We start from the raw sequence: 72,089 nt of genomic DNA, 5'->3' as shown, positions 1-72,089 counted from the left end.
ACACGTTCGTGTGGGCCCCATGCTTCCAAAGTCACAGATCTGTGACTGTTTACATTCGTCGCACAGTTCGATCGATCGAACTTGTATCTCAGATCGATCTTGAGAGATCGATCGAACTCATGTCTCAGATCGATCGAAGTTGTGAGATTGATCTCACTTATTTTCGATCGATCCAACTTTTATGATCGATCTCACTTCTTTTTCTGATCGATCGAACTTCACAGATCTCATACACACACTTCATTCTTCATATCTTATGTTCATGCTATCTCATATATGCCCAATGCCTGTGATATTCCATATTGGATGCATTTCATACTTACATTGTTTAGCATGCTTCACATCCTGCCACTTGCATACATTCATGTCATATCTGTTTTGTCTATTTTATTTGACATACATGTTTCTATATTGTGCTTAAAATTTCTTATTCTGGCACTAACTCCCATTGCAAGTTTTTCTTTTTTCTTTTTGCAAGCCATGGTTAAGAGGAAGACCGTTGCCAACAGGCAACACGGGCCCCACCGACATATCAGACCTCGGATAGAGGAGCCAACAAAGCCCTCTCATGCACAGGAGGAGCCAGCACAGGCTACCCCAACTCAGTCACCATCTCACGAGGCTGAGGCTGAGGCTAATCATATTCCATCCACCTTTGCGGCTCATCCTGCATTTACTCCATCACCTTCTCCACTACATGCTAGAGCTGAGCATTCACCCGTACCATCTCCACCAGCTCAGCCAGCTCAGGAGCGTGATAGGCCCGTGCCTAGATATACGCATATGGCGGTCGACCATGAGTCAGTGTTCGACATGGCCTTTTTCTCCAGATCGGTGCTGACCCGATCAGCTTACCATGACATCATTCAGAGGGGCCTGGCCGCTATTCTTGCCCCAATCACAGAGCCAGTCTACCCGCGGCTGGTAAGGTTGTTCTACCTGAACCTCCGACCATCCCCGCGTACCACAGCAGAGCTGGTGATAAGCGCCGAATAATGTATATTCAAGCGCCCTAAATTACATTAACAAAGTCCAGTTATTGATTATTTTATGTAGATTAACTCCAATTCTATGTTTTTATGCATTTTCAGGTTCATTGGCCAAAATGGAACAAGAATAAGGCCTTGTGGAATCTTGAGCAACAAAAGGTGCCAATGCTGAATTCTGGCAGCAGTAGAGCCTGGACTTTGCTTGCCATTTTGACCTTCCAAACTCGAGAACTGGACTTCCCTCATAACATGAAAGATTTAGAGCTCTGAATCAGCTTTCCAAATCTTCAAGTGGTTCATCATTCGGAGTTCGGAGCAGAGAGTTATGATCTTCACAACAGAGGTGCGCAGAACTGCCTAGCAGCACTGATGTACTTCCTTTCTCCCCATTTTCGACCAACCAGACTTGAGATTTGGGTCTTCATCAAAACATGAAGTTTTTAAAGCACTAAATCAGCTCTCCAAAGCTTCAAACAGATCATCATTCGGAGTTCGGGGCAAAAAGTTATAGCAGTTTTCCCAAAATAGGTTAGCACTGAGCAAGAGGAGCATGTTGCACATTGCACTAAGTTAGAGTGCTCGAAGTCACCAAGCGTGTGCTCGAAAATCAGGCAGAATGCCCTTCGGAAATGGCTCATTTCAGCCCACTTGCACATTGGTTTCCTCAATGCCATCTTCCTTCTTTATGAAGTGGTTGGAGGTGTTCCTTGGAGGAGAGAGGGTATTGTTGGAGCATAAAAGGCTACCCAAAGGCCACATATATGATTAAGCTTTATCTTGAGCAAGAGAAAGGAGAGAGAAGAGAGCAAGGAGAAGGGTGTTCTTGAGTGCTACAGTAGGAGCTCGAAAATGGAGATGAGGATGATGCTTCTTCCTTCTTCTAGTTCACCAATGGGTAACTAAACCTCATCTAGGGAGGTGATGAAACCCCTCCCTTGTAAGCATGTGTTAGTATAGTTTATTTTTGGGGATTACAATGTATTTTTGATAGTCTTTCCATGGTCAAGAGCCTCATTTTTGTTGTAATGAATGTTGAATGTTTTAAATGATTATTGTGAGTTATTCATCTTGTCTTGGATGGTTGCTTTTCTTAATCATATTGCTTGCACTTCCATGGTGACAATGGAAGTTAGATCATGGAATGGTTTTAATGGCATGGAGTTGGAGAACCTAGATAGTTCATGGCTTAGGGTTTCCCTTTGATGGGCTATACTTGATTCTTAGCTTTATGTGCATTCACCATTTAAATTAGGGCTTGATAATCCTTGGCTTAGTAAGCATGTTCTAAGCTACATTTTAGTTTAGGTAGTTGATCATGTGAACCTTTGATGGTTTATTCTTGCCTTTCTAATTAAATGAACTTCTTAAGGATATTATAGCAACCTAGTATTGTTATGTATCATGACTATCATATATGTTGTTTTCCCCTTAAATTAATCTTAACCTAGCATGTGTATAGGGATGGAGGTGGATTCATTTCCCTAGCCTTCTTTACTTGTACTTCACTCCCTTGAATTCTTGCAATTTATTGTTTTATGCACTTTTAATTTCCTAGCTTAAGTGACATCCAACAAAACCTCTATACACCCTTCATCATTCTAAGAATGATTCTAGACATTTAGGTTGTATTAGACTAGCGTAGTCCCTGTGGTTCGACTTACCCGACCAATAGCCCTATTTTACAATGATTCGTGCTATTGCGAAGGTTGATGTTAATTGACCAACCGATCAATTTTTGGCGCCGTTGCCGGGGACTGCAAACGGTTTAGCAACCGAAGTTTCTAGGGTTAAATTTAGTTTGATTGTGACTATTGTGTCTTGTGAATATTCCTTGTGTGTTTTGACCACCTTTGTGTTTTAAGTGTTGTAAGATTCTAGGGACTCGAAGCTCGCCGTGGGAATGCTAGCAAATTGTAAGTCTAGAGGACCCCAGGTAAGTCTCGTGACTTCTAGTTTCGAGTTGTGAATATTGTGCATGTGTTAAATTTAGTTTTAGTTTAGTTGTGAAGCCCTTGTTGAGGCTCTTATCCTGTTTAAATTTTGTGTTAAAGCATCGGTCCTTGTCGTGGCCATTTACATTTTCCGTCTTGATAATTGAGGAGAAAGGGAACATCGTATGTGGAGTTGTGGTTGATGAATTACTTTGTTGAGTATATGCTTTATTGTTGATGTTCGGTCGTAGGTCACTTTCCTTACCCACAATCGATTCGCCCATTGATATCAATTCTCTTGAAAGAACTCTTAGACGGAACCTTAGGGAACCCACTCTTACAAGGGACCTTGAAACTGAATTCAATATAATGGGGGATAACGTAGGAAATCCGGGGAATGAAAGGGCTGAAATTCCTAATATCGAGCCAATGACTCTTAGAGATCATTTCATCCCTACCACCTATGCTTCTCCATCTTGCATAGTGATGCCAAACATTGATGCAGCTCAATATGAGATCAAGTCTAGTACCATTCAAATGCTTCCATCATTTCATGGCTTTGATAATGAAGATCCATACAAGCATCTTGATGAGTTCCTTGAAATCTGTTCAACCATCCGGTTGAGAGGTTTTCCGGACAATGCACTTCATCTCCATCTCTTCCCATTCTCCCTAAAGGATAGGGCAAAATATTGGTTGAACTCCCTCGCTCCCAACTCTATTACTTCTTGGGCTCAATTGCAACAAGAATTTCTTAAGAAGTATTATCCGGTGAGTAAAACCAACCAAATGAGGCGTTCCATTCTAAGCTTTTCTCAAGTTGATGGAGAACAACTCCACGAGACTTGGGAAAGGTTACAAGATCTTCTTCGGAAGTGTCCTCATCATTTGATCCCAAAATGGCAATTAGTGCAAGCTTTCTATGCCGGCTTGACCGAAACCCATAGATTCATGGTTGATTCTTCTTGTGGTGGGATGTTCATGTCCAAGAATGCGGATGAGGCTTGGACCTTACTTGAGAATTTGAGTGAAAATTCACTTCAACACAATTCTCGTAGGGCTCCGACCGCAACCACTCCAAACAACACCAACCCTTGTCAACCAAAGTCAATAAGGGAGGAATCATCTCAAGTGGATGCCATCGCTCATAAATTCTATCAATTGATGGCACCACATCTTCCTCCTTCATTGTCTCAAAATTCGGCAAGTTCAGTTTGTGCTTCATGTACTAGTCCATTCCATCTCTCGGAAGATTGCCCCACATCGGAGCAATTTCCTAGTCCCAACCAAGAGCAAGCTAATGCCATGTTCTCGCGGCCTGGGAACAATCCATATTCCAACACCTACAATCCGGGTTGGCGTGATCATCCGAATTTCTCATGGCGGCAACAAGCCCCACAGAATTCCCAATTCCAAAACCAAGGGCGGCAAAATCAGCCCTCTTCTCAATATCAAGGTAGACCTTTCCAAGCCTCTTCAAGCTACCGTCCTCCTTACAATCCAAATGTCTCCAATCAACCTCCTGTGTGTCCAACTGACGAGATAGTAGCTGCAAACAAGCAAATGATGGAATCATTAAATAAGCAAATAATGGATGCCAACAAGCAACTCTTGACATCCTTGCAGCCTACTCTCCAAATGGTTCACTCTCATACTCAATCCATAGCTAATCTCGAAAATCAAGTGGGCCAAATAGCTAACTCGGTGAATCAATTGCTTCAAAAGGACAAGGGCAAGCTTCCCTCTCAACCTTTTGAAAATCCTAGAGGAATGCATGTGATTGACGAAACCCCTCCTCCGAGTGGGCCGACTCATGAACAAGTTCAAGCTATCACCACCCTTCGGAGTGGTAGAGTGGTGGACAACAAGGTCGATGGAGACAAAAGTGAAGAAGTTTCGCCGTTGAAAAATCCAAATTCAAGCTCTTCTAATCCAAATTCTTGTCCCAATACCATTCACGGATATCCCACACATGTCTCCCCAAATGTGGAAACTACTTATGAGCCAAAAGCTCCGTTTCCTCAACGTCTTCAAGAGTCGACACACTTTGGGAACAAGAATTGTAAAATTCAAGACATGTGGGAAGTCTTCAAGCAAGTGAAGATTAACTTGCCCCTGTTGGATGCTATCAAGCAAATCCCCCCTATGCAAAATTTCTCAAAGATTTGTGCACTCAAAAGCGCACTTCTAAAAATCATTTGCCAAAAAAAGTGAGGTTGACTGAAAATGTTAGTGCTATTATTCAGCACAGCACTCCCCCGAAGTATAAGGATCCGGGTGCCCCCACAATCTCGTGCGTCATTGGTGACAGCAAAATCGAGAGGGCCCTCCTTGACTTAGGAGCTAGTGTGAATTTAATTCCATACTCGGTCTACCTACAACTTGGTTTGGGCGATCTTAAGCCGACTTCCGTGGTTTTGCAACTTGCCGATAGATCGGTCAAGCATCCACGAGGTATTCTTGAGGACGTCATCATCAAAGTGGACAAATTCTACTTCCCGGTAGATTTTGTGGTTCTTGATACGGAACCAGTCCATGACCCAAAAAAGCACATTCCCATGATCCTTGGTAGACCATTTTTAGCTACGGCTAATGCATCAATTAATTGCCGAACCGGGGTGATGGACATTGCTTTTGGAAACATGCAAGTCAAACTCCACATCTTTCATGCAACTCAACATCCCTCCAATGAGGATGATTGTTTTCTTGTGGATGTCATTGATGAAGTGGTCGAAGAATCTCTCCCCTTCATCCTAAGCAAAGATCCCCTTGAAACTTGCATGTCTCATTTTGACTTCTCAAACTTTGATGTTGATCAAGCCATTCAAGAAGTCAATTCCTTGCTTGATATTAATGCTATCATGGATGTACCTCCTTGGAAAATTCCAAAAGAACCACTTCCCCAACTTTCCACCACTCCTCCGGTCCCATCATTGTTATCTCCGCCACAACATGAGCTTAAGCCGCTCCCGGCCCATCTCAAGTATGTGTTCCTTGGTCCAAAGCAAACCCTTCCGGTCATTATTGCCTCGGACCTTCAAAAAGACCAAGAGACCAACCTTTTAGCGGTGCTCCAAGAGCATAAAGAAGATATTGGTTGGATAGTGGCAGATTTGAAAGGAATTGACCCCTCCATTTGTATGCACCGCATTCATATGGAGGATGACGCAAAGCCTACTAGAGAGGTCCAGCGCCAATTAAATCCAAACATGAAGGAAGTGGTCATGAAAGAGGTGATCAAATTGCTAGATGCGGGAATCATCTATCCTATCTCTGATAGCAAGTGGGTGAGCCCCACACAAGTTGTCCCCAAGAAATCCGGGCTCACCGTTGTTGAAAATTCAGCGGGCGAGCTCGTGCCACAACGAACCACCACCGGGTGGCGTGTGTGCATTGACTATCGTAAACTCAACTCATCAACTAGGAAGGATCATTTCCCACTCCCATTTATTGATCAAATCCTAGAAAGGTTAGCCGGACAAAGCTTCTATTGTTTTCTTGATGGTTATTCCGGCTATAACCAAGTGGCCATCGCCCCCCAAGATCAAGAGAAAACAACATTCACATGTCCCTTTGGTACTTTTGCCTATCGACGCATGCCTTTTGGTCTATGCAATGCACCGGCAACGTTCCAAAGGTGCATGATGTCCATATTCTCCGATATAGTTGAAAGGTTCTTGGAAGTTTTCATGGATGACTTTTCCGTATTTGGCTCCTCCTTTGACTCGTGTCTCAAAAATTTATCTCTTGTGCTCCAAAGATGCAAAGAGACGAATCTCATTCTAAGTTGGGAGAAAAGCCACTTTATGGTCCAAGAAGGCATTGTTTTAGGACATGTCATTTCTAAGCGGGGAATCGAGGTAGACAAGGCAAAAGTTGAGTTAATCTCTAATCTTCCTCCTCCGAATTCCGTCCGTCAAATCCGTTCTTTTCTTGGCCATGCCGGATTCTATCGTCGCTTCATCAAAGATTTTAGCAAAATCTCACGGCCCTTGTGTAATCTCTTAGCCAAGGATGTTCCGTTCAATTTTGATGACGCTTGCATGGAAGCTTTCATCAAACTTCGCATTCTCCTCTCCTCTGCCCCGATCATGAAACCCCCTAATTGGTCTCTTCCCTTTGAGATCATGTGTGATGCATCCGATTATGCATTAGGGGCGGTTTTGGGCCAACGTGTGGATAAACTTCCGCATGTCATTTATTATGCTAGCAAAACTCTCTGCGATGCCCAATTGAACTACACCACCACTGAAAAAGAATTGCTAGCTGTGGTGTACGCCTTGGATAAATTTCGCTCCTATCTTCTTGGCTCCAAGGTCATCGTCTTTTCAGATCATGCCGCTCTTAGGCATTTGTTAGCGAAAAAAGAGACAAAACCCCGTTTAATTCGATGGATCCTCTTACTTCAAGAGTTTGACATTGACATCCGGGACAAAAAAGGGACCGACAATGTTGTCGCCGATCATCTCTCTCGCTTACTTATTGAGAAATCTTCAGAATTTGCAGCCATCCGTGATTCCTTTCCGGATGAGCAACTTCTTCAAGTTTCACATTCTACTCTTCCGTGGTTTGCGGATATTGTCAATTATCTTGCGGTTGGCAAAATTCCAGCTCATTGGTCCAAACAAGAGAGGGACCGGTTTTTCTCCCAAGTCAAGCATTTCTTTTGGGAAGATCCGGAATTATTCAAGTATTGCCCGGACCAAATCATCCGGCGATGTATTCCTGAAACCGAGGCCACAAGCATTTTAAATTTTTTCCATACTCTTGCTTGTGGAGGCCATTTCAGTGCCAAAAAGACCGCTAACAAAATCCTTCAAAGCGGATTCTTTTGGCCTACCTTGTTCCGGGATGCATACAATTTTTGCAAATCGTGTGAACGATGTCAAAAACTTGGATCCATGTCCCGAAGAGACATGATGCCCCTCACCAACATTTTAATTGTTGAAATTTTTGATGTGTGGGGGATTGACTTCATGGGACCATTTCCATCTTCTTATGGCTATGAGTACATCCTTGTAGCGGTGGATTATGTGTCTAAATGGGTTGAAGCCGCGGCTACCAAAACCAATGATCATAAAGTCGTGATCCATTTCATTCAATCTCACATCTTTAGTCGTTTTGGTACACCCCGAGCAATCATTAGTGATGGCGGATCTCATTTCCGAAATCGTTATCTCAAATCCGTCCTTGCTAAGTATTCAGTCATTCATAAGGTTGCTACACCTTACCACCCTCAAACGAGTGGTCAAGTAGAGATTTCTAACCGGGAGATTAAGCACATTTTAGAAAAAACGGTTAGACCGGACCGCAAAGATTGGTCATTACGACTAAACGATGCACTTTGGGCTTACCGGACAGCTTATAAGACACCCATTGGCATGTCACCATATCGACTTGTCTTTGGCAAAGCATGTCATCTCCCGGTAGAATTAGAGCATCGTGCTTATTGGGCCGTAAAAAGGTTCAATTTTGATCTCAAACAAGCCGGCTCTAATCGTGCGTTGCAATTAAATGAACTTGAGGAATTGCGTAATGACGCGTATGAAAATGCAAAAATTTACAAGGCAAAGACTAAAGCTTTCCATGACAAACACATCGTCAAAAAGTCTTTTGCCCCGGGACAAAAGGTCTGGCTTTTCAATTCCCGCTTGAAACTCTTTCCCGGTAAACTCCGGTCAAGATGGGATGGTCCATACATTGTCACTACCGTCTTTCCTCATGGAGCAATCGAACTTCATGATCCTGCAAGTGGATCACTCTTCAAGGTAAATGGCCAAAGGCTTAAGCCTTGCATTGACAGCACAATTCTAACCCGAAAAGTTGAGGAAGTCCCCTTGACGGACCCCATTTATGAGGAGTAGTGCCTGCTCTAGCTTGGTCTAGCTATCGACATTAAATTTAGCAAAGCAAGGGAAGCAATTCTTTCAATTTCCAAGCTTCCTTCTTTTTGAAATTGCTCGTGCCTTGCAAAATTTTCTGGGAAATGGTTTAGAAAAGCCAAAAATTTGATTTTTCTTAGACCTTCTCAACTCTAATTTTCATTCCCGGAAATTTCCATCGCTTCCTAGCAATTTCATCGGATCTTGGGAATGCTACTCATGTGCATAATGTCTCATTTGTAATACATTCTTGAAAATTTTCGCAAAATCATCCATGCATTGAAATTCTTGCACTGTTTAAAATTTTTTCCATGCATTTGCAATGTTTGAAAATTTTTCAAAAATCCATCCATGCATTAGATTGGAATAATGTGCAACGTTTTAAAATTTTCCATGCATGGCTTGAATTGAAGCTGCTGCTTGCAATGATTTTTCGATGCATGGGAATGACATGAAAAATTTTCGATGCATGGAATGGCATGCAAAGTTTTCAAATATTTTTCCAACTGCCATGCAAAGCTTCAAAAATCTTTCCATGCATGGGAATGGCATGCCAAATTTAAAAATTTTTACATCCATGCATTGGAATGGAATGAATTTGCAAAGTTCAAAATTCATCCATACATTGGAAATGTGTTACATTTTGAAAAAAAAAAAAAAAAAAATTTTCCAATTATCTTCATGCATTAGCAAGATGTTGCAAAGTTTGACACATTTGTTTCAGCACTTGCATCCATTCAAAATGCTCACTGGGCCAAGATTCTAGTGCTCGAATGATCTAATCAAAATTCCATGAGCTACTACCCATTTTGGAGCACTCTAAATTCTATTTGGATTGCTCCAGATGTCTTCACCATCAATCCCAAGCTCACTGCCCATTTTTGGAGCACTCTAGCTTCCAATTTGAGTGCTCCAAATTCTTCCACCCATACTGCCGAACCTACTGCCCTCATTTCGAGCACTCTCAATTCTGGTATGAGTGCTCGAATTCCATGCCCCAGCCAACCCTCACTCTCTGCCACAATATCGAGCACTCGAAAAGGCCATTTCGAGTGCTCCAACTCCCATCCTCACAGCCAACTCCCCATCCACACACCAAACCCACCTCCCTCACCACCCAGCTCACCACACTGCATGCATGCATGCATGCCAAACCTCCAAACTTCTCATCACCCCTCCTATCAACCCTCCTCCCATGCATGCATGAACGCCCATGCATGCATGCAAACCCACACTCACTCACCAACCCACCACATCCTTCCCAACCACCCTGCATGCATGCATGCCACACCTCTCAATCCAACCTTCCTATCTCTCGGCAACCTCAACAACAAACCAAGAAACCCAACTCCAACAACCAACATCCCAGCAATCACCTTCTCTCACCTCCTGCATCACTCTATCTCGGCTCCAACCAAACAACCCACTCCATGCATCCCTCCCACTCCCTATGCCTACCACCACTCACCACCTCACCCGAACCCATCAGCAACCCTCCTCCTCTCGGCATACCCCCATGCATGCACAACACCATGTATAACCAACCTTCCCACCCTAACCAACATCATCTCCTCTCTGCACCACCAAACCAATTCTCTCTCATCCACCATACAAACCCATCTTCCCTCATACCACCCTCCACTCTCACCCTTGCATGCATGCACGCCCATGCATGCATGCCAAACCTCTCACCAAACCTCTCACCTCACCACCCAGCTCATCACCCAGCTCACCTCCTGCATGCATGCATGCCAAACCCATGCATGCATCCCACCACCCTCCTACCAACCCTCACAACCAACTCACACCCATCTTCTCTCGGCAACCCACTGCTCCACTTTCGAGCACTCGAAGACCAAGCTTCGAGTGCTCGAACTCCTCATGCCAACACCCTAGCCCATCACCCAACTCTCTGCCCCAATTTCGAGCACTCGAAGTGGGCCTTCGAGTGCTCGAACCAAGCTCTCTTTTCTCTCTTTTAAAACCCATTCTCTCCCTCGCAGCTCCATCTCCCTCTCAACCCACAATCCCACCACCAACCCCTCTTCCACCTCACAACCAACCTTCCTATCTCTCGGCTCCTCCCTTTCCCCACACCAACCAACCAACCTCCCCACTCCACCTCCCTCTCAACCCATCAAACTCCCACACCCTCACCCCCTCACACCACCTTTCTCTCGGCACACCACCCACCAACCCCTCCATGCACCAAATGCATGCCACCACCTCCTCTCTCTACCCACAACACCCAATCCATCTCTCATCCACCACCAGCCCACCCACATTGCCACCACCCCTACATCTCTGCAGTTCCCATTTCATATTCTGTCCCAAGGTATGTGAGCTTTCTTTTTTTTCTCCTTTCCTTGTCTTTATTTCATCATAAGGAGGATGGGATTGCATGTCGGTGATTTTGTTGATGCTTGGGTTGTTTGTTGTTGATGTTGCTCTATGCTAGAGCTTGTTATCTTGCCAAATTTTTTGGGTTTGCTCCTCCATCCCACTCACTTCCATCTTCTCCTTTTTGTGGTGCACGCCAGGTGTTCGCTGAAATTCCTCAACCAAGTCCACCTCTCTAAATGTCTCGTGCCGGTCCTTCTCGCCCTCCTCGACCCTCTTCAGGTGCCCGTGCTGTCACTCGTGAGCGACCACGTGATCCTTGGGATCGCAAACAACTCAACTACGAACTCTCATTTCCGCTCACGGATGCCTTTGACATTCTACCCACAACTTCGTGGGCTGTCGCCGAATTGACTAACCGGCGTCTGCAACACATTTGCGCACCCCTTGCCAGGGTTGCCTACCCCCGTGTAGTGCGCCTCTTCTGCCAGAATCTCCAGTACCCTGAAGAGCCACCCATTTCTCTCACTACATCCATTGATGGCACCGCCTATGCTTTCACTATGACCGACATCATTCAGGTTTCTGGTTGCCCCATTGAGTGCCCCGATGACATTGTCAATCGTGAGAATCTCCCTTTATATGAGGAGCCGGATACATTAACTGTGGCGCAGATTGCCGCTGCCATTTGCCCTATTGACGATCCTACTCGGCCCCGGTCTTTTATCCGCAAGACCAATCTTCCGGAACGCCTATGGTTCATTGACACTGTCTTCAAGCACAATGTTTGCCCTTTGGTGCACAGCACCGAGCGTCGGGGCCTCTTTCTGCAAGCCTTATATGCCATGGACCAAGGCCAATGGTTCTCCATCCCAGAGCTCATTTGGTCCACCTTTATGAAGTTTTGGCATGATGCTCATAATGCACGGGCTCCGCGAGTTGAAAATCAGAAATTGCCTTTGCCGTTTTTCATCACTCGACTCCTTCAGCACAAGGGTTTCGTTGTTCCTCCCCACGAACCAAAAGGCGACAAAATTAAAAATTTTACCCAACGCCGGTGGATCAATGTTCTGAGCCATTCTAGTACCCCTCCGCCTCCGGCCCCCCTGTTCATCCACGCTCCACCTCCTCCTCCTTCTGAGGCAGTTTCCACCGCCGCAGCCACTGCGCGGGTAGAGCCTTCGGTCGACTCTCACCAGGACCAGGCTTTCATCCGGGCTTCCATTGCCGGTATTCATGCGCGACTCGATCGTTTTGAGCATTCTTTGTCCGCGTGCACTCAGGCTCTGTGTGAGTCTTCTTCACGTGCTGAAGAAGATCGTCGTCTTGCTGCTGAAGATCGCCGTGTTGCTGCTGAGGACCGTCGTTTGGCTTCCGCTGAACGGCGTAAGACTCAATCTCTCCTCCATTCCATCCTCGCCCGTTTACCTTCTGGCCAGTAGCTTGTTGCGCGTGTGGACCTTCTCTTTTGTTTCCTCTGTAACTATTTCTCTTGTATATTTTGTTTTCCTTTTACACTGTAAGAATTTGCTATGTATAGGTTGCTCTGGTCGACATGATCCCTGTACAGCTCTTTTTGTCATCATGTAAACTCTTTTTGCAATGCAAAATCTTTATGTTCTGTTAACTTTCGATACATTCGTTTTCTGTCTTTATGCTTGTGCTATTAATGCTGTTTGTGGTTGTTTCTTTTGGTTCTTCATGTTGCTTTCCAGGTTGCGCAGTCCAGTTCAAGTTTGGGGGTTTTTGTCTCAAAATGCCGTTCCCTCCCCCTGGGTATTGTTGTTCCTTTTATACTCGTTGTCATTTTTGTCTCTCACTTGCATCCATGTCCACATTGAGGACACTGTGTCGTTTAAGTTTGGGGGTGCATCAAGCATTCTTGGCATATTTTTGGTTCCATAATTTTTGCTAAGCAATGATAGTATAACTTGACACTTGTCGGAGATGAAACATATGTTTAATACCTTGTGTATAAAAGCAATTGAAAAATTTTGAAAATAAAGAAAAATTTGAGTTGAAATGATCATGTAAATACAATGTAGTCTGTATAAATGCCTCAATTAGATACTTGCTGGATTTACACTCTTATAAGCTTCACAATGCACAGATGCACATTGGAAACTTAACTGTGAGGCATGCAACTTGATTGACCTTGACCTTGGCCTAGTTAATCTGATTTGATGAACCTGATAGATGGATACCTTTGGCATGTATCTTTTATTCAAAAAAAAAAAAAAAAAAAAAAAAAAAAAATGATGACCAGTTGACGTTCGTAGCCTTTCCAACTCGAGCTATTAAGCCCTAGGAGTGTCTCTACACTTAGCACCCTAAAGCCATCTGGTTTGGGAGTTGTTGGCCTAACGCTTGCTACAAGGGTTGGTTAGAAAGCTTAAGGGACTTAAACATTGCACGGTCATTCAAAAAAAATTAAACTAGTAATAAACATGGTTCGTTGGAGTTCGTAGCCTTTCCAACTTGAGCTATTAAGCCCTATGGAGTGTCTCTACACTTAGCACCCTAAAGCCATCTGGTTTGGGAGTTATTGGCCTAACGCTTGCTACAAGGGTTGGTTAGAAAGCTTAAGGGACTTCAGCATTGCACAACCATTCTATGTTTCGCTTATGTGTTGAAATAAATTGTTAACAAGCAACAAAAGTTGTCTTGAAAATAAAATCATGCCTTAGGGACTTCATGTAAAAGGGAATTCATTGACTTGAAAACTTGTGCCTTGGAATTGGAAAAGAAAGTAAAAGCCGCATGTTGAGAATCCAATTCACTTTCACTGAAGCTAGAGTTGATTTCCATTCAAGAGATGATAATTGAGTTATTTATATAGACTTTGATGTTGATGCATGTATGTAGAAAAGTATTTAGCCAATTTTTGTATCAATGCTTCATATATGCAAGGTAGTTTTCCCAATGACCCCATCTCCAGTTTTTGTCTGTTTCAAGTTGTATTTGAGCTATGTTTCTATCTCATTTTACCATGGAGGATATTTTTGTAGTAGCATGCCCATGGTTGTCTTTTCTTTATGTTTTTCATTGTAGTTTTGCTAAGGGACTAGCAAAATGTAAGTTTGGGGGTGTGATAAGCGCCGTATAATGTATATTCAAGCGCCCTAAATTACATTAACAAAGTCCAGTTATTGATTATTTTATGTAGATTAACTCCAATTCTATGTTTTTATGCATTTTCAGGTTCATTGGCCAAAATGGAACAAGAATAAGGCCTTGTGGAATCTTGAGCAACAAAAGGTGCCAATGCTGAATTCTGGCAGCAGTAGAGCCTGGACTTTGCTTGCCATTTTGACCTTCCAAACTCGAGAACTGGACTTCCCTCATAACATGAAAGATTTAGAGCTCTGAATTAGCTTTCCAAATCTTCAAGTGGTTCATCATTCGGAGTTCGGAGCAGAGAGTTATGATCTTCACAACAGAGGTGCACAGAACTGCCTAGCAGCACTGATGTACTTCCTTTCTCCCCATTTTCGACCAACCAGACTTGAGATTTGGGTCTTCATCAAAACATGAAGTTTTTAAAGCACTGAATCAGCTCTCCAAAGCTTCAAACAGATCGTCATTCGGAGTTCGGGGCACAAAGTTATAGCAGTTTTCCCAAAATAGGTCAGCACTGAGCAAGAGGAGCATGTTGCACATTGCACTAAGTTAGAGTGCTCGAAGTCACCAAGCGTGTGCTCGAAAATCAGGCAGAATGCCCTTCGGAAATGGCTCATTTCAGCCCACTTGCACATTGGTTTCCTCAATGCCATCTTCCTTCTTTATGAAGTGGTTGGAGGTGTTCCTTGGAGGAGAGAGGGTATTGTTGGAGCATAAAAGGCTACCCAAAGGCCACATATATGATTAAGCTTTATCTTGAGCAAGAGAAAGGAGAGAGAAGAGAGCAAGGAGAAGGGTGTTCTTGAGTGCTACAGTAGGAGCTCGAAAATGGAGATGAGGATGATGCTTCTTCCTTCTTCTAGTTCACCAATGGGTAACTAAACCTCATCTAGGGAGGTGATGAAACCCCTCCCTTGTAAGCATGTGTTAGTATAGTTTATTTTTGGGGATTACAATGTATTTTTGATAGTCTTTCCATGGTCAAGAGCCTCATTTTTGTTGTAATGAATGTTGAATGTTTTAAATGATTATTGTGAGTTATTCATCTTGTCTTGGATGGTTGCTTTTCTTAATCATATTGCTTGCACTTCCATGGTGACAATGGAAGTTAGATCATGGAATGGTTTTAATGGCATGGAGTTGGAGAACCTAGATAGTTCATGGCTTAGGGTTTCCCTTTGATGGGCTATACTTGATTCTTAGCTTTATGTGCATTCACCATTTAAATTAGGGCTTGATAATCCTTGGCTTAGTAAGCATGTTCTAAGCTACATTTTAGTTTAGGTAGTTGATCATGTGAACCTTTGATGGTTTATTCTTGCCTTTCTAATTAAATGAACTTCTTAAGGATATTATAGCAACCTAGTATTGTTATGTATCATGACTATCATATATGTTGTTTTCCCCTTAAATTAATCTTAACCTAGCATGTGTATAGGGATGGAGGTGGATTCATTTCCCTAGCCTTCTTTACTTGTACTTCACTCCCTTGAATTCTTGCAATTTATTGTTTTATGCACTTTTAATTTCCTAGCTTAAGTGACATCCAACAAAACCTCTATACACCCTTCATCATTCTAAGAATGATTCTAGACATTTAGGTTGTATTAGACTAGCGTAGTCCCTGTGGTTCGACTTACCCGACCAATAGCCCTATTTTACAATGATTCGTGCTATTGCGAAGGTTGATGTTAATTGACCAACCGATCAGCTGGTCACTTCTGTTGATAGCCATCAGATCACTATCACAGTGGACTCACTAGCCCGCTCTTGCCACTGCCCACACCGCTGTCCTCCAGAGCTTCAGGAGACATATCCGAGGCTATACAGGCCTTCATATACCGACATGGCGGTCTTTCTTACAGGTCACCATGCCGCCGGCGAGACCTTCGCAACTCGGACATTCCTTCCAGATGACCTGTGGTTCAGTGATTTCGTGCTCTTCTGGAACATCTATATGGCAGGGCACAAGATTCAAAGGAGGGGGGATTATTTGACAACCCTCTACGCCTTCTACACCGGGCACTGGGTGTCCATTCCCGCGCTCATCTGGAGCGTGATGAGGAAGCTATATGATGAGTATATTAACAAGGAGACGCGCAGACGGGCTAAGTCTCTTCCATTCAGCCACCTCATCACCTAGATTTTGATCGACCAGCGCTACCCTATTCATCCTCGGGAGCACCCCGAGAGAGGTTCCCGTCACTTTCTGAAGAAGGACTGGACCAAGAGCTACAATGCCATTATTACTAGACTGCAGGACCACGCAATAGTGGCTGCAGAGGAGCTAGAGGCTGAGGAGGAGGCAGAGGCAACAGCTCAGGCAGCCGCAGTGGACGACGCACCAGTCGATCTAGCTGCCGAGCATATAGATATTGACTTAGAGCCCCCTGCAGATGACACAGAACAGTACTCTCCAGCTGGGTCGTCCATTCACGAGCAGGAGCAGACTCAGGAGCTTTCTTCTGACTCTTCTATACCTGAGGCTCCAGATCTGACCCCCGGCTTTGGAATACACCTGCAGACTCTTGAGGATGCTGTTGTTGCCATACGAGTTGATCTCACAGCCCATAAAGCTAATTTTGCTGCCTTCCGCACGGATGTCGCGACTATGTTTCGAGATCTATCCAGAGATATCCGCGGAGCTCGACCTGCCCATCGTACCTCATCTTCCTGAGTTCCCAGTTCCTTCTATTTCATGATCCCTCTCTCCTATTGATACTTTACTTTTGTCACTGTACATTATTATTTTTGTAGCCGGTCTGTCGGCTTAGATCTTTTGATGTACCAGTACTTTATTTTTATATATATATATCTGTTTTTATTGTGGATGTCATATATTATATTCTCATATCTGTCTGTTTGACTCTATTAGGTGCATCACAGTGACTTCAGTGAGAAAGTGCTACCCGATTTTCAGGACCACCCTTATACCTCAATCATTTCTTTATCGGTTTATCCCATTTACACTTACATGTCCACTGTGCACTAATTATCCCATTTTGTTATCTGATAAGTTTATCCAAGTGCCAATTTTCAAGACCACAGTTAATCCCAAGTTTGGGAGGGCCATGCCACCCACTTTGGATACTTCAGTCCCGATCATTCTTGCTTAGTTGCACTGGTATACTCTTTCCTTTATTCTCTTTGCACATTGAGGACATTGTGCCATTTAAGTTTGGGGGAATGGTGTTTTGCAGTGTTAGTTTTAAATTCAAAATTTTGAGCATGACTTGTGTATTTGAGGGATGTTTCTATGATTGGTCCATATCTAGCTATGATTTTGATCTTTTGAGGACTATATTGCTTAAAATTTAAAAATTGATTGACTTGAGAGTCCAATACTCCTTATATGCCTTATGGATGCCATTTAGGAGTAAATTTTTCGAAAGATTGATATCTTGCTTGCACTTGTGGTTCACATCATCTTGATCTTGTGATTGTTTTGAGATTCACTCTAAGATTCTATATTAGCACAGGCGCACACTAGCATTCATTTGTGGGGTACATGCTTTGTTGATTATTGAATTGGTTATATCCCAATTGAGCTAGTAGTGCATTGAAAGCTTTCATTCTTGATAAAGGTGGATAACAACCCCTTTTTCACTAAGTAGCTGGGATTCTAGCCTCATCAAGCATTGAACTGCTCGCGCCGAAAGGTGTAAGGCCCAAACTCTAGGTTAATAATTGAACTTGCTTACATAAAAAATAAATAAATAAATAAAGGTGAGGACTTCTCCCAAATGGTGAGAAGTGGAAAATGATTAGATGGAGGTTGTCTTAATTTGTAGCCTAGTTGATTTGAGCTTGTAAGTCCGTAGGGGTATTTGAATACCTAATGCCCTAAAGCCATCTGGTTTAGGAGTCATTGACCTAACGCTCGACCTCATGAATTGCTAGAAGGCTTAATAGATCAACACATTGCACCATGCTTCCTTTTTTGATCCCAAAAAAAATTTAAAAATAAAAAATAAAAAATAATAATAAAATTGAGTGAAAAGAATAAGCGCACTTAGAACAATAAAGTTTTAATAAAAGGTCCACTTTTTGTCTTGATGATCGGTACTAGATTTGTGTGCTAGTTTGAGGGTAAGGATGTGATTAATTCTTTAGTTGGCTAAGATAGCAACATATTTGATGCCAGTCCACTCAAAAAGGATTCTAGAGTTGTTTTAATTTGCATGATCATTTGCTTGATATGTGGAGGACCATACTTATTTGCTTGATGTTGAAATTTTGGGAGATTACTTGGAAATGTTTGAAAAATTGCATACTTGAGGTAGTTTTCTCCTAATGCTTGTTTGCAATATTGGTACCTCTTTTGAAAGAATAAGCTTAGTGTTTGTGGGTACCATTTCTGGAAACCCTCATGAGACTTCACTCGTCCACTAGGGGTAACCTAGGGGTTTAAAAGGCTTGTTGCATGTGCTAAGTGCAATCGTGCTCCCTACGAAAGTGGCGTTATCCATTTATTATTTTCTAGATTCATACTTGTATAGTTATTCATTTCATTCCTTTACTTTCTAGTTCATTGGTAGGGACTAGCAATATTTAAGTTTGGGGGTATGATGAGCGCTGAAAAGTGCATCTTTAAACCCCTTAAGCTTAGGCATTCTAACACCTTTATCTATCTTACTTTACCGTTTTAGATTGATTTCGTATTATTTTCATTTTTAGGCACTTATCCCGAAAATAAGCTAACTCAGTCAAATAAGAGCTTAATTGAAACAATTCTGGGATTAAACAAAGAAATGAGCAAAGTGGAGAAAGAAAGAAGCAAATGAAGCCAAAGGTGGGAAGCAGCAAAGTTCGATCGATCCAACTTCAAGGTTCGATCGATTAAACAATGATCGATCTCAGCACTTCAAGATAGATCCAAGCCTTGGCCCAAAAGCAAAAAGTCCAAAGTTCGATCGATCCAACACCACCCTTCGATCGATCGAACACTTTTGTCCTTATTCAAATAATTGATCCTATCCATAGCTGTACCACCCACTAACCACTTTTGTCCTTTTCCCAAAAATATCTTCCAAAATATCTCGGATTTGTCTTTTCCCAAAAAGCTCAACCAGTTGGATCGATCCAGCCTAAGTTCGATGGATCTCAACCAGTTCGATCAATCCAAGTCCAAGGTTCGATCAATCGAACTTCCTCCAGTGCGAAAAAGTTATATTTCCAGCTTGTTCAATCCGTCCTCTATCCAATCATTAGAGAATATTCTTTACACGACCCCAGCTCATTTTGTGTGTCACTTGACCTACTTATAAGAGGAATATGATGCACTTTTTGAGATATATATACAATTCTAGGGTTTATTCTCTTGGAGAGCAAGTTTAGAGGAGGAGGAGGCTAGAGACACCATTGGACATTCTTCATCAACCAAGGAGCAAATCTCTTCCATGGAGTTAGCCCTTGAGGGTTGGAGCAACATCACCATGAGTGGCTAGACATACTCTTGGGGCTAGAGTTAGCCCCAAGCATGCTTTCTATATCTTAATCTCGTGTATTATTGAGGGATTAGTGTTATAATTAATGTTTTGACACTTTGATATATATATAGATCTTATTTATTCAATGATTTATGTGGTTTAATACTTCCAATTGATCATTTCATTTTATCCATATGTCTATGTATGCTAGAATAGATGTTCATGTGCTTATCTCTAGATTTTGTGTTATTGATGCATGTCTATATGTATTGATGCTATAGATTTAAAGATTGTCAAAACATAGTGCTTAATGGAATGCTCTTGTCATTTTCTTGATGGTTCATACTTATTCCTTGATGGATTGTGCCTCTCCCCTAGTTTATTTTCATGCTAGTAGTGTAGATGTAGTGTAGTTGTAGTATAGTGTTAAATGGGAGGACAATCCATGCTTATTGTTTGATGATCCAAGCTTTTGAATGCAAGTAGCATATGTCTCTAACTTTGTGTTATATTTGGATTGTGAGCTTAATGAAAGGATTAATGACTTGTTTTGATCTATTGTGTCTTTCACATGTTGTTTAGACAATATATGCTTCATTGCTTAGATATATTGTGCCTTTTACATGATGTTTAGACAATACATGCTTAACTAGTCATCCTTATTTGTTGAATCAACCAAACACACACACACACACCCCAATATTGCAGCACACATTACCCTCATTAGTCACTTGTTAAGGATATAGAAAAGCATTGCTTGGTGGTGACCTCTAAACCCCAAGATCTCTCTCTCTTACTTACTCTTTATTGCATTCAATTATTAGTTTAATTTGCTCTCTAATTTAATCAACCAACCAACCATTTGTTTGATCACTTGACCTACTAACCCTAATTGCGATTCCACAACCTTGTTCGATCCTCACAATCCCTTTGGACGATCCCTACTCGCCCTAGCTATATTTATAGTGAAAGATAGTAGTGGCTTTTATAAATGTAAAAATCTTGGCTCTCGCCTTAATGCACACTCTCCAAGCTTGATGGTAGTGCGGCCCTCGATACCCCATCAAGACTCCTCCTAATACTGCTGCAAATTTGACATCCTCTGAAATTCACACCACAAAAAAGGCAATCCGATCAAGTGTTTATAGTTAATTTGCATAACCAAATTGCAAATGACTTATTTAGTTCTCGAGTTTAAATTTTATATTTTTAGTTTAATGTAACATTTTTGACACATTCACATTTTTAATAAGTACTGCTTGAATATTGTTAATTATTTAAGTTTGAATTTTTATTTTTTTATGATTAAATTTGCATTAATATTCATTGTTAAATTGATATATTTTATTGAGTGGATGGGGTTGTTTTATTAATATTTTTGTATTATAAATATAAAACTGTTATGAGTATCAGATATTGAAAGCAAAAATGTAATATGTACAGTTTTCAGATTTTAGCTTTTATATATAACAAATAATCTTAATGAATTCACTACTTAAAATTAAAACGTTATCAAATAGGTTTTCAAATTAATTCAAATTAATACATTCAGTATTTAAAATTCAGTACTTGAAATTTTCAATACTCAGTTTTATCAAACAAAATCTTAGGAAGTTAGGACTCAACAAAAATGACGTCGTTTTGCCATGATTTTGAATTTTTTTTTTTGTTTGCCGCATCTAGATTTGAACAGTGAATTCTTTGTTGCATCTATAAATACTAACCGTAGAATGTTTCATCATAATTGTGACAATTTACGAGTGCTAAATTTAATTTTGTTCGGGAATTTGGATAAGATATAAATTCCTATGATGTTTATCCCAACTTTTTAGGACCCAAAATGGAACTTTGGGATGCGCTTTGATAAAACTAGAAGCTTTAGACGCGATTAGATGCCTCTGATTGCCTCCTATATGATCAACAATGAAATTAGCTCAAACGAAGGGCAAATTTGAGGGTTTTATGATAAAAATACTTAAATTTTATCTTGAAAGTGACAACTCAAAATTTTGATGATGGGAAAATGTTGATTTGAAAATCGATAGTTGAAAATGATGTTTGGAGCCTTTTGATTGGGCTTGATGAAGGATTAAAACCTTCCGATGCTGATCAAAATTGAAATCAACATACTAAAAACCTAATTTGGGGCTTGATTTGAGACCGACTCCACGATTGGATGGTGGGAATGGCTTGATTTGATATTGACTCCTCGGTTGGATGTTAACAAAAATCTTAACTAGTCTAGAGATATCATGGCACGTGTTTTACTTTATATTATTAGAAATTATATATATATATATATATATATATATATATATATATTGGTGGGGATGGTCAACAATCAAGAGATTGGTAGAATACTTCATATTTTAAGTAAAACCATGTTGCAAATGAAGCAAAACTTTGTGACAAGCTTTATTCCTCATTTCAAACAATGTTTATTCAGCTCAACAGATACTCTTGCAAATCTATGTGACTAATTGAGTCGAAATTTGTATGTTTTTAAGTGTAATTCGAATTAATCTTAGTCGACTAACTTCGAAATCAAAATTGAATAATAATAATAATAATAATAATAATAATAGAGTTGTCATAAGGATGCTTGAAAGGGAGAATGTTATGATCCAAGATGGAACAAAAAAAAACTGCTTAGATTCACCCATTTTTTGGTGCTAGTTGAAGGATTAAGGAGCTTATACAGAGTTTGGAAGAAAAACTTATTTATTCACCTCCTAAACTCTGACTCATTGCAAAGACAAATGGACTAATGCAGGGCACGGCCGAGCTCGACATAAAAACAACTGATTATTAGCATCATCTCTGTAAGGAAATCATAGATGGTGACTAAATTTATTGTCCTTAGTCAACTATAGATTTAGCATGTACCGTTAACATGAATATAAAATTACCATACAAATTATAAATAATAATAAATAAATAAATAAGAAAGTATCAACTTTTTGCTGCAAACCCCCTAAACTTTTCTTGATCCACCCCATCTTTCAAAATCTGATAAAATGCACCCTTCTTGTTTGAAGGCCATCCAGTCTTTGTTAAACTACATGTGCAGTTTGAAGAGTGGCATCTAAACTGTATTTGTTGGGGAGGACCGGAGGGGTGGAAACACTACATGTGCAGTTTCATAATCATACAATTTCAGTACATTACAAATGGTTAAACAACGAACATTTACAGACTCACAAGGCAAGAAAAAAAAAAAAAAAAAAAAATTACATTTTCAGAAAACCTGCACCAGCATAAACTTTCTACTATACATACATCCATCATACAATCAAATTCATGACTTACAGACTTCCTAATCCTATAATCAAATCAACAACTTAAATTTTCATGTCTGTCCTTTTCTACTCTATGTTCTAGATCATGTTCAATAGTCATTCTCTCTTATTAATAGGATTGAATACAGGACAAAACTACAAAAAATTTAAAAAATAAATTAAAAAATTCCCCGAATTACCACATGGAGCATATACCCCTAAACTCTCCATAACCACAAGCATTGCTCCCCAAGGATGCCAGCTATTTCAAATGTGTACACTAAGCTGGAAAAAAGAACTTAAATAGAAAGAAGACTTGAACCTTTGATGTGAGCCGGTCAAATAATTGAGCTGAAGCTTTCAACGGGATCAGATTCTTCAAGCATAGAGGCAGCCTGGAAGCAGTCTGTAGCATCAGCAATCCGTCCATCGTCCCTGTGAACCAATCCTAAGTAATACCAAGCCATACGATTTGTAGGTTCTATCCTCAGTGCATCTGAGAGTAAGCTTCTTGCCACTGGCAATGCTTTTGAGCCCATCTTTGACAAAATAGCACCGACCAAGATCTTGCAAGGCACGTAATCCGATTCCAATAAAATAGCATTACTATAAGCCGTCAAAGCCTCCTGCATTTGTCCCTGTCGTTCCCACATAACACCTAATAGCATTACAATTTTTTATCAGAAGTCGAATTTTTTTTAAGGTACAACATTGTTGTTTATAAAAAGTAGGGAAGACAAAAATGTAGGATGAGACATCCTACATTAGATGAGATGCTCAAATATATGTATACAAACAAATAACCCCTCAAGGGGAATAATGATCCCCTCTGAAAACTTGCCATGGTACCCTTTCCTTTAGTAGAAATCCAATATAGAAGAAAGAAAAGAGAAATATGTAAAAAGTTTGAAAGAGATAATCACTCATTCACAACTCTAGTATATATAGATAAAAAGAGCGCATGCTCATATTACAAGAAATCAAATCAAAATCAAATCACAGCATATTCTATGGCATATTATACAGCATAATCAAATATCTGCTAATATGGTAAGTCATTCCATAAATTGTGGCTATAATGTTTGTTAACACTCCCCCTCAATTTTGTGCGTGGACATCTGAAACGCCCAACTTGGACAATGCATTCTCAAACACAATCTTGCTGACAACTTTTGTAAGAATATCTACAAGCTGCTGAGAACTTTAAACAAATGGAGTGAAAATCTGACTAGCGATAATTTTCTCTCAGATGAAGTGTCGATCAACAAATCAAAAATGTCTCCTTAGACCATAAACAATTAACAATATCTCCTTAGACCACAAACAACCAATCATATCTCCTCATACCGTAAACAACCAACAATGTCTCCTCAGACCATTTCCCTTCATACACATGTTTAAAACATGCAGATGGAAGAATCAACAATGTCTTCTCAGACCATTCCCCTTCATAAATATGTTTAAACAATGTAGATGAAAGAATCAACAACGTAGATGAAAGATTCAACAATGTCTCCTCAGACCATAAAAAGAAACAACTATATCTCCTCAGACCATTTCTATATGGGTGATGCCAAACTCGCAACGCCCTTATTAAGGTCAGACCACCTTGCCTACCCGACACTTACCAGATGGGCGATGTCACCTTAGACCATTCCCAAATGGGTGGTGCCGTACTCGCAATGCCCTCATTGTAGTCGGACCTGGCTCTGATACCAAATAGAAATACAATATAGAAGAAAGAGAAGAGAAATATTTAAAAGGTTTGAATGAAATAATCATTCATTCACAACTTCAGTATTTATAGATAAAAAGAGCACATGCTCATATTACAAGAAAGGAAATTAAATCAAATCAAATCACAACATATTTTATGGCATATTATATAGCATATTCTATAATATAATCAAATATCTGCTAATACGGTAAGTCATTCCAAAAATCGTGGCAATCATATCTGCTAACACCTTTAAAGCTTAATGGTCTACCTCTCAATTACCTGATATACAGATATACAAAAGTAGCAGGCAAAGAGAAGCCCAATCCCAGTAAGCACAACTCCATAAAGCATTTACCCCATTTTCAGCCCATCAAGTAATGACAATTGAACCTCCACTAATCGTTCAAGCCAACAGAGACAGATTTACTCAACTCTTCAAAAGACCCCTACCACCTCTATCTAACCTCATCCTAGACCTGCAGGCTTGCTGGGGCAAAAAACCATCCACACTGAGATCGCCCAGATTCCCAAGAAAACACCTGCCAAATTCTTTTCTTTCTTTTTTTTTTTTTTCTTTTTTTTAATTTTTTTTTTTTCTTTGGGTAAATACACCTGCCAAACTCAGATCACCTTGAGGAGGAGATTTCATCTGCCTAGTATCTTCACCCTCGGCAATATGCGTAGCAATGGTCTAATCCAATTAACAGGAACTAGTGACACAGGTTTTATATTGAAGAAAATCAGAATTCCAACTATGATGAAAAACATTTATCTAAACATACAATATGAAGATGGATAATCTTTAATAATATTGTGCCCCTTGCAAAATTTTGAATGCAAATAACTTCCAGCATTCAGTGATTTTCAGGGAATTAATTTGGTTTCATGGTTTATAACTACAATATACTAAAATATAACAGCTTAATGATATTTTTATACATTAGTAGATTGAGAATGCATTATTACATCTATTTTTCAAATGTATATAATTACCAGATGATCAAGAACTATCCAAGATCATTTCTTCAAATGTTAAATCCCTTTGGATAGTCAAGTTCACACATATATATTTTTTAATATAATACATTTGTAATCCTTTCGTCCCTCATTTCGGCAAATACTCTCATAATTATTCCGTTAACAAAAGAAATCTGTTTTTGTCACAGAAAGCTACACCAAATGTCAGTTGTTGCAAGAATATGTTTTTAACTTGAAACTTAATTCAATTTCAGATTTATAATTAGATTTCAGGTTGTAGAGTTTTCAGAAAGCTGTTTTTTATGCAGGTATTTTACATTGAAAGTGCCAAGTATTTCTGTATTAAAAACACGCACTAGCCATTGAATTAAACACCCAGCCCCTCAATAAAAATTATGGAGTCACATTTATGGTATATCCCACTAATTTATGGAGAACCAAATTTAGTTTTACTTTTGGCGTAGTTTTATACCCTAATGACAATTTAACTGATATCTCAAGAAAAATATCATCAAAATCCCAAGATCATGGAACATTGAGTTGAAAATTTTGCTAATGCTGAATTTCAGTGATCCTTAATAGTTTTTTCATTCTTTTTTATTCCCCGTAAAGAAATCTTAGACTGAACCTCCGTACCAAAAGCCATATTAACTTACGTGAAACTTAATAAAACATTTCATGTAAGACCTAAAATTTGCATTAATTTAATTCTTTCTCAATTTCAAACATGTCTCTTATTTGACACTCCTAGATGTATAAATTACAACCCTTAAATGGAGGGACATTACTTTTTCAAGTAGATGAAACTGTTAGGTCAATAGGATTTAGTTGGCTAATTTTGTAGCATATTCAATGTATTTTTGTTTAAATTTTAGTTGGATAGAAATTTGACAAAAGTTTGCCTCCAAGTTCAAGATCAAGTTACAACAAAGGACAAATTGGTAATCTTCTACAACAAGGGTAAAAAGGTAGAGTCAAATAGTTAGAGCTTGTGAGAGAAATTTGATTCTCGGGTTAGAGAGGAGAAAAGGAAGGAGGAGGAGGAGAAGAAGATAAATGGTTGTAGGGTTTCTACACCACCTTTCTTATACATTATACATATTGAGAAAAGAAAATTACAATGACGCCCCAAAGTAAACAAGTAAAACACTAAACAATCTAACACTCCCCCTCAAGCTGGAGCATACATATTAAGCATGCCCAGCTTGAAACACAACAGCTGAAAGGCACCACGAGCTAACGGCTTCGTAAGAATATCGCCTAATTGATTGTTTGAGCAAATATAGGAGTAACAATCTGTTTCCGCATCAGCAGGTCGCGAATAAAATGACAAGCAACCTCTATATACTTGGTACGCTAGTGAAAAACTGGATTGCTAGCTATATTGGTGTGCTGAAATTCTCCATTATCAGCTCTATTTTTTGTTAGGTTCTTGGGAGAAATTGTAAATCCTTGTATGAGATAGTGGACTTTTTAGACTCTTTGAGAGATTAGAGGCCCTATTTGGTCTTGTGTAGCTTTTGAGGGATGCGTTCCCCTTTTGAACACTTCTTTATATACAATCTTAATTATCCAAAAAAGGAGAGGGTTGCTGGCAATAAAGATAGCTGCTTGATTATCACAATGCATAGGCATAGGAAAAGGAACATCAATTCCAATCTCTTGAAGAAGAGAGCAAACCCACAACATCTCAAAAGCTGTGTGAGCCATAGCACGATACTTGGCCTCAGCACTAGAACAAGCAAAAATGGCTTGCATTTTACTCCTCCAAGTAACAAGATTACTGCCAATAAACATGCAATAACCACATGTAGAGCGCCTGTCACAGTGATTTCCAACCCACTCTGCATCACTAAAACCTATCACAGATAAGGAGGAAGAAGGCTTATATAACAGCCCATTTCTAGACGCACCTTCAAATCACGCAAAATACAACAAACAATCTCAAATAGAGGTTCACGAGGAGCATGCATATATATTGACTAACCACTCCAACATCATAAGTAATGTTGGGATGGGCAACAGAACGATAAATTAATTTCCCAACAAGGCGACGGTAATGTCCAACATCAGTAAACAACTCCCCCTGCTCACCATCAAGTTTGACAGTAGAGTCCATAGGAGTATCAGCAAGTCAAGCACCTAAGAGACCAGTCTTAGAAAGAAGATAAAGAACATATTTCCGTTGAGATAATGAGAGATAATGAGATGCCCTGACGGGAACGAGCAACCTCAATCCCAAGGAAATAGTAAAGTGCACCTAAGTATGGAATTGTTGACCCAAATGACATTTCAACTAGGTCACAGAGATGATAATATGATCAACATAGACAATTAAGACAATGGTGCCCTTAGAAGAATGACGAAAAACACGGAATGATCCGAAGTGGAGCGTTTAAAACCATAATCAATCACCAAAGTACTAAATCTATCAAACCAGGCATGAGGAGACTACTTTAGACCATATAGAGCCTTGCGCAAGCGACAAAATAGGTGCTCACTACCAGTAACAACATAACCAACTTCCTCCTATAAATCGCCATGAAGAAATGCATTCTTTATATCAAGCTGATATAAAGACCAAGAACAGCAAAGTGCCATAGACAGAAGAACACTGACAGATTTAGGACGGGCTACAAGAGAAAATGTCTCTGAGTTATCAACCCCATAGGCCTGAGTGTATCCTTTGGCAACCAAATGCGCCTTAAGACGCTCAACAGAACCATCACAAAAGGATGTGCCTTGCGTTGGGATTGGGTTTTAACATTAACATTCTTTCTTTTCATTCACTCTTCCTTTTTACATAAAAAGGCAGGCGGCTTTCATGATATTTTAAGGTCTCTTTAGAGAGACAATTACTATGTTTGATTTGTTTAGTGTGACATTTGTTGGCAACCTTAGGCTCAGTTTGAGAGTGAAAAAGTTAGGGCTTGGGGATGGAAGTTGGGTTTTGATTTCCTTCTTTTCTTTTACCGTGAATCAAGTTTTCGGATTGGATTTTGAGATAGTGAGATCTGGGAATTGCTTGGCCCCTTTTGAGTGATGAATGTAGGTGTCCAAGTGTGATATCCAAGATTGTAATGATGCATTGAGGGGTGCTCTATAAGGTCATGTTGATGGTCTGCATTTTGACGCTATCTCTGAAATTAATAGAGAGATGGTTTGGAGATTCCGTTTTCTGAAGAGAAAGTGTTGAAGGCGCTAAGGAGTTGTAACGGGGACAAAGCTCCGGGGCCGGATGGTTTTAGTATAAGCTTTCTACTGGAGAGTTGGGAGGTGGTTAGGGGAGAGGTGATGGCTACGTTTCATGCCTTCCATATTCAGGGGAGGGTTGAGAACTCTTTGAATGCATCGTTTATTGCACTTATTCCTAAGAAGGGGGGGAGCTTTGGATGTAGAGGACTTTAGACCTATTAGTTTGCTAGGTTGCATTTATAAATTAATAGCTGAAGTTCTAGCATTAAGGTTGAGGGTCGTTCTGGATGATATCATTTCGGAATCTCAGTACGCTTTTATAGGTGGGCGTCAGATTCTTGATTCAGCTCTTATTGCTAGTGAATGTGTGGACACGAGGTTGAGGAGTGGTGTCCCAAGGGTTCTGTGTAATCTCGACGTTGAGAAAGCTTATGATCATGTGAGTTGGAAGTTCTTGTTGTATTTGATGGATATAATGGGTTTTGGGGATACATGGAGGTGTTGGATTGAAGCCTGCACATCTTCAGCCAGATTTTCGGTGATAGTTAATGGGTCTCCGACTGGGTTCTTTGGTAGCTCGATGTCTCCTTTTTTGTTCATTATTGTTATGGAGGCTCTTAGTAGGTTAATGGGAAGGGCGGTGGAGTTGGGTTTTATTAAGGGGTTCATGGTGGGTGGGGGCGATGTTCATCGTATAGAGATATCTCACTTATTGTTTGCGGATGACACGGTGTTTTGTGAGGCTGAGGTCTCCCAGATGAGGTATCTGAGATCGGTGCTGGTTTGTTTTCAGGCGGTGTCAAGATTGAAAGTGAATGTAGGGAAGAGTGCCTTGATTCCAATAGGGGAGGTGCAGAATATTGGTGAGTTAGCTTCTGTGCTTGGATGTGGAATCAGTAGTTTTCCGATTACATATTTGAGGTTACCTTTGGGAGTTTCTTCGAGGAATGTGGGGGTTTGGGATCCGGTGATTGAGAGGGTTCAGAGGAGACTTGCAGGGTGGAAGAAGCAGTATTTATCGAAAAGGGTGAAGGTCACTCTTTTGAAAAGCACGCTATCAAGCCTTCCTACTTATTTTTTATCCCTTTTCCAAATACCAGCTGGGGTTGCTAGTTCGATTGAGAGACTTCAAAGGAATTTTCTTTGGGGTGGACTTAAAAGAGAATTTAAATATCATCTTGTTCGGTGGGAGCAAGTTTGTAGGCCGATTTAGGACGGAGGCTTAAGGATAAGGAGGTTGGTGCCATTTAAAAGGGCTCTTCTTGGCAAGTAGTTGTGGAGATTCGGAGTGGAACGTCATAAGTTGTAGAGGAGGGTTATTTTGTGCCGGTTTTGGGAAGAAACGGGGGAATGGTGCTCGTGTTTGGTGAGGATTTCTACTGGTGTCAGAGTTTGGAAATTCATTAGGTAAGGTTGGAATGAGTTTTCAAAACACATCAGATTCAGAGTTCAGGAGGGTAGGGAGGATCTTTGGTGTGGTGATTGTACTCTTGCTTGTGCATTGTTAATAGGCATGTTTCAGTTGTTGACTGCTATCGGCTTGATAGCGGGAGGGTTACTTAGGATGTGCGGTGTGTGCGAGCGTTTCAGGATTGGGAGTTGGACGACATTTGTGGGTTGCTAGATCGGTTGTATCAGCAAAAGATCTGTGGCAGGGATAGAGATTTGCTTGTTTGGGTGCCTGCTTCTCGGGGAATGTTTGAAGTGAGATCATATTTCCAATGCTTATTAGATAATACACGGATTATATTTTTATGGAAATCCGTGTGGAGAACTAAGGTGCCGCTCAAAGTGGCGTTCTTTACTTGGACAGTGGTGTGGGGTAAGATTTTGACGCTTGATAATTTGAGGCGGCGAAGACACATCACAGTTAATTGATGTTGTATGTGCAAGTGTAATGGGGAATGGATGGATCATCTTCTGTTGCATTGTCCAGTGGCTTTGGATTGTTGGTGTCTTTTGCTAGGAATGTTTAGGGTTTCATGGGTTATGCCTCGATCTACAAGAGGTTTAATAGAGGGTTGGAGAGGGTGCTATGTGGGAGGTCATGCTCGTGGGTTTTGGAGGATGGCGCCCTTGTGTTTATGGTGGTGTTTGTGGAGGGAGCGGAATAATAGATCCTTTGAAGGAAAGGAATCTTGGATTGTTGTTCTTAAGTCAGCTTTTATTTCATCTTTATGTTTTTGGGATTGGGGTAGGTTTTGCTCCTCACTGGAGGAGATGATAGATTTTATTTCTTCTTTGGCACCTTAGGCTGCCTTTGTTGTTTATGGGACACGTTCCCCTTTTGAACGTTTTTGAATGAATTTGCTTATTTATCCAAAAAAAAAATGTTGACCCTCACACGATGACTCTTGTTTTAAGATCCTTGTTTGGATTGATAGCGACATTTCGTGGGAACAACATTCGTAGGGGTTTATAGGGTTAATTTGAAGATGATGAGGGGATGATTTGGCCTTTGCTTGATCCCTTCTGAGTGTTGAGTATATGTGTTCGAATGTGGATTTCGAGGTTGATCAATGGCGTGTTTTGAGATACGACGCTTAGGGTTTATGTGATGATTTTTGCGTAAGGGCTTCTGCTGGGTTTGAGAACAATGTTCGAGGTCGCGTGAACCTTTGTGTTTCGACATTGTTGGATGTCTTCACTTGGATTTGGGGTATTCACCTTCGGTTTTGAGTTGAGGCCGGGTTAGGTCTCTTTTTATCCTTTCTTTTCAATGTGATCCGGGTGTTTGGGATTCGGGGTGTGACATGTCCAGTGATTTTTTCTAGTTATGGTTTTTCACGTACATTTATGTTTTTTTTATTTACTTTGCTTTATGGTTTGGATTTACTTGAATAGATGATGATTTAAATAAGTATGATAAATTAAATTGGTTAAAATTGTAATTAAGAAAAAAATTATCAAAGTGTACAAAAGACCTATAATCTAATCGGGCCTTGCTTATACTCTCACACCAGAGCTGAGGGTTCCGATCCTAAATCCCTCAATTGGAGTTAGAGTGGGTTCCTTAAACAATAGATATGTAGATCCATTATTTTTGTTGAATAGGCATTATGGGTTTGAAAAATCGCAACTCTCTCAAAAAAAAAAAAGTTTTGGTATTGCTATTTGTAAATATCATAAGAAAATAAAATAAAATATTTGATTTAAAACATAAAACAAATTTCTTTCCTACTACAGAACTTATAGATTGTAATTAAGTAAATTAAGTAAAATTATAATTAAGTAAAAAAATTACAATTGGTTAAAATGATTATTTGAATAAGTATGATAAATTAAATTGGTTAAAATTGTAATGAAGTAAAAAAATTATCAGTGTATAAAAGACCCATAAACCCCCTCTAGGACTAATCTGGCCTTGCTCATACTCTCACATCAGAGCTGAGAGTTCCGGTCCTAAATCCCTCAATTGGTGTTAGAGCAGGTTCCTTAAACAATAGATAGAGAGATCCGTTATTTTTGTTGTATAGACATTATGGGTTTGAAAAATGATAACTCTCTCTCAAAAAAAAAAAAAAGGTGTGGTATTGCTATTTTGAATATCATAAGAGAATAAAATAAATAAATAAAAAATGATTTAAAAAACAAAATGAGTTTCTCTCCCACTACAGAACTTATAAATCTCACAACTTTTGTTGATGAATCTGTGATCTGAATCTGAATCATCACATCCCCTACTGGATCTAAATGATGTAAGTACTAAATCTAGTGAATTGACAAATCCTTATGACAATAACGAGTCGAAAGATGGATCTGAGAGTGAAGGACGCAATCTACAAAACATTTTCAATTAATTATTTGAGAAGCATATTAAAGAGCAAAATAAAAATAAAAATTAAGTGATAAACTTGAAATTTTAGAAAAAGAGTGTTATAATCTAACAAGTCCTTCAATTATTTTTCCTTAAAACCAACACATTCGTTTAAACCGAATGAGTCGAGAGAACACTTCAGACTCAAAATAGATAAGCAAATTAGAATGAACTTTTTTTTTCCCCGATAAGTATGAACAATTTAATTGATTCATAGTCAACCATAATAAAATAAAATAAAATAAACAGAGAAATCATCATTCCATTAACCTGCTAAGATTCAAATCCTAGTACATTCACTCTAAATTTATTTTCAACGATAATTTAAAAATTGCAGCAATACAATAGTTGATATGTTCAGCCTAATAAATTAATAATAATAAGTAAAAGAAATTCATCATCCCAAAATTAAGATCATATGATAGAAAAAAAGGTTTTGTTTGCATTTGATTAGAAGTGAATTAATCTACACATCTACATAATATATATATATATATATATATATATATATATATATTATTTGTTTTCATAAGATTTCATAAAAGGCACTCAAGAGCCCAAAAGAATACACAAAACGCCAAAAAAGGTGACAACTAAAGCTTTAAGCTATCTACAAAATCCAAAAGATCCCCCACAGATTTACAATTACACCCGTTATCCCAAAAAAATAAAGTATTATACTGTATTTGAGAAACCAAATAGGAGTCTCCCTTCCCTCAAACGATCTCCTATTTCTCTCACGCCACAAACCATACCATAAACAAAGAAGAGTGGCCATCCAAACATCCCTGGCTCGACTCTCCACTAGACACCCTCTCCAAGCCTCAATCATATTCACGGTGGTTCCTGGGAACACCCAAGATGTGTCAAACACAACCAAAAAAATAGACAAAACATCCCTCACCACTGGGCCAGTGAAGAAGGAGGTGATTCACTGGTTCCTCCGTCTTCTTGCACATACAACACCAGTTAACCGCAATCTGCTATCTCCTTCTGAGATTGTCGAGGGTGAGAATGCTACCGAGAGTAGCACATCAATCAAAGAAAACCACCTTCAAGGGAGCTTTTGAGCTCCAAATTGCCTTCCAAGGGAAAGGACCTGGGATCACCTTCAAACTGTAGCAAAACGTCCTAACCTCAAACACCCCTCTTGGAGTGCCCACCCAAACCATCTCATCTATCCCCACACTCTCCACCTAGACCATCTCATCTATCCCCACACTCTCCACCACCTGACTATAGAGCAAGGCTAAGAACTCAGCAACCTCCCAATCATGAAACTCTCTACAAAATTGCACATCCCAAATCAACCTCTCGCTCTCAAGCCGATAACAGTCTGCAACCAGAGCATGTCTAGTCGAAGAAATCCTGAAAAGTCGAGGGAACCTACGAGACACAAAAAATTCCCACACCAGTGGTCCTCCAAAAACCTGACGTGACTCCCACTCTGAACCCTAAATCGGATATGTTCAGAAAACTCACCCCACCCCTTCTGGATAAGCTTCCGAGCGCCCATACCCACTGGAGATCTCACCATCTCCCTCCCCATACAGGCAGGCAGTGACCCTCCTCCAAAGACGGGACCCAAGTCACACACAGCAGGAGCGGAAGCGAGTGCAAGAGCGGAAGCAAGTGCAAGAGCGGGAGCGTGAAAGCGGCAAAATTTATGTCGCATAGAGTGAGAGCGACACCAGGTTAGAAGAATTGTATGAATCTAGACGGGACCTCTCGCTCCCAAATCTCCAAAGCCATTTGCCTAACAACACCTTGTTAAACAAATCCAATCTTCAAATGCCCAAGCCCCCCTTCTGAATAAGGGAATATACCTTCTCCCTGTTCACCAAGTACTATTTGAACTCATCCCCAATACCACCCCATAAAAAGTTCCTCTTAATCTCATCCATCCTTCTAATATCTCATCCATCCTTCTAATAACAAGACTTTAGCATAGAAAAAGAGACATGAAGTAGGTTGATAGGCCAATCAATAAATTGAATACCTTCTAATATTATCGTGAATGTTAAAAATCAAAATAATCAGAATTTGAAGCTGCCCCATCCATGTCACACATTAAATTGTAATATTTAATTTATTTTTTCAATTCCTATATATACTATTTGAAACCATCAATTCAAATTAAATGACTATATACAGACTACACTTTTCAAAATTATATCTTAGCATTCTACTTTGCTCAAACTTCTTTTATTATTCAATTTATACATATATATATGAATATATATATATATATATATATATATATATATTTCAAAACTTATAGTTTTATTTATGAATATGAATATCAAAAGATTATCCTATTTGACATTTACAGTCTATCCCTCTCTCTAAACATGTATGATATGATAAAACCTGATGAATGAAGACTAATATTATTATTTTTGAACAAGAATTGTAGGCATTTAAATTAGATACTGTTCAAAGTTCCAACAGGCAAACACTGAACAAAGTAAAGGTAATGAGCTGAAGACGGAGGAAGAAATTGAGAGATATACTGAAAGCGGGTACATAGAATGTGGAGAGAACGTCCCAGGGATGGAGTTGGAGAAATTAGCCAAGTAGAGGAGTTTGTGTTTAGCATAACTTTTTAGTGTGATATAAAGAGTTTGAGTTTAATACAACTTTTTATCATTTCTATTTATCCTTTTCATATAAAATAATATAGAATTTACAATGATAAGTACCAAAAGTTTTTATTTTTGTTAGGTTTCATTTAATTTAAATTTTAGGAGTTATTTTGAGTTAAAATTTATATTTTTATGTTGAAATTTTTGAAAACACGAAATTTGAAAAATTCTAAAATATAGAGCCAGTCGATCAATGCATCAATCACCTAGGGTACTATGAGCATCAATCGAGATATCGATCGATCAAAAGGTTGACTGAAATTCAGAGTTAAACTACTGAGCTATGTAGCACGGACACGGATACGGGACACGGACATTATACGCACGGATACGTCGACACGTCAAATTTTTAAAAAGTAGGACACGGGTACGGCGTGGACACGGCTACATATACATATAAATTTTTATTTTTATACATCTATTCAGAAATTGTATTATAAAACTCTAATTCATTTAAAATTTATATACTACGAGTTGCTCTGAAATGAATTAGAAAATGATATTATGTTATTATTGTAATGATTTTTTTTTAATAATATATATAGTATTTCACGGCTTTGTCATGATAGTATTCATATTATTTTCAAGATTAGTGGGTAGACTTGTGTTGGAAATGTCCGAGAAGTGTCGGCAAAGTGTCTGGGAAGTGTCAGCAAAGTGTCCGAAATAATAAAATTAATTTTTATTTAAGGACACGTATATAAAGTGTCGGACACGTATTTAAGGAGTGTCCGAGGAGTGTACATAGGAATTGAAAAAATAAATTAAAAATTCCAACTTAATGTGTGACATGGATGGGGCAGCTTCAAATTCTGATTAGTTTGATCAAATTCAAATTCTGATCTTAGTGTGCGCACCAATCGCTGCGAGCTATAACAAGTTAGTTCCACACCTACAACATGAATCTATTCATCCGAGATTGATTTGGACAACTAGTGGCTGAGACTGAATCACTGATTCGAGAAGTAGATTCGTGGAGCAAAGTCTGTCAACGAGCGGATCGTGTGTCTGGAGACTCGTGGAGAGTTCAGTGGATCGATCAGTGTTAAGAGGTAATTAGGAGTTTTCTGGGGTTCGGGAAATCGGTAACCTAGTTTGTATTATCTCTTTCTCATAGTGGATTCAATTTGGTAACCTGTGATTTTTTCTGATTGATTTTCCGCATAAATTTTTTTTTCTATCATGTCCATCTCTTTATACTTTATTGCTCTATATTTAATTAATGCATGATTGATTACTGATTGATCGATTGAATAGAGTTAGTTATTAACGAAAGGATTGTGTCCGGAGACTCGCGGGGAGTTCAGTGGATCAATCAGTGTTAAGAGGTAATTAGGGGTTTTCTAGGGTTCGGGAAGTTGGTAACCAAATTTGTATTCTCTCTTTCTCATGGTGTTCAATTTGGTAACCTGTGATTTTTTCTGATTGGATTTTCCACATAATTTTTTTTTTTTTATCATGGCATCTCTTTATACTTTGTTGCTGTATATTTTATTTATGCATGATTGGTTATTGATTGATGGATTGAATAGAGTTGGTTATTAACGAGCAGATCGTGTTTCTGGAGACTCACGGTGAGTTCGGTGGATCAATCAGTGTTAAGAGGTCATTAGGAGTTTTCTAGGGTTCGGGAAATTGGTAACCTAGTTTGTATTTTCTCTTTCTCATAGTGTATTCAATTTGGTAACCTGTGATTTTCTGATTGGATTTTCCACACTCTTTTTTTTTTTTCATGGCCAGATCTTTATACTTTATTGCTCTATATTTTATTAATGCATGATTTGGTTACTGATTGATGGATTGAATAAAGTAAGTTATTTTATTCCCTCTGAATTTAAAACTCGTTGTTTTAGTATAAATTTAAAAAGTTGTTAAAAACAATTAATCCAGCCTACAATAATCCAAATTTGTATTCTCTCTTTCTCATAGTGTTCAATTTGGTAACCTGTGATTTTTTCTGATTGGATTTTCCACATAATTTTTTTTTTTTATCATGGCATCTCTTTTTACTTTGTTGCTGTATATTTTATTAATGCATGATTGGTTATTGATTGATGGATTGAATAGAGTAGGTTATTAACGAGCAGATCGTGTTTCTGGAGACTCACGGTGAGTTCGGTGGATCGATCAGTGTTAAGAGGTCATTAGGAGTTTTCTAGGGTTCGGGAAATTGGTAACCTAGTTTGTATTTTCTCTTTCTCATAGTGTATTCAATTTGGTAACCTGTGATTTTCTGATTGGATTTTCCACACTTCTTTTTTTTTCATGGCCAGATCTTTATACTTTATTGCTCTATATTTTATTAATGCATGATTTGGTTACTGATTGATGGATTGAATAAAGTAAGTTATTTTATTCCCTCTGAATTTAAAACTTGTTGTTTTAGTATAAATTTAAAAAGTCGTTAAAAAATCCAGCCTACAATAATCCCAACCCCCCCTCCCCCACCACACGCACACACACACACTTAACATTAGAGCTTAGGGTTCCAGAATTAAAGCCAACTCTTGCAAACCTAATTTTGTTGTGCTTCTTAACTTTGTATATAGACCATATGTGTGCAGAAAACCCAGGCAAGCATATTCACAACTAAGGTTAAAAGAGTTTAAGCATACCGAGTGAGTCCTACCAATATGAAATTACTGGACTTTGTTTCTTTCACATATATCATCATTGTATCTAGATAGTGAGTATTCTTTTTCTTTTTTTTTTAATAAGTAAAAGTGTATTAGAAAGCGTTCAAAAGGGGAATGCATCGCAAGAGCTATACAAATACCAAAGCCAAAAAAGAGTCCTATGGACCCAAAGAACCCAAAAAATCCACAATTTCATCCAAAGATATACAATAGATGGTGAGTATTCTCTATTTTTATCAACATCTAGAGCATCTATACAACGAATATGGAGATTCGATATCACTAATAAAGGGGAATTTTGTGCTAAAGTAGAAGCAGATCGCGTCAGGAGCAGATTCGTGACTAGTAGCAGCAGAGATTGAATGGATTATCTGGCATGAGTCTGGATTCGATGTATCTAGGGGGCTTCTGGGTTTAGAATCTAGTAACCATCTCTTTCTTTGTATATTTAATTTGTCTGGACTAGGTCCCATGGTTTGTTCACTTGGGGTTTTTCATGTAAAAATTCTCATGTGTGGATGGTTTATATGCTTTAGATCTGTAAACATTAACTTTTTTAAGCGCTTAATAGTCAATCAAAGCTTGAATATTTGTTATTAATAATTTTAATTTAAAAAATTTTTAAAGTTGTTTACAATACCTATTCACCCAGATCGGGCCTTACGCACTCTTCATTAGAGCCTAGGGCAGTGATCCATAGTTTCCTCAGGGAAGATAATTAGCACTAGTATCATTATATGTTCCGTACCGGATTTTAATTTGAGTTAGCAGTGTGTTAATTACTTGCTGATCAAGTGAAGATTTATTGCCGAAAATCAAGAAATTTAGATGTTGGAGATTAGCAGCTATGAGGCTATCATTCATGATTGAATAGGTAAATGCAAATTAGCATTATTATTACTCATAATTCATTTTAATTTTATTTATGATTACATTAAATGGAGCGTTGAATATTTAGAATGTAAGTAAGATGTATTACATAACTTATCTAATGCTAAAAGCGTTTTTGGACTAAAAAGATGAACATATCTCCCTTTGTTTGGAAATGAATTGATCCATGGTCATTTGAATAGATCCATAGCTTGTGAACTGTAGGCATTGATGATTGGAAACAGATTTCTCACTGGGAAAAAATAAATAAAATAAAATAAAGATTGTTAAGGAAATTATCTTTGGCACTGCCTGACAAAATTTTTAAAGTTTTCAAGATCGTTTAAGCTTTTGAAAGCCTATTTATAAATTATAGAAGGTTTCTGTCTCCCAGTACGTATATAGACCATTTTGGTTTTTCTAAGCATAAGTCCCATAATAGACATGAAAAACAATCAAAACACCAAGAAAAACAGGAAATTTGTGTCTATATAATCTTCCCTATGCATACATTCATATTAAGAGTTTTGAGTGTGACTGCCATCTTGTACTCAGGGACGGAGCTGCATGTAGTTCAGTGGGGGCAGTAATATTTGGCCCCCCTGAATATTTTCTTTTTTGTAATTTAGCCTTGTTAATTTGATTTTTTTTTTTTTTTTTAATTATACACCCAAAAAATATTACCATTGCCCCCGCCCCCGCGGCCCCCCCCCCCCCCCCCCCGGGCGGCGAAATTACTAAAAAAATTCATTATTGCGCCGCCCCCCCCCCCCCCACCTTATTTTGTGGCTCCGTCCCTGCTTGTACTTATTGCATTGGTGCAACTCCTCTTAGACCAAAGCCCCACTCAGAATGGCTACTGGAGGGACTGGTTTGGCTTATACAAGGACAAATTACAGTTTGTTGATCATTAATAGAGCTTGCATGGTGTGTCTAGCATACTTCTGAGCCAGAGGTAACTTGAATTTTATTATAAGAGTGTGTAATCTTGTAGGTGGAAATTTTTCTTAGTAGATTGTTCATGCCTGGCCTTAGATATCGTGGCTTTTATCTGTCAAGACTTTCCATGTAAATGTTGTCTTGTCGATGCTTTGTTTAGACCAGCCATTATTATGTGAAAAAATGTTATGTGGTTAAGAAACAACATATTCATAAAAGAGTAGTGGAAATGTAAATGTTGAGATGAATGTATGGAAAACAAGAAAGTATAAACTTGGAAATAAACACATTTTTGAGGCAGTTGAACTAGCAACTGTTGAAAAGAAAAGGAGAGAATCAACTAAGATCATTTGGACACGTGCAAAGAATACCACAAAGTGCTAAGTGTTATTAAAGGCCCAAGTAGAGGTCCTTTGGAGCCTAGGCGCACGCCTAAGTGAAGTGAGGCGCACAATTGAAAATTTAAACTACCATAAAAACATTCATACCTCATAAGTCATATCAATATTTTAAAAATCAATATCAAATATATAAAAGTAAACCCATCAACTAAACAAGCATCCAACTACCATAAAAACAGAGCACAAATTTGTATTCTTGAAATGCAAAGCATAATTTATTTTTTTGAATGGCAAAACAAAGCACAAAAAGAAATAAATCTGTTAACCAAACAAAAAAAAAAAAAAAAAAACTGTTAACAAGAAAAGAAAAGAAAAAACTGAGCCAAAAAAAAAGACACAGAGACAGAAGAAGTAGATGAAGAGAGAGAAGTAGACAAGAAGAGAGAGAAAGTTTTAAAGATAAACAACCCCCCCCCCCCCCCCCCCCCCAAAACCCAAAAAAAAAAAAAAAGACTGAGAGAAGAGAACTAAACGAAGAGAGAAATGTAAACAAAGATAAGAAGAGAAGAGTGGAGGAGGAGAGAGAAGAAGAAGAAAGAACTAACGTGGCTTTCATCTCTGCAACTAGGGTTTCGTCGTTCGTCTCACAATCTCACTCTTTCTCTGTTCGGTTAACACTTTGACTCTTAGACTTTCTTATTTGTTTATTCTTTTGAACAAAAGTTTCTTCTCTCGTACGCTTGAGCTTTCTTATTTGTCTATTAAGTTGCCAAAAGTACCTTTTTTGGCTTAAGAAATAGAATAATCATAGTTCTTAGAAAAAAATTAGTGAGGCGCGCCTAACAAATAGAGACAAGGTGCAACCGAGGAGCGTGCCTAGTAAATAGCAATGAGCCTGGGATGACAACAGGCGCTAGACTAGCGCCTCGAGCCTAGGCGCCCCTTTAACAACATTGAGTGCACTAATTAGAAAGAGTGATGTTGTTCACATTGAAGGTAGTACTAAGAAAAGAAAACTAATAAGGGTACAACTAGTATGGAAAGATATGATAGCATGTGGTTTGATTGAGGTTCAGGTCATGGTAGAGCGGATTGGAAATGGAAAAACATGATTAATGTACTCGATCCCAAGGGAATTTTTCTTTTCTTTTTTTTGAGTTGGATGCTTAATTTAATTTGCCGCATTATATGTGACTGTTTTATATAGTAAACTAATACCTAAATTGGTAAAAAATAAAATAAAATAAATAAATTTATAAGTAAAAATGTATAGAAAGCGTTCAAAAGGGGAACGCGTCCCTAGAATACACAAAGGCCGAAGCCCAAACCAAAAGGAGGCTCCTAAGGACCCATAGAGGCCAAGAAATCAACAATCTCCTCTATAGATGTACAAAATCTGCCCATACTCCAATAAAAAATAAAGCTAATAATACGGAATTTCAAAATTCCTATGGAAGACTCCTCCCCCTCAAAATCTGTCATTTCGCTCCTTCCAAATGCACCACCAAACACAGAGGAGCTACCCTCCAAAAACGACGAGCGTGAGAGCCCACCTCACATCCTCTCCAAGAGTCAATCAACCCTCTCGTCGTCCGGGGCATAACCTAGTGGACTCCAAACAAGCCAAAAATCAAACTCCAGCAATCGTGAGCCACAGGGCAACGCAACAACAAGTGATCCACTGACTCACCGTCCTTTTTGCACATACAGCACCAATTAACTGTAACCTGCCTTCTCAGTCTAAGGTTATTCAGAGTCAGAATCTTACCCCGGGTTGTAGTCCAAATAAAAAAAGCCACTTTGAGGGAAGCCTTAGAACGCCGTCTTCCAAGGGAAATCAGGCCCAGAGAAACCCGAGAGGATGGCACCCAAAAGAGGGAATCTAGGCCGCCACCATCCAGCGTTTGTCGATATAGTAGATCAAGAAAGTCAGAAACATCGTCAATTCCCAATCATGAAAATGTCGTCGAAAACGCACATCCCAAGTAATTCTTCCTCTATCAAGTTGATAACGATCAACTACCCAAGCATTTTTGTCCACGGCAATCCTAAAGAGCTTAGGGAACGAACAAGCCAATGGACGCTCCGCACACCAAACGTCCTCCCAAATCCGAGTGTCCATGCCACCTCGAAATTTGAATCTGATGTGTTTTGAAAAACCCTTCCGAATGAACTTCCAAATCCCAACACCACCAGCTAATCTAACCCCACGGGAGCACCACCCACCTCTCTCCTCCCCAAAGCGGCAAGAGATGACCCTCCTCCATAATTGAAGCCGCTCCCCTCCAAATCTCCAAAGCCACTTCCCTAGGAGAGCCTTATTAAAAGGGATCACCCTCCTAACACCCAAACCACCCAACTGAATAAGCCTGCACACTTGCTCCCAATGAACAAGATGGTACTTAAACTTATCCCCTAACCCGCCCCAAAGGAAATTCCTCTGAAGCCTTTTAATCCTTTCAACCATGTTGGCCGGGATCTTAAAAAGAGAGGGAAAGTATGTGGGAAGACTCGCCAACGTACTCTGCAAAGGGTGACCTTCCCGCCCTTCGAAAGATAATGCTTCTTCCACCCAGCAAGTCTCTTCTCAAACCTCTCAATCACAGGGTCCCAACCCCCCACCCTTCTCGACAGTGAACCCAGAGACAAACCCAAATAAGAAATGGGGAAATAGGAGATCCCAAACCCAAGCACCGCTACAAGCTCATCAATGTTATGCACCTCCCCTACACGGACTAACGAACTCTTCCCAACATTCACTTTTAGACCCAAAACAACCCGAAAGCAAACTAAAACACATCTCAAATATCTCATCTAGGACACATCAGCATCACAGAAGACCGGTGTATCATCCGCAAATAATAAATGGGAAACCTCAATCTGATGATCCAAGTCTCTGCCCACCCTGACGCCCCTAATGAATCCCAAATCCACAGCTCTCCTCATCAACCTGCTAAGAGCCTCCATAACAATAATGAACAAAAAAGGAGAAAGATGATCCCCTTGTCTCAATCCCCAAGAACTGTAAAAAAAGCCAGACGGAGCCCCATTCACCAACACCGAGAATCTCACTGACAAAATGCAGAACCCGATCCACCTCCTCCATTTCACCCCAAAACCCAACCTCTCCATCGTATAAAGCAAAAAACTCTGAGTCCACACACGCACTAGCAATGAGCGTTGAATCCAAGATCTGCCGACCCCCAATGAAAGCATTTTGAGATTATGAAATAACTCCATCAAAAACATCCCTCAACCTCGCAGCAAAAACTGTAGCTATCAACTAGTACAAACACCCCACCAAGCTAATAGGTCTAAAATCCTTCACATCAGTGGCACCACCCTTCTTGGGAATAAGAGCAATAAAAGTAGCATTCAAAGATTTCTCAAACCGCCCAAAAGAATAAAACTCCTGCAATGTCCCCATTACCTCACCCCTAACCACCTCCCAACTCTCCAGTAGGAACCTCATAGTGAAACCATCCGGACCCGGGGATTTGTCGCCATTACAACTCTTTAGCACCTTCAGAACTTCCTCTTCGGAGAAAGGAACCTCCAGACCCTCCCTATCCATCTCTGAAATCGAGTCAAAGAGCAAGCCACCAAGTCTAGGTCTCCAACTGTAAGTCTTAGTGTATAATCTCTGATAGTACGAGACAATCCCCATGCAGACCTCCTCCTCCCTACATATATCCACACCATCAACACAAATCCGCCCAATATGATTCCCCCTCCTGTGAGCATTAGCCAACCTATGAAAGAATTTTGTATTGCGGTCACCCTCTTGGAGCCATAACGCCCGTGACTTCTGACGCCACGATATCTCCTCCAAAGTAGCAATCTCCGCAAACTCTGCCCGACACTCCGCCCTCCGTCTCCTCTGAGCCTTGATGGTACCACCCAAACCTTCCAACCTATCGATCTCTACAATTTCAGCAAGGGCTCTATTCTTCCTCCACTTCAGATTCCCAAACACCTCCTTGTTCCACCATTTCATCTCAATCTTCAAGAACCGAGCTTTCCGACCAAAATAAAACTCGACGTGCCAGCCACTATAGCCTCCTCCCACCAAGACCGGACTTTCCCTTGGAATTCCACCGCCCTAAGCCATATGTTCTCAAAACGAAAGGGAGTGCACCAGGAGCTCATCCCTCCACAATACAAAACCAATGGAATATGATCTGAAGCCGGTTTGGCTAAAGCTACCTGTACCACATCCGGAAACCGCTCCTCCCACTCCCCAGAAACCAAGAATCTATCCAGCCGAGAAAGTATACCATCCTCCCTGCCACTAGCCCAAGTGAAACAAGCACCCTCTATTGGCAAATCAATAAGGTGATGGCCGTCAATAAAGTCCGAAAACTGCTCCATAGCTGAAGACCACCTTCCTCCTGAAGATCTCTCCAATGGGGATCTCACCACGTTAACGTCCCCACCGACGCACCATGGAAGGGCCCACAGACCCCTCACAACACCTAACTCGTGGTACATAACGTGTCTCTCCGCATCCTCCATCGCCCATACACACCGGAGAAAGCCCACCTAAATCCATCCTCCTCCAAAACAAAAGCACAGGAGATAGAGAATCTTCCTCTCCAAACATCCACCCTTGATACCCATCTCTTGTCCCACATGACAATGATACCCCCTGAAGTCCCAACAGCCTCTAGAGTATCCCACTCAACAAATCTCCCACCCCACAAACTCTTTACTACCTTATCCGATAACGAAGTAATCTTCGTCTCTTATAAACAAACCACATGTGCCCCCCACTTCCTCACTGCCACCTTCACCGCCTTCCTCTTATCCGGGTCATTAAGACCCCAGACATTCCACAAGATGATTCGAAACTTCATAAGGAAACAGTGGCGCTTCCCTCCCCTTTACTCCTCCCTCTACCCCTCTCCCTCCCCACCCCCTCCTTTCCCTCATAGTTGACATAGCAAATGAGATTCCTTACCTCCCTCTCCCCTCTCCAAGCAAAAGGATTCTTTCTAGAACTTCTCCTGCCCCTATTTGTTTCCATCTTCAACCCAACATCCCTTCCCTCTGCCGTCTCCGTAAGGATCAGCAAAGCCTTCAGAAGAGAGGCCCAATAACTCACTTGTCAGCCCAATATTGTACATGACCCATTCCTTCCCTTGATCACCGAAACACTGTTTGACAATAACAACCCCGGGCCGGGGGCGTCCCTTCCGGAGGCATCATAGCCAGTGGCTCAACAAAACCCAAATCAGAAGAATCTGCCCCATCCCATGTCAAGGCGTCACAAGGCCATTCCCGTTGCTCCGATCTCACACTGCCTTCATCCCATCCCAACCCCTGCTCAGAATTGTCACCAGACAGCCAATCAATGGAGCTATTCCTACCCCCCACCAGATTGTCAACCTGAGAGTCCGGTCCAGTACACACCTGCTCGTCTCCCTGCAATCTGTGTTTTCTCAGTTCTTGCAGCAACAATGCTGCCGACTCATCATTAAGGGTGATGCAAATGTCCCTACAAACACAAACAACAGTCTTCTCATTACCCACATCTTCTCTAACAGTAAGTGAGCTCAGATCAGTCCTCCCAACAGGTCGGACAATAGGAGGCCCTCGTCCCTTCTACACAAGAAGAAGATGGAGCAGAGTGAGAGAAAGAAGCCCTACCCGCAGTGGAACCATCAACAACAGCCTCTTTCACAAGCCATTTTTGTTTATCTGCTCGTGACCATTTACAGTGACTAGGTCAGGATTGACGATGAAGGACATCAGGCTTCAGAATAGCTGCAGACGGTCCGTGTATCAGCCTTCATTAATTGTGCCATGCCTGCGCTCACCCCCTTTTTGACCCAACCCATCAAAACAGTCTGAACCTTTATTAGCAAACTGGAGTGGCCCAAATCTGCTCATGTTGGTCCGACCCAGCCCAGAGCAGGTAATCCTCCCCCCAGTCTCCTTAAGATGTGGCACACTAGTGTTAGGCCCAGCCTTAGGGCCCTTGGAAGAACGCCCGATGAATGAGAAGTTGGTGGAGGCCCATTTCTGCTATAGTTAACATGTCCTCTCATTTTAAAAAAAGGCCCGGCGCGTTAGCCTTTTGAGTAGCCCACGCCACCGTGGCTTCCATTGTTGGAGGAGCTATTACAGAGAGCGAAACTCTGAAAGCAAGCCATTCATCCTCCACGATCACAAAATCTGGGACGAATCCACCATCTTTGACCGCAACAACAAACTTCTCTGGATCAATCCTCTCGTCGTTCTCCATCCCAACGAAACCCCACACTTCTCCCCAATAGCTTCTGCCAGAGAATCACACCAAAGATGCAAGGGAAGGCCGTAGACCAAGATCCGGCAGAAACCCTCCTTCAACAGACCAGTACATCCCGCTCTATACCCCCAGTTGTCAAGCATGAGAAAGGCATCTCCCAACTCCCTTCTTCCACACTCCAAAACCCTCTCTGCTGCCTGTCAAGATGGAAAGCAGAACAAGATCAAGGAGTCCGGCAACGCAAAAGCCTCAACCCCACCCTCCACCTTCCAGCACGATGAGGCCCAATCAGAAATCTTTGCAATACAACCTACCTCTATATCAAACCGACCCACCAGATATGATTTAAGAACATCCCTTCTCCGTTCAATGCTCCAATCTTCAACCCTAAAAGTCAGTCCCCTGTCTGAACGCAAGCAGATCACCTCACCGCTGGTAGGCAGTCGAGGGATCTTTGCGACCTCCAATTACAAACGTTGCACAAACCCCTTCATGCGATCTAGAAAGGAACAAGATCGAAAAGAAAAGACACAGATCAAGTGGAGGACGCCAGAGTAGAGGACTCCGACGTCAGGGACAAAGAGAGAGAGAGCATTTTATCACAACCAAATTATAAAGTTCATTGAATAGGCCTACACACCTGATTCCAGAGGACAAGATACGTGAACTCCTCCCCCCGATTGGCCTATAGAAAATCCTATTGAATTCTTCCAATCCTAAATTGGTAAAATATAAAAATGAGAAAAGCAATCAAGACCTCACCCCAGCCCTTCTCGAAGTCTAGTTTGGGTAACTCTTGCGATCACTCCCTTAGAACACAGGGCTACATAGATTGTGATGACTGTTGCTCCAGAATGATCACAATGGATGAAGAAACATGTCACATTGTTTCATGATCAAGGATGGAGGCCAACCGGATGGTGTCAAAAAAATAAATAATTGTCAAAAACATGGATGAGGATGTTTTCTATTTGCATTCACCATCCTAAAAAAGAGAAACAAAATTTAAGTTCTCATTTAGGTGAAGAAACTATAAGAGCTTTACCAATAGTTGAGACTCAACTTCTTACTAAGTTATGAGAAATGCACTTAAAATATAATGATAAATCCCAGAAAATCTGGAAAAATATACGTAATCTTACTAGGTTATCACTGATTAGTCATTTGTGCAAGTTGGAGCAAAATTAACAATAGTCCTCTATGTCTAGTGTGCATTTCAGTATATCTAAGCCCTCACAATAAGCTGGCTTGGTCTAGAGATAGTTTCCTAAAGGAAACAACCAATACCATGTAGACAAAACCTTCAAAATTTTAACTGTTTATTTATAAAGCAAAGAGTATAACTTAAAAAAAAGAAAAAAAAAAATCTATACAAAAACTTGTTCCTGTAGTAGACAAATTTAGGGTCTTGCCTTCTGTATGCAGTGTTTCTGGAGAGTACTCTATGAGAGCTCTAGCTTTTCCCAAGCATATTTCCGTATCCTTCCAGTGTGAAAGGCTGGCGTACAGATTTGCAAGACCATACCAAACTTCAAATTCATTGACTTTATCATCCTCGACCTATCACAAAAATAAGGCTAAAAATGATTCAAAAGGCAATCTATCAATGGTGAAATCAAAATTGTTTCATCATGATGTTTTTCTTGCTAAATAATGATAAACCAAGAGATACACTGATACCAAGGAGGATAGGGATTTTAAAAATAAATAAATAAATAAAATTTGAAAGCAAAAAGATCAGTCGCCGCCAGAAAATTCTCACAGAATAACCCATCTTTGAATCAAAGTCATTTCCCTATGTCTAGTAAGTGTTAAAACGACATTTGCCTTTTTCTTCCGCAAAGATAGCCTCATAAAACCACATAACATAATGATGAAAAAGAAATTTATTTATCATGATAATTCATTTGCTAAGTAATGATTTACCAGGAGGTAAAATATAACAGTTTTAACCAAGATAAGAATTTTAATACAAATAATCAAATGCCAAGTAAACATAAAATTTTGGAAAGCAACAATTATCACACAAAATTGCTATGCAAAAGAACCCATACTTGAACCAAAGCCACCTTCCTACTTCTAGAAAGTGGACAAAACAACATTTGCCGATATATCCTTCCGAAAGGACAACCTCATAGCAGCACATACCAGTGGCAAAATTGCATGGTTATTTCATTAGTTACTTGAAAGGAAGATCATTATCCAACAATCAAAAGAAACTCCTAAAGGCCAAAACATTAGAACCATAAATTAATTCTAAATACAAATATACCTAAAAGAATTCATTCATTTCCAATTAGGATTCAATTAAACTTAATAAAAATGATCCGGTTGGCTAATTTCTCTGTTAATGTCAAAAAGATCATGATGTGAGGCGATTCACACAATCGGTTTCAAACAAGTAGATGGACAGTGTTGCATCCGGGTGAAATTTAGAACAACATTTTTTCCTCTAAAATATAGAGAAGCAGCGTAAACTCATAACAAGCATCAGAATCTAACCTGAGGTGGAATCCTTAGAGGCCCAAAAGATTTCTTTTGGGCTTGAACCAAGGCAAGGAGGTAACGGTAAGTTTCAATGGCATCCATGTGTAATGACTGGGAAATTTTCAGCTTTGCTTTCATCCTAAGCAGTGGTCCTTGCTCCCATTTTGCAGTCTCGTCTAAAGCAGCATCTGTGACCACTTCAGCCTCTGGAAAACGCTGCTGAGCAGACAATACCAAAGCAAGCAATCTCCAACCTTTAAGTATTGATCCACCCGTTGCATCAATAAACTGCTTGGAATACTGCAAAGCTGCATTTAGATTTCGATGCTCTGCATATTGAACTCCCAACTCGAAAACCAGATCAGAGTTGTCTCGCTCAAGAGCAATTGCCTCATCTAGTGATTTCAACGAATTAGATTGAAGACGAGACCTCTCAAAGTCTGAAGAAGAAACTTTGGCTTGCTTTCCCAAACAAAGACCTAACATGCGAAGACCAACACCCTTCAAATGTTCGTTTACCCCCCGAGCATTCGTGATTGCCCGCTGTGCATATCCCACTCCCTCAGCACCAAGATGGGCATCCTCACTGCAGATTCTGGAAGCCAACAACAATGACATAAGATCATCTGGTTTTTCATGTTTGTGAAGAGACTTCCTCAATAGGTTCAAGGCAGCTTTGTTTTGTCCTGCTCCACTATAGCAAAGTGCCAATGATTTCCAACGGTCAACACGATGGAATATTCCAGGCATGACCTCTTCAAGTTGTCTTGCTAAAACAGAAGTCTGGCTGCACAGAGATAGAGCAAATGTAAGGTGCTCCATTACGGATTGATCCCATTTGCTCTTACCAAGGCAAACTTTTCTCATGAGAATCATCAAAAGTAGTATTGCCTCTTCCAGATTGTTTCTAGGTACATATGAGCCATCAATTTGAACAGCTAAACTGGGTGGGCCAGCTTCCACTCCACTGTATAGCAAGAACACTGCAAACCTCTTCTGAATACTTGCACAGCAGTCATTCTCAAGGTTCCATTGACTAAGGAGTGCACGTCGATAAGCAGACATTGCTTCATGATAATGACCAGCCTGCTTCCAGAGCTCTGGAAGGAGCTCCACAGCATGGCTAACTGTCTCTTGCAACTTATTGTCTACTAGCATATCAGGTATGCCGTTATAGAATATCTTCTCCACCGCATCAAGCACATTTTTACACTCATGGGCAGCCTCTAAAAAATCCAGCAAAATAGAGCTTTGTAATTAATTCTATACTAGAAGGATGGAAAAAAGAACCAAAGGATAAAAGAGGGTCTTCCTGAAATTAAACAATAAATTGTTGGAATAGATCCATACCAGTTAATCTCCCAAGCTTTTGAAGAGACTTAGATTTCAAATATATGGCCTCAAGCACCAGGCTAGCAGTGCGCTGTGAGACCACGTGCATAGACTCAGTGCGAGAACGACCCTTCTTAGAAGGCTGTTTTTCACCCAGAGGTTGCAATCTCTGAATAGCAGCTTGAAGATCAATACCGTCAAACACACGAAGAGCACTTTCAACATTACCTCTTTGATATTCCAACCTTCCAAGCAGTGCCCGTGCTTCCTGTTATTTTTTTAACAATAAGAACAAATTGAAATTGGTGATCAAATTATTGGAAGGGATGAGACAGAGAAGAGATAGAGACCACAAAAATTATTGGCAATAGGTATAAATAGAATGACAAAAGGAATGGGAAGTATAGATGAAGGGAGTACGGGATTAAGCAATAGACGCAGAGGATGGAAGGATTTTAATCTGGCGAGGTATCCAGTTGAAAAGAACACTATACATGTTGAACCTCAGTGATGAAGTTATTCATAGGATTTGGCTATTAAATAATTCGAGTGACTCTTTGTCAACAAGGACCATTATTGTGTGCTTCATAAAGAACATTCATAAGCCATAATTTTAAGAGCATTTTTTTATGAAAAAAGTAACACTCTTTAAGGCAAGAATCTTTGGTTGTGCAGTAATTTCCATCTAAATAGGAGCGATTGATCGATGATTGGTTAGTAAGAATCCCTGCTTCACTTACTTTAAATCACCATTTGGTTCCACTCAGAAAAGTTCTTCCTTTTTTCTTGAAGCAGAAAAAACACTTCTTTTGCTTATGAAAGCAAATGACTATTTTTAAAAGAGCAACTAACCAGTTCCTTAATTTCTTCTAATAAGATTTTGAACATATTCACAAACATATAAGTAATATTGATAGAAACATTAGCACAAAGACACTCAACTATAAGTGCAGGTGTTGAGCTTCTAAGAACATCAAATCCCAAAGCAATCAGTCTTTAATTACTAGCAATCACTGGTGGAGTAAGGAAGGGCCCAGTGGGGGCAGTTTCCCCGCTCAACATTTTTTTATTATTATTATTTTAAAATTGTACCTATATTGTTTTGAAATTGTGAATATGCACCCATCTCAAAATTTTCAGGAAAAAAAAAAAGAAAGAAAGAAAAAAGAAAAGAAAAAAAAAAAAAACTCAACTTTTAATCATTCTTAGGTTCTTCTTTTCTCAGTTTTGGATTTATTTTTCGTCTCACAAAGTGTCTATAAGTTTCTCTCCACAATCCATAGCAAGTTCCTACCCTCCATTTGGTCTTTCTTTTACTATCTCCACTCAAAAGTTCCAATGAGAGAACTTTAGAAGTCTCCTAGTTTTATCCAATTTCTTGACCTTAAGCCAACACACAAGAAATTCTAATCCCCTTCTTTCACTCATTCTTCCTGGTTATGCAAAACTGAGTTTTGCTTTATAAAATAGAGAGACACAGATTTTGTTATAATTTTGTATAACCACAAAATGGTATCGACAATGAGGCACTCGTGCAACGATTTCAGACATTAGGACTTGTTCTCTACAATTATGAATATATTAATAGAAATATTATCTGTCAATATTTAGGTTCTTTTATCTATTATTTCAGTTTTAAAAAATTTATTATCTTATCACTTTTCAAAATTTTCTGCCCCCATAGGAGAAAATTCCTTGCTCCGCCACTGCTAGCAACACCAAAAGAAATAAGAAATTTAAGAATCAAGGGTTTTGGGGCAGGTGAGGTTGGAGTTACTAGATATGGAAAAGGCATATGCTCAATTTGCTGCAAGCACACTATAGGTATATCCTACTTATTAAGGATGAAGTTGGAGAGCTATGAAGCACTCACACTTCTTAATCAGAACCATTTCCATGTCTAAAACTATCTCAGATATGACCTTCCTTTGACACTAACCACGTTGGAAATGGTCCACACGTGTAACATACACATGGCCACAAAAAGTCAATCCTGAAATAGACACTTTTTTCTTTTTTTTTATAAGTAAGATTGTATTAGAAAGCATTCAAACAGGGAACGCATCCCGCAAAAGAAACACGGGCCAAATGGGGCCTCTAAATAAATAGACACTTTGCAACATAACATATATATATATATATATATATATATATATATATATATTAAATATGGAGCTATGTTACACGGACTCTTCAAAAGCAGGTGATGTACCCATGTAGGACACACAATACTAGGACATAGATATAAAATATGTGTCCAATTCTTTTGGTTGGACATGCAACCCTAAAAACATATCCAATAGTTCAATTTTGTTACACTATTGCTTTAAAATAACTGAAATGCCTATATTGAAAACTATATCTAAAAACGTATCCAATAGTTCAATTTTTCTATTGCTTTAAAATGACTTAAATGCTAATATTGAGAACTATGCTACATAGAGAAATTATTTTATTTAGAAAATTGATTAAGAATTATATGAAAATTTGGCAGTAACTTGTTTCCTTCTGTTTGGGAATTCAACATGTATGACGCTTGGATTCATACCTGCACTCAACAGATAGAGCCGAGTCCATGTAACATAACTATGAAAATAGAAAAAATAAAGAGTGGTAGCAGCGGTATACTTGTCTACTCTCCTAAAAAAATACTTGTTGGTGCATTCACATCATATTGTGTTTGTTGGTGCTATACAGGTGGAGTATTATAGTGTTTGTAAAATAGAAATGTTGTTTCCTTACATATTGGAAGAAAAAAAAAAAAATTGTTGTTTCCTTGGAAAATGATAATGCAAATTTAAGAAGGTTGCAGAACCCAACCTCAAAATTGAGCGATAAGCCCTCACGTAATGAAGATTCAGCCTCATTAATATTTCCATCATCAAGTTTTGCTTCGACTTCAGCAGTTTTCATACAAAGCCCATTTGCGCAGACTTCTCGAACTGCCATCGCATTCTCATTCTCTCTCCATTCTGCGCTTCCTGGCATTTGTACCGTCAACTTTCTTTATAAAAACTCAGTTGAAGAAAGTGAGATGGAAATACCCATCAATATCCTCCCTGCAGAGTAACACCATTAGTTCACATATAAAGAAATTGTGAATGACAAAAGTACTGACATTGACTTGGGGTTTCCATGATCCTTTGTACTATGGCATTGCCAATTTGTGATTGAACATAATTCTTACAGTTTACCTTTCCAACAAATATATATATATGACATTACAGACACCAGAAAATTCAGGGGAAGAGAGAAAGAGACCAAATTGGGAATCCGAATATATATATATATATATATATAAACACATAAATATATGTGACATAATTTTAGAGTCATAGAAAATCTTCCCACCGCGTCATAATTAATTCATTAGAAGATTACTATTGCAGAAGATCAATCTACACGAAATTGAGCTACAGAAAAAAAAAAAAAAAGAAAAAAAAAAAACCTAAATGAACAACGCAACACAAATGCAAATCAAATGGGAAATTAAATACATTTTCTTTTTTTTTGGAAATTGAAATTAAATAATTTTGATGAAATTAAAATACGAAATTTTGAGAGTTTCGCAAGGTTATTGTTTTAGATAGGCAGTAAATGAAGCATTAAAAGCAATGTGAATATGCAGATCTCACACCTCTACAATACCAATGCCAATGCCTTTGAAGTACTTGATTTGACTCTGAGTCTGAGGATCCAATCAAAGCCAACGATTCGTGAAGAAACAGCAGCTGAGACGACGTTTACAAACATATAATATATATATATATATATATATATACATACACAGAATGAAATCAACAGCGGGAGAAATAAGAATGACGAACGCAATGATGGGCATTCACTTATTAGGGTTGCAGAGTTTCGGGATCAGAAGAATGTAAAATCAAATCCTTCTCTTCTCAACTCTATCTCCTCCGAAAGTAATTTAATTATTTTATATTATATGTGTGTTATTACTACATGATAGTATGATAAGGAAACAAAAATAAAACGGTCAATTTTATATATCATATAGTTTTTGGGCGTGTTTATGTGATATTATTGCATGATATGATAAAATAAACCAAATAAAACGGTCAATTTTTAGTGAAATGAGAAGTGCTACGCAGCATTACACTCCCCACTGCAAAGGAAAATTTTTAAAATACATTCCTCAATTAAGCCTTTTTTAAAATATGCTAATTTTTCAAATTAGTAGGCTTGACCATTAAATTTTTCAAATTAATTATAAAAAAATACTATTTATATTTTTTCATGTTACATAGTTAAGCCACATACAATGAAAACGAAATAAGAGCAATTGCAAGAGTGGAATCGCGAAAGTGACAATTTAAGTCACACCGAATGGAAATTAGAGCCAAAGCACACCGGAGCGTGAGAACGAGAAATTTAAAAAAATTAAGGTTAATTTCACCGACATTCCATCAAATTTAGGTAAATATCACTTTCAGACACCTTTCGAAAATTACTGTCACTTAAATTCCCACCGTCAAAATCGTGCAAAAAGACAATTTTGCTCCTAATTTTTTAATATCATTTATTTCAAAATATCACCTAATTATTATGTCTATTTTACCCCTCATTCACCACCCACTTCTCTCTCCTCTTTCACAATTTTGCTAAATGTAACAATTTTTTTTTTTTTTTTTCTTCTTCTTTCTAATTCATCTTCTAAACTGAAAAATAAATAAATAAATTATCTTTCCACTGCAAAACAACACAAACAAATTAGTAAACATGTACCCAAATAATAACAAGTGTTGCTACTACAAAATCAAAAGCCAAAACAAACAATTGTTGCTATTTTAAGTTGAAAATTTTGTTTAGGCGAGTGAGGATCTCTATTGCGCCCTCTGTTTTTCTTTACAAGATTGCCAACATTTGGCGCAAAGATTGCCTATTACTATTTTTTAGAAAAATATCTCAGTGAAATTTTGTACTAATCACTTTTACATATGGGTTTTATTAGTCTTATTTTTTATTTTTTTGTTGTTATGATATATAAAATTATATATATATATATGGAATATAGTTGCTCTGAAAACTTGGTTATAATTTAGTGTATCAAAAAAAAAAAACAAAAAACACACACATACGCGCGCGTAAACCAGTGAAAGAGAGAGAGAGAGATTAAGTCCTTTTATATATGAAACAACTTTTTGGTGAGTCAACAAAAAATTAAAATGATAACAATGTCTTTTTACAAGTAAAAATGATCCGACACAACTAAAAAGTAATTTTTGTAATACAAGTGAAAAACAAACCAAACGTTTGTAATGTAGTAATTTTCGAAAGTTATTTCAACGTGATATTTTGTCAGAAAGAATGTCAGTGAAATTAACCCAAAGAATTATGTGACTTAGGGCCTGTTTGCTATTGCTATTTGGTGCTATTTTTAAAATTAGCGTGTTTGATTACCACTTAAAATATTACGCAGTAACTTAAAACAGGCTAAATTACTTAACGCTTATTGCAAAAGACCAATAAGTGATTTTAGGTTTTAAAATATTTTATTAATGACAATGTTACCCTCAAATATTATATTTTTAGGTTCTCCATCACTTGTTCTACTCTTGAAATTAAACGTATTGATACTACTCTTGAAATTAAACGTATTGATGAACTTTCTATTTCCACTTTGCATTTATATCTTCCGATGGATCTTTACTTGTTTCATTGTACTTTTCTTCTCAAATAATGTAAATAAATAATATTCAACAAAATATAAATAAATCAATATATAGAGAGAGATACTGCATGGTCCACCCAAGTTCATAATCAATAATCATGCAATGGAACCCTTGCACCATTGTTTTTTTGTTTTTTTATAAGTCATGGTTCATCCACCGGACTTAGGTTCCTGTCTCCTTAGTAATCAAGGATGCAGAGGTACAAGCCTATAGAACAGATCCTGTTGAGGTAAGGTCGTAAAAACCCTCGCACTATTCTTATGATGCAAATCTACTATATAAATAAAAATCGAATGATTTGTGCATGAATTCTAATCTCATTCTCATAAATATTTTATTTTCATAAGTAATTCATTTTATATGCTGATTTTGAAATTTTTATGATCAATTTTGACATTAATATGGATTGTTAAATTGATATATTTCTTTGGTGAAATTTATTATTTTATATATATGTTTATGTTTTAATATAATATCTTTTATAATAATATTATGTGTGAAAGATATTCAAGGCAAAAATGTAATATATATAACATTCAAATTTCAGCTTTTGCATTTAATAAACAATCTTAATGAATTCAACGTTTAAAATTAATACAATATCAAACATGTTTACAAATTAATATATTCAGCACTTAAAATTTCAACGCTTAAAATTCAGTACTTTAAATTTTTTGTGCTTAATTTTCAGTTTTATCAAACAACACCTTAGGTCCGAAGGCCAAGAAAGACTTCCTTGCCCCTCTAATTAATACTTCGTTACCTATGCCATCAACCAAATATATCATGTTACATAAATAAAAGTGTTTTATTTTAGCGAATCCTATTATTATATGATAGTGGTGATACCATATTACTTAATACAGCCGGCTCAATTAAGCTTTTCTCCAAAGCACCTCTTGCATTTTTTCATTCAATTACCCTACTTCTATCTCAAAAATTTCCAAAACGCCCCAACCCACCCAAACAATAAAATAAAATCATTTTGCTCTCCTAAGCTTGTCTTACTCTCTCTACACATATATAATATATAGAGATAAAAATATATAAAGAGGGAAAAAAAAAAAAAAAAAACATGTTGCTCTTGTGCAAGAAAGATGCACCCATACTTAAAAAATAATAATAATAATAATAAATAAAAAATAAAATAAATTATAACAGTGCACCATGTGTAGCTTTTGCCGCCCGGTGGTATCTTCTCACACATGCAATGCGTTAATTTTTTTTTTTTTTTATTTCTTTTTTTTTTTTTTTTTTTTTTTTTTTTTTTTTTTTAATTATACAATGTTGCATCAGTGCAATAAGACACTAGATCTTGTAGAAGAATTATTGCGCCACTTGCCCCACTATTTTACTCCATAATGTAAATGTGTTTATTACATGTACGTAAAACTTTTACTGCATATATGTGACATTTTTATTGCTGCATGTAAAATATATATATAAAAATTAAAAACTCATACAAAATATATAAAGGAAAATTTCAATAAATGACAAGTTATTTTTGTTGTATTACAAATAGGACCATATTTAAATAGTATGTGAGTAAAAGTGCTTATAAACAAGGGATTTTTACTAATACATGGGCTTAAGGCCCAAATACTACAAGGCGATGAAGTCAAACTTGAGTTATTTATGGAAAATGAGAGAACAAACCAACTTTTTCTTAGAAATGGATGGACCAGTGTACTATTTCTTCAAAATGAACTATAATTCTATTATGGACCACACAACAATTTATAATGCTACAATGACCCAAACTATATTTTATTATAACATAAAAACCTTAAAACATGAAATAAGCTTACGGAACACCTTAAAATTTTTATTTTTTTATTTTTAACTAAATTAAAGTTTCTCAGTGGGCTATTATGGATTTATAGACTTCTTTAGACAAGAGATCTTATATATAAATTAAATTTAACGAAATAGTATATGCTCTGATACCAAAATTGAGTTGGATCTAACCAAATAAAAGCATGCAAAATAACATAGAGATAAAATAACAATTAAATCACAGAAATGACTGCCGAACCTGATATCGCTCTGATATCGCCCTACAGAAACGCCTGAACATCGGTAAAGAACGGGTCAACAAGCCAACAGTTCGAGTCAACTCACAGAAGAAATTGTTAAATTAAAACTAAAACTGCTTGTACTGGTTGGATTCAAGAAAATTCTAGGATCTACACTGTCTGGCTAAATAAAATTTATATATTTGATCTTTTGTTGACAGAAGTCTTTTGCCCGAAAGTACTTAAAATACTAAATAGGGATAAGAAAATTCTTGGAATGAAAACAAACTGGATGATTTATTTCATAAGAAATATATACATAGATACACACTATTTGTACATGGATACTCGCTCACAAAATATTTTACAGAAAGAGAACACTCTGAAATAAAGAAAACTGAAAGAAGTCACAAAAGAAACACACTGGAAATTGAAGAAATGCTTGATGGTTCTAGACTTGATTGCTCTAAAACTTCGATGCCCCTTGCTTGAGAAGAGAAGCTCATTTTATAGGAAAGAAGAGAGATGAATCTTCGGCTAAGATTGAAGATGCTGCATGAATGGTTGAGATATAAGATACTTTAGAGATAAGATGGCCTACATTATTGCTAGACTATTGATGTCGTCTTTTGAAGAATCTGATATACTTTTACTGTTTAGAATCTACTTTCAGTGGATTTGCTTTTATCTGTACACTGTTGGAAATCTACTTTCGATGGATTTGCTTTTATCTGTACACTGTGGCTGTGGTGAATCTGCTTTTTCTTTAGAATTCTTGCATATTGGACAAATTTCTATCAGAAACACTATCTGGTGGGCTGTCCTTTCTGTGTACGCGTGCCAAATAGTCATCAGTGCTGTCTGGTGAGCTGATTTCTTCATTTCTATAAGTGAGGTCGAACTGTTCCAGTAACATTTTTTCTTCATTTATTTTTTCTTCAACTTCTGGAGGTATCTCAATCTCTGGAGGAGGCTTAATGACATGAGGAATTCTTGCTTTGACAAAAATTTCCATGTTAATATTATAGTCGTAGAGTTTGAAACCAGGGTTGTAACTTAAGTTAACTCGACTATAAACTTTATAGTACATCAAATGGTTAAAGGTAGCTGGTTATATCTCATTACGAAAGCTATTTATAAAATTAATATATTGAGTAAGAACTTTAACTTCTGTGGGATCAGAATGAATGTAAATTCGATGCTGTCCCAAAATTATAGCTACATCCTTTACCCATTCCGGGGGAGTACTATGGATTTGAAGGAGGATTGGACTTTCTGGCCTAAAATTTTGAGTTAGTTTCTGTTCGAAGGCAATGGCTTGGTTTAATTGGTTGGGAAAATTACCTAAATAATTTAGATATTGTAATGGCATATCTTTTGGTATGGTGATGGTGTAGATCATTCCTAATTCTAACAACTTACTTAAAGAACAGATGGTTGTTTTTGTAGAGAAAAGGGTTTTTTTGGTTATTTCAAAAGGATAGAAGAAAAAAATGTCTACATCTAACAAAATAATGGCCATAGGTACGGAGTTTCCTGTCTGTATAAATCTTAAGAAAAAATAGTTATAACGGGTTCCTTTGGGTGGACTATTATTTCTGAGGTAGTTTTAGATATCAACCTATTTTTTAATACCATCGGACTAGACTTCTTCAAGGATAAGATCCTTGAGGTCATCAGGGAAAAGTTCAACTTGTTGTCTTAGGATTTCTCTGTAGGTTGGAGAGAACATGGGTAATAACCTGGCATACTTGGTTTGTACCTGCAAAAATTGAACTTTCTGAAGATTTTCATCTTCATCAATCCTTTGCTCAGAAATAGTTAGTTTTGTGGGGTTTGCTGTCGTTTTTTGATAAGTTAAATTTAACTTTTTATAATGAGATATAAGCGTCTCATGTTTTTGCTACAAATTCTGATATGCTTTATTGAATGATACAAACTATTCACTTAAAGTATTTAGATTTCTGACGAGAGTTCTATCAGGGTTGTTTCTAGAAAACCAACAGTTATCTAAAATAAGTTTTTGGTCAGGAAAAAGATTATGTCTAGCGCGGAACTGTTGAGCTGGGATTTGGATAATCAAAAGAGGATTAGAAGTGCCTGGTATAAGGCTATAATTGTTGTTGCTCTTGATTTCCATTCCTGCAAAATTTAACAATCAATTAGTAAACATGATAGAATATCTGCTAAATAATTGTCTCTTCCTTTAACAAGTTCAAATATGGGTTTAAAACCTCTTCTAGTAATACAGTCAATAAAGGAAATCCATCTTTTTGCAGACATCTGCTGTTACTTTGCTTTGTTTGCAAATTTAACTATGTTATCACAATCTGTTCTTATAAGAAATTCTTTATCAAGGAATATTTGAAACTTTTCAATAGAGTTGGTTACTTCGAGAATTTCTAGATCGGTAGAGGGTAAAATAGATTGTGCTTTATTAAAAGTTCCACTAGCATAGCGACAAATTTGTTCTTCATCTCAAGAAGATTCTTTTGTAGGTCTTTGAAGAAGTAAACCTGCCCATCCTTGAGCTGATGCGTCTGTCTGGACTATTTTATAACTATTTTCAAGTGGGAGTTGTAAAGGGTTTAACTGAGTGACTAGAGCTTTAATTTTCTTAACTAGCTCTGTATCTTGAGTATTAAAATATTTTTGACCATATTTACCCAATTTTGAATACAATGGTCCTACTAACTGTCCTAATTTGGGAATAAAATTGCAACCATAGTTTAATAAACCTAAAAATGCTTGTAACAATTTGGTTTCTTCTAATTTATCAGGAAAGTCTAAAATCTTTTTGACAATATGAGATTGTAATTCTACTTTTCTGTCCTTTATGTATAAACCTAAAAATTCAATGTCTTGTTTTTCTAGTATCATCTTTTTACTACTTATAATGAGTCCCTGTGTTATAAATTCGTTGAAAATAATCTCAAGATGTTTTCTATGTTCTTCTTTAGTTTGACTAAAAACTAAAATATCGTCTATGTAAACACAACAGAACTTTGAATGTTTATTGAATATAGTATCCATTTTTCGTTGAAATTCTTGTGGTGCATTTTTTAATCCAAAAGGCATGACAAACCACTCATAATGTCCTTCAGGACATATGAACGCTGTCCATTCAATGGATTCATTAGCCATACGGATTTGCCAAAATCCTGATTTACAGTCAAATTTAGAAAACCATTTTCTATCTTGAATTCGGTTTATTAAAACATCTTTGTTAGGGATTTTATAACTGTCATCATAAGTATTATCATTTAATCTTTTATAATTTATAACCATACGAGCTTTTCTTCTTTTTATTTCGTCATGATTTCTAACCATAAAGGCTGGACTCCTATGTCTACTATTGCTTTTTCGTATTACTTTTAGTAATAAAAGTTCTTTGATTTGTTTTTGGAATTCTTCCTGATCATCTAAGGTATGAGGATTATATTGGGTTTTTATAGTTATAAAAGGATTTATTATATTTAATTTTGCTTCGATTTTATTTTTGTACCAGTGTTTCTGGGGATCTTCTCCTAAAATTTCAGTAGTTTCAGCTAGTCTTATAAGATTATCAATGTTTAATTTGGAATTTTTTAATATAACTTTATTATTAAGGAAAATCTTTGGTTCATCGAGGTGGCTAAGAAACATTAAGGCTTCATAAACGTCTTCTAAAAATTCGGATACATCAAATAAGTTTTCTGTAGTTTCTTCTGTCATAGGTAAAGTATTAACATAAGTAATAGCTCTTTTTTCTTTTTGAGGAATATAAGGATCTCTAGATGGAATAATGATTCCTTTCTTAAAAAACTGTAAACTTGTAGGAGTATACATGAATCCTCCAGTGAGTGAATTTATAAAATTTAATCCTAACATAAAACCATAAGTATTAGGAGTATTATTTACTACATAGGTTTGTGGTAAAACAAATTTTTCGTTATTAATTAATATATGAATATTCTGAACACAATGTGTTATAGGTAGTTTTTCATTATTATATTGACTCACATTAACATTATAATTTAATTTTATCAATGCTTCCTCTGGTACTAAATGCTTTTGAATTATGCTTTTAAATGCTTAAGTATCCAACATAGCTGAGGTTTTCACTAATTTTTCTTTAAATTCTAATGTTACTGGAAATTGGATTAGACTAGAAGGTTTATATATTGAATTTATAGATTCGACTAGAATATCTTCTTGCTTATCTTCGTATTTTGTATAACAATCATTACATAATAAAGTTTTACAATGGTTTTTACAATAATGACCTTTTTTTAATAGATGTATTGCACTATTTACAATTATAAGAAGAAAATTAAAAACTAACTAAACTATACTGACATGATGGATTACTTATAGTGTACACGAAATCTTCCATTGAGTGAAGTCCTTGTTCAAGGTCTTCATTATTATCAAAGTTGTTATCTAAGCTTTCTATACTATATACACTTTCATTATCATCGTCAGAATCATAAATACTTTCTAGTTCATATAATTCTTCTATCTATTCTTCAATATCTTCAAGTATATTGATCTTTTCTTGTATTCTTTTGATAGGATTTTGCTTGTATCGATAAGGGCAATTTGGTCTTATATGTCCTGGATCGCCACAAATAAAACATTTGCAATGTCTTTCCTTTGTGGGTAAAGTGTTTACCTTATTATCTTTGTCTTTATTATCCTTTTTATCTTTATTTATTTTTTGCTTTTTATACCAAGGCTGCTTTCTAAATTGCCTAGGGTGTTTTGACATAAGGTTTTTTATTACGAAAGTTCTTGTAGGTCTTACTTTTGCGTAGATTATATTTTTTAGGTTTATTGCACTTATAATTATAATTTTTTTGAGGCATACAACCATACTGGGGTGGAAAATCTATTTGTCTACATGTATAATAAAATTGTTTTTTAATTTGTTTGGATTCTTTACGTTGTCTACATTCTACTTTTAACATATTATACACATGATTAACTCTATCTCTTATGATTAATGTTTCAAGTTTAGGATTGTCTAACCATTTTTCTCAAATTTTTGTTCATACACTTCCGGGTAACTTTTGAAGATATCTATCGAGTAATGTTTTATCTCCTGTTTTTCCAGTGGCTGCAAAATACTCAAAAAAACTTTTTTTTTTTTTTTTTTTTTTCGGAATGTTACTCAAAAAAACTTATTGGTGTAGTCCTTTATGTATCTAAAATCACAAATCTGCAATAATTCTAAATTACGTAAAACTTTGTTTTGCTTTATCAATGTGTCATCTAATAATCTTTCTTCACCAACTAATACCTTTTTTATTAGGCTGGTAAAGCCTTGAATTGTAAAATTATCTCGTAAAAGGGCATAATCATTGGGATAAGTTACTTTATAAGACTGCCACTAGTCATGAATGGTTCCTCTTAATAATGTTTCACAATAGGTTAGGGCTTGAGTTCTATTGTCAAAATTGGTCAAAATAAATTGCCTAATACAATCTTGTTCCCAGTTTTAGATTACTTTTGCCCAATCTTGGGGATCGTGCCTTGCTATATCTAATATTGTACCTGCTTATTGCGCTGGTATATTCTCATAATTTCTACGATATTGTGTCCATGTATACATATCTGGTATATTTTTATTTTCTAAATATGTTTCCCGTGAGGGATTTAATCTTTGTCCAGTAGTTTAGTCGTCATTTATGGTATTACTTCTTGGTCTTTCTTTGGTTAGTCATTTCTTGATCAATTGACTGAGATTCTGATCCTTCTGGTGCTTTACCATCTCTATGTTCTATTACATTTAACTCTTCTTGTAATGACCCGATCATTTTTTTCCTTTTCCTTTTTCCGCAAATTTTGCGGATAAATTTTTTTCCGTTGTCTTTTCTTTTCTATGGATGGTTTTTCGTCACTTAGTGTCATCTTGAGTGCTTGGAAATGATTTTTGAGACTCTTTTCCGTGGATTGACAACTTCCTTTGAGGACCGAGTCATTTCCATAATTTTCGTTTTTCGACACTATTCACTTTTTTGTCCGTATTCCTATTTCGTCCTTTTTCCTATTTCGTCTTTTCCCCGTTTGTCACTTTGTTGGCAAAACCTTACTTCTTGTGCTCGGAGTTGATTTTTGACTTCACGTATCTTTATCGTGAGTGGTTTCCACGAAATACGTATCTTTTTTTTTTTTTTTTTTTTATAGGAAAGTATTCTGGTTGCTCCCGGTATCCATAGGGGCATGGATACATAATTCTTGGGGTGTTTTTCGTAAATATCTTTTGAAGATATTTTATTTCAGGGGTATCTAAGAAAATATCTTTTGGAAGATATTTTCATTCTGGGGTAGTTTTGCAGTTAACCCTTTTTGTGGGGGTCATTGTGCAATTAATGAAAGTTGTTACAAATTATCTTGTTTTGAGCCTGAATCCTCGTACGGGATTCATTTTCACTTTCATCGAGTCGTAAACTCTTAGAAGTCCCTTCTGGTCGATGTTTTCCAGTTTTAGGGTTTTTGGCCCCGGTTTGTGTCAAACTTGTTTGGGGCATAAATTTCTGTCCGGGACTCAGTTTTTAACGCCGTTTCTTCCGTTATTCTTGTTTTCTCATTTTGAATCTTTTTCGTTCACAGAATTTCATCATTTGAGCGCATCCGCTCAAATTTCACTTTTTCAGACCCGGCGGGGCCCGTTCGGGGTACTTTTTGAGATTTATATAAAAGGGAGATGAGATATTTTATTTTTTCATCTTCCCCACTCTCTTGCACGACCTGAAGCTTCCATGGCAGCCCAAGGGAGGCTTCCACCTTCTCTCTCCTCATTTGAACTTCATTTCTTTGTCAGAACATAGTAGGGCCTTTGCGTTTTGTGTTCGTGTTGACTACGCGCTTTTTTCACCCTTATTAGAACCCATTTCTGGCCAAATTTTGAGTTTGGTTTTGAAGTCAAGTTGTGATTTTCATGGGTCCTCTTTAGAGTTTATTGTTCATGGCCTTGTCCCCGACGAAACCCCGAAGTATTATCAGATTCGGAGCTGTTTCGTTTTGATGGCTTTTGAGATTTTCATCTCAAATTGAGGTAGGGGATGTTTTAGGTTTATATTATTGTTGTATTGATTTTTTTATAAGCATATACAACTTGTGAGCATGCCTTGTTCAAGTTTTTAGAATTTAATTTAATTATTTTCTTTGTTTAAGATTTAATTCTCATGATGCTAGGCAACTTAGAATTAAATTATGGCATGCTAGAAATTTAGGCCTTGGTATGGTGGTTGATATATATTAAATTGGGATTATTTGAATAAGAATTGCAAATTTTATTTAATATTTATCTTTTGTGAAAGTTTAATTCACCTAGTTGTATCAAACATGGAATCAACTTGTAATGTGATATTAAAGTAGGCCTTGGTGAGTTCTTTAACATATATTAAATTGAGGACATTTAGATATGTTTGAAAATCTAGAGAAAAATTAATTAATGAGCTTAATTAATTTTATTTTAAGTGTGTTGGTCACTTAAATTGATATTGGAGGTAATAGGTTGATAATCCCTTGAAATGTGGTCTGTTTAATCACCTTGTGAGCATATTACTAATTTGATGTAGAATTAGTACTTGAGAGATCTTGAAATGGTAATTGGACTTAGCATGATATAGAATATCATTGACTTGCATAACTTGTTTAGATATATCTTGTGTAGATGTATAGCTTGTTAGAATATTATAATTGTTTACCTTGGAAGCTAGTTACTAAATTGGGACTTATTTAGTACTTATGGCTTGGTATGGTAATGTGGTTCAATTGTTGTAAAATATTCTTGTTTTGGTGTATAAATTGCATATTGGAGGCTTGACATGTCATATGCTATTTAGACTTGAATTATAGGACATGGTTTGTGTGGATTCAACCTTATTTGTGCATGGAAGATGGTTTTATGCATTAGTGGATTTGGTATAAGTTTGGTTTAACTTATTGATTTTTGTATAAGTTTTGGACTTATTGATTTTAGAAAGCTTGTAAGGACATATTTCACGTGATGGCTAGGGTTTGGCTCTAGTACGGAGACAAGAGTCTTCTAAGTCATAAGTGCACATTAGGTAGTACCTTGTGGGTCGTAATTGCCCGGAATAACTTATGCATGTGCGCACTAGGTAGTGCCTTGTGGGTTGTAATTACCCGGAAACACTTGCTTGATCTAGTGACCACATATCCTAGTCTTTCTACTTTGATTTCGCATTCAATTTCAAGTTGTTAATCATGGATTACTTGTAGCTTGAGAATTAATACTTGCTTTGGATATTTGAATCTTACTTAGTATACTTGAAACCGTATACTTGTTTTGTGCATTTAGATCTCATATAGTGTACTTGAACTTGTATGCTTGCTCTGTGAGTTTAGATTTCATTTAGTATGCTTGTGCCGTGTATACTTGTTTTAGGTGTTTCTCTCTTAGCTTAGTATACTTGTGTCGGTATACTTGATTTACGAGATTTTCATATAAAATGCATACTTGTGTAAATATGCTTAGACATTGCATGACTTGTCTTAATGTGGTTTAGTATACTTAGAAATGTATGCTTGTATGTTATATAACATGTTTAACATTGTTTAGTATACTTGAGCATGTATACTTGTATGCCGTTGTTCACTTTAAATTGCATGAGTAGCTTAGGATGATCCCTGAGTCTCACTTGACATAGACGTTAGGTGGCGTGAACCCCTTTGACATGTTTCACCTTAAGGTGATATAATTGTAAAACGCTAGGTCGATGCATGCTTATCTCCTACAAGTAGCTTTATGCTACTCACCCACATAGTGGGGACATTTTTCAGGTACCGGGATCAAGATTCGGGATTCACATCATGCTTGGATGATTTGTAGACTTGAAGTTCTCATTTCTTATAAATGTTGGCTTGAAATGCCATTTATAGCTTTATATGTCAAAATGTGTAAATTTGATTCTATTTTTGTAATGTGTACATAAGTACACTCTTTACAATGTATTTGACATGTATGAGATGAGGCCATAGGCCAATGACATCTAATTTGTATCCTATGTAACTTTTAATTTCATGAAATATTATGAAAAATATTGAAAAATGCCGAGTCATTGCTTCACTATGCTTGCAACGGGTGTGGGAATTCCATTTTTATTCTTTCATAGGGTCTTATAAATCATGTTTGAAGTGTGGCCAAGGGCCAAACGGTAATTTGAAATCATTTGATAATTTTGGTTTTCAAATTTTCCTTTTCTTGTTCATTTTTGCCTTTTTGCCCATTGGGGGGTCGAATTTTATATCAGTGGTATTTTTAAGCCGTGGACCATTGTAGCGCGTCTAAATAGGTAAGTTTCGTTTGCGTGCATGGTCGTTTCCGGGCAAACCTTTTTCTTTGGTGAAATGAGCCTCCTATGGACTCATTTTGAAATTTTGTTGCATAATCTGATCTAGGGGCATTCTAGACCTTTCACATCAGTTTTAATTTCTTTTTTCAACATGGTTGAATAGAAAATGTGATTTTAGGGGGGGTTTCTTCTTTGTGTTTTTTCAGAAAATGTCGTCTTGGTACCGGAAATCCCTCGTGAAGTTTCAGCTTCTAGTTTGTATTTTAGCAGCTTTTTGGTCTTCATGACCAGATTTCATGGAGGGGTATTTTGGGCATTTTACAGTGAGTTTTTTTTTTTTTAATTCTCTTATGTGTCACGTAGAAGACTCGATTTTAGGGGGGGGTTCTTCTTCGTGTTTTTCCAGAAAAACTCGTCTTGACCTCCGTTTCAAGCCTCAGTTCTGGAAAACCTGCTTTGGACCCTTGCTATCAGCATGGGCATGCCATTAGGCGCCGGCATGGGCGCCGGGCGCGCATGGGGCATGTCATGGCCTTCGTCGGGCCGCCGCGACGTCAAAACTTCAAACACTCGTTTCTCCCTCGTCCGGACTCCAAATCGAGTTAACTTTTTTTTGAACTTGATTAATTTTTTGCTGTCTTGCCAACAGTGTGCTTGGTTGCACTCGGATCTTCCTGAATAATTACCAGTTTACCATTTTAGCCTTAAGTGCTCGTTTTTCTTCGTCATGCAGTTTCTCCTTCGTCCGGACTCCGAATCATGCGATTCTTGAGTCCATCTTGATTAGTTTTTCGTTGTCCTTCTAGCGGTGTGCTCGATGGCACCCAAGTCCACAGTTTTCAGAAATGACTATTTTGCCCCTGAGGGCTTATTTGTTATATTTTTGATCTTTTGCTTCTGCATCAGTTCTCATTGAGTTCCACGACCTCATGGAAGGTCACTTTGACTTCTTAGAGTCTTGTTTTCTGTTTTCGCTTCCGCAATTCGGATCCGTTATCGGGTTAATCTTCGGTTCATCACAGGACGCACTGGCTTGAAAAACCAGGGCTGTCACACTTCTTTTACTGTGTTTAACTCTGATGCTGTATAGAAGGATTCAAATCCTACGCTTAGAATGTTTTTCTTAATATCATCATTATTTCCTTCTCCTGAGTAAATACTTTCTATAAGTTTGTATTTAGGTTCTGGATATTTGTCTTGCAACGCTTCTAACTCTAAATTATCAAAATTGTACATTATTTTATCTAGAATTTCATCTTCTAATCTATCATAAAAGGACATTTATTTCTTCAGGGGATTCTATTTCTATGAGTATAGTTAAAAAGTCTTCTTGGGTATCATCTACTAAATTGTCTTGTCTGTTATAGTTACTAAACCTTATGCTAGCTTCCCCGTTATTTGTAACATATATCGTATTATTTTCGGGAATCTTTTTAAGGGTAGTAGTAAGTTTAGGTAACTTCCGTTCTGTTTCTTCATGGGTAATGCTACTTACTTTTCTAGCTTCTATCATCTGAACATACTTGCTGCTAAATGGTTTAACTATTTCACTGAATTGTGCTTTAAATTGTAAGTTATATTGATTAACTGCTTTTCCCATAAATAAAGTATTAACTAATAAGTTTTCAAATTGTCCAGTCATATTGTATCATTTTGTGGATATAGCTATCTTAATATGTTTACTGAATTCTCTAGTAGTCATCGTGTAATTGGGGATACATCCTACTATTGCTGCGTTGTCTGCTAGATCTATTTCGGCGCTGGCTATTTGTGCTTGTTGATGGTTATTCCATCGATCATCGTAAATATAAGCAAGTGCTCTAGTTCTGATTTTTGCTCTGGTTAATCCTATTAGTCCTATCATTATGACACCTAAATGCATAAGTTCTGAATTATTATCATGTAATTCTTGACATGCTTCGGGTGTTATAAGGTCTAGAATAACTTGATTATTAACTGCACTTATTTTTCTTTGGCTAAAATGATTGTATATCTTGCTCTGAAAGTCTAGTAAATTATTGGAATAAAGATTGACTTTATTTTTTATCCTTTTCATTCTTTTTTCTATATATTTTTTAGCATCATGTTCATTATCGTATAAATCTTCTACTAGCATTATTTCTTTTGCTTTTTTCAGGATAATGGCCATTATGGTACTCGCTTATGAGGTTGAGGTTGTAGTAAATTTACACGCTTGGTTGTTGTAGGTGGGTATTGATTTGACAATTTTATATCCTTTATTTTATTTGATAATTCAGATAATTCTTTAGAGGGAATATTTTCTTGTATTATTTCTAATTTCTCCTCAAGTTTATTAACTTTCTTAGATAACTGGAGTAATAACTGGATTAAAAAGTTGTTTTGTTTAATATGTATATTAGTTGATTGTACGTCTGTTTTGAAACTTGTAAATCCTATGGGTTCTTTATCGATTTTGTATAGTTCAGCTAATGCAGTTAGATAATCAGGATTACTACTGCTCATAAAACTATTGTAATAACCTTTAGATGTCGCTTTTGAGGGATTTTAAGTAGTCTATAATTATTTTTTGATTTTCAGCAATATTTTTAATATCATTATTGATATCTTTAATTGCGACTAATATTATCTTGTTATCTAAATTATTTGGACTAGAATTTTGTACTATTTGATCTTTAATATAATCAAGATTCTCTCATAATTGTTTTATAGGGTTATCTAAATTATTAAAGTCTATTCTATTCATAAACTAAAAACGTTGCCGTCTAGCTTCTAAAATATTTTGTATTAATATAATTCTAGATCTGAGCTCTTCGATTCTTCTTTGTAGACTTCGAGTTGTGTCTCCTAATTCTAATGCTATGTAGCAATTCCTAAGTGTTGTTTGACAAAATTCTAAGACTTGAGCAAGTTATTCTTTGGGTAAATTGTGAATAAAGTAAACTTCTAGGGGTGAAAATATAATTTTGAGTTACTAAAGGGGTCAAATAATGTGCCTTGACTTTTAGTTCATGTTCTTGTAAATATGCAAAATACGTTCATGTAATGGTAATATACCTATGCTAATACAACTTATACGTAATTTTCCCTATAAACAAAACTAATTATGATACGGTAAATATACTATTTTGATCCAATCACTCTCATTTTCATACTTGCTATCTCTTTATATCATCACCATTTTCTCTCTCCGTATTACCGCACAACTCTGCCACTCTAACCTCCATCGCCACCACCCACCACCACCAAGCCAAACAACACTACTATGCTTCACCATCACCATCACCATCACCATCACCACCACCGTTCCCACCACACCCCTCATCTAAACCCTACTCCATTATCACCATGACCAGGCACGGATCTACAGTGAGCTTAGTGGGGGCATCCGCCCCAACTAAAATTTTTTGTTATTGAATTTTACACCTCTAAATTTGTATTTTTTTTGCATTTATATCCATAAAATTTTGAAATTGTCTCCACTAAAATTATTATAAAAAAAAACCCCTCTATATAAATTTGCCCCCCTCGTATGAATTTTTAGATCCGTCCTTGACCATCACCTATTACCCACCCTCATGCAAGCTGTAACGACCTTGGATTTTTCAACCCAATGTGTCCTATGATGACCTGAACCGGATCCAAGATGCGGAAGCAAAAGAAGAAAAAATGGCCTCAAGAGATGTACGTCATCCATAAGGCACCTAGATGACTCCCCATGAAGCCACGAAACTCAAATGAGCTAAACAATGAAGCAAGAATGCCAAACTCGAAAAGAAATGAACCAAGGGCAAAATGGTCATTTCACACTAAAATGGGTGCCACCGAGTACACCATTGGAAAGACAACAAAAAAATAAACAAGGATAGACTCAAGAATCTCCTGATTCGGAGTCCAGATGGAAAATGTATGAATTTAAAACAAGGAGGCCTTCATCGTTTAAGGATTACCATAATCCTATCCCACTAGAACTGGAATAACTCACACTACGGGTGGAGTTTTGGTGAATGGTTGGTGCCAATGGATAGCTAACTTCGAGCTCTTGAGTCCAGAGTTAAGAATGACTAGATTTGGATTTGAAATGAAAGAGTTATGACCCTCTGAAGTCAATACAACAAAGCTGCCCAAGAGAATCTGAGAAGAGAAGGTCCCAGGGAGGATCGGTCGACCAAAGGCAATGGTCAGCCGGCCAAAACCCCATCGTCGATTGGTCGAACCCCAATCGTCAGCCGGCCGAAACAAGGTTTTTCCTAAAAAGCCTACTGGAATGGAGTCTCGAGCATGTGTCAGCCGACCGATAGAGCTCTTTCAGCCGACCGACGCCTCTGCTGCTGCTATGGAAAGTTGCTGCAATGGTGAAAATGGTGTTAGGTTCGTTTCTAAGGCTCTACATGCACTCTACATGGTCCGAGCATGATTCAAAACATTTCCTAGACCCGTTCAAGCATCTAAAACATGCCGAGACAAAGAGAAACTCAAAATGACACCCACGGATGAATTTTTCATAAAAATTCAATAAATCGCCCAAAAATAAGTCAAAAGTTGAAACTCAAGAGTGTTGTGCAATGTGGACATGCACGCAAATGTAAAAAGACATTTAGGACGCGTCCCAATGGTCCGCGGCCTCAAAATAGCCTCAATGCAAAATATGACCTCTCAACGGCCAAAAATGCCTAAAAATGCTATAAATGAAACCACAATGCAATATCTAGAATGAAATGGTGTTTGGCCCTTGGCCACACCTCTTACATGATCATAGAAACCCTATGAAAAAGAAAGAATGGAATTCCCATGCCCGATGCAAAAGTTATGAAGCAAAGACTAATGATTTTTCAATATTTTCATAATAAGCTTTAAAAGTAAAAGTGCATAGAATACAAGTTACATGTTATTGGCCTCCGGCCTCATCATATACATG

The 72,089-nt window shown here is 37.8% G+C and overlaps 1 protein-coding gene and 1 pseudogene across 1 annotated transcript; both read right to left on the bottom strand.

Moving 5' to 3' along the window:
- Positions 1-22,926: 22,926 nt before the first annotated feature.
- On the bottom strand, positions 22,927-54,141 carry LOC132311143 (protein NPG1). Its single transcript, XM_059808885.1, has 6 exons — positions 53,817-54,141; positions 53,000-53,238; positions 50,198-50,447; positions 48,863-50,073; positions 47,773-47,920; positions 22,927-23,627 (listed from the first exon to the last, which is right to left on the bottom strand). The coding sequence occupies exons 2-6, from the start codon at positions 53,165-53,167 to the stop codon at positions 23,308-23,310; spliced, it is 2,097 nt and encodes a 698-aa protein (XP_059664868.1). The 5' UTR covers positions 53,168-53,238; positions 53,817-54,141; the 3' UTR covers positions 22,927-23,307.
- A 1,800-nt stretch (positions 54,142-55,941) lies between these two features.
- LOC132315537 (small nucleolar RNA U3) lies at positions 55,942-56,111 on the bottom strand (annotated as a pseudogene).
- Positions 56,112-72,089: the final 15,978 nt, after the last annotated feature.

The sequence above is a fragment of the Cornus florida genome, unplaced genomic scaffold (genome assembly GCF_030987335.1).
Source record: "Cornus florida cultivar Cherokee Brave unplaced genomic scaffold, ASM3098733v1 CherokeeBrave_3.0.0_Hap2_Chr06, whole genome shotgun sequence".
Lineage (NCBI taxonomy): Eukaryota > Viridiplantae > Streptophyta > Magnoliopsida > Cornales > Cornaceae > Cornus > Cornus florida.
Note: the sequence above shows the minus strand (reverse complement) of the source record. Positions and strands in the feature narration are given on the sequence as shown.

Excerpts from the sequence above, each read along its gene's own strand:
- LOC132311143 (XM_059808885.1), bottom strand. The coding sequence starts at position 53,167 with ATGCCAGGAAGCGCAGAATGGAGAGAGAATGAGAATGCGATGGCAGTT. Across the intron at positions 50,074-50,197 it reads AAAGCTTGGGAGATTAACTG|AGGCTGCCCATGAGTGTAAA; the intron begins GTATGGATCTAT and ends TGGATTTTTTAG. Across the intron at positions 47,921-48,862 it reads CTCTAAGGATTCCACCTCAG|GTCGAGGATGATAAAGTCAA; the intron begins GTTAGATTCTGA and ends TTTTTGTGATAG.